The 72089-nt window shown below is 43.4% G+C and overlaps 1 protein-coding gene across 15 annotated transcripts; it reads right to left on the minus strand.

Moving 5' to 3' along the window:
* Positions 1–32750: 32750 nt before the first annotated feature.
* Positions 32751–38447, minus strand: LOC125544311. Of its 15 annotated transcripts, none has more exons than XR_007299428.1 (10): positions 38096–38445; positions 37494–37610; positions 37292–37362; positions 36856–36969; positions 36622–36660; positions 35134–35214; positions 34855–35011; positions 34513–34593; positions 34234–34390; positions 33923–34150 (listed from the first exon to the last, which is right to left on the minus strand). XR_007299428.1 is itself a non-coding variant. In XM_048707940.1 (3 exons), exons 1-3 carry the CDS (start codon positions 34526–34528, stop codon positions 33140–33142), a joined length of 567 nt encoding a protein of 188 aa, XP_048563897.1. In that variant the 5' UTR covers positions 34529–34795; the 3' UTR covers positions 32751–33139. The 15 variants fall into 15 exon arrangements, 2 of the variants coding, with proteins under 2 accessions (XP_048563897.1, XP_048563905.1); XR_007299425.1 differs by lacking the exon at positions 36856–36969 and adding an exon at positions 37030–37132 and having other exon boundaries at positions 38096–38444; XR_007299422.1 differs by lacking the exon at positions 36856–36969 and adding an exon at positions 32751–33499 and having other exon boundaries at positions 34065–34150; positions 35134–36660; positions 38096–38447.
* Positions 38448–72089: the final 33642 nt, after the last annotated feature.

The following is a 72089-nucleotide window of genomic DNA, read 5'->3' on the forward strand; positions in this document are numbered from 1 at the left end:
AACATCACCGGGATGTGGTCTAGACAGGGAAGACTTTATTCCATCTATAGAGAACCGCCACCGCATTGCACTTCTGAGCAGGACATAAATCCTATAGTAAAACAAAAAAACCATCAAAAAACGGAGCCCTCCCGCCGGTAAAGGCTGGAATCCACCACGCCTCCATGATCCTAAGACCACAGGATACAAGGGTAGATTGGCGCCAGTGCCGGCAGGAGGCAGATGAAATAAATTTGCCTTATATATTAATTAAGAAGAGGATAGATTTTGTGTTACAAGACTCAAAGTACAAAAAGGTCCACTCTCTTGGTACAATAGTCCCAATTTTTTTGCACCCGCGGATCGATATCCAAAGTTTGACCTCACATTTGATGTTGTTGCAAAATGATCGTATGCACACTTCATAATTAAAGACACGGGTGTTCCTTTCATTCCATGGTCCAACCCATGAGCATTGTAATTGCCTTTCTATTGTGTGTGTGTGTGGAGTCGGGTCGCTTGACCCACCAATCCCGGATCTCAGTGCAAATTGAAGAATTATCCCTCCAGTCTTCACTACAAATTCATAATTTGTCCCTTCAAGTTTCTGAGTTTTCCTCCACTTCGAGAAGCTCAAGAATGCTGACTAAAAAGACATTGGATCGCTTTGAGAAGAAACTAAGATAAGTACTTCCTAAGAAAAACACCTCTGAGCGCTGGTGTAAGCTCGCCATTGAAGCGTAAAAAAAGCACCTCTCAGTTGGAGACGCTTGGTCTTAACAATCACGTGTTCATCGGCCTTGCTATGTATTCTACATTATATATTTTTATGAGATGCCAAGAAGGGTTCATAAAAATCCTTGATTACTATTCATCTAGATTTTACTGGCAAAATTATGCACATAAAAAATATACTCTTTTGTTTCAAAATGTAAGGTGTATTAATTTTTTCCGTATTACGTTTTTGTCAAACTTAGAAAAGTTTCAGTTCTGAAGAAATGCATACACCTTTATATCTTGAAAGGTGGGGAGCATAAGAACTAACTCACAGACTGGAGTATATAATGTAGGTAAGAGTATCATATGTTGGCTTGAGGATACTCTACGTGAAGAATATAAGCTTGTTTTGGGAGTGATTTCTAGGCTCCTCAAAACCTCGGTATAAAGCGCCTAAAAATAAAACTCAATCACGTGTTCACAACTCAAAGGCAAGCCAGGGGATTCCCACTTTTGGGTGCTCTTATGAAAGTCAAATATCTGAAATAACTCATTTCATATCCAAATTTTGTTTTGGATGTACAATATTCAATCCTTTTCAACCTTGTGAGCATATGACTCTGAGTAGTTCCGTCAAGAGAGGAATCATAGTGCAAAACTTGCTCCATTTGTACAATCTGGCCACACACGATTTCTCAAGTGCATTTAGCCGTATGGTGAAAAAAAAAGTGCATTTAGCCGTGAACAACGCCGATGAAATCTTTATCAAACCGGGGCTTTCACATGCAAAATTACTCTGGCATGTTGAACGTTCCTCTCGAAAAAGTTTTGATAGTGCTATTTCCCGTGAATAGGTACGTTTTATATAAACGATGCAGGTAGGCCTTTGGCCACCAACTTTGCATGGCATCGACGTCACTTGGTCTGTTATACAGTCCATGCATGCATGCACCTTTGCATCGGTTTGGTAGTATGACATGTGCAAAAATGCTACACCTATGAAGCCCTCCTACCTACCCTATAAAACTTTCTTTGCCACTAATCAAACTTCCCCCCTGGATTTTATGGTGGGCCTGTGCCCCCACTAATCTCCAATTAAAAACTGCCTGGTCATTATATAGCCCTCCTCAGCCCGTAACAAACCGTAGTTGTAGCAAAGCTCTGACATGTGTGAGCCGCTGCACCATGCATGTCCATCTCAATCCAAGCCTGCAGTTGAGTGGAGCCTGATCTGCCTTCGACGTTAGCGGACATCAGTTTATTAATCACCTGGAACATGCTTGAGCAGCTTCAGTTTTCTGCGCACGTATGTACACCACCATTATCAATCATATATGTAAAGCAACTACCCCGCAAAAAAAATGTGTAAAGACACAAGGAGATTTGGAATGCAAATTTGCTTCTTGGTAAACACTTGTTTAACCTTGAGCAAGAAGGTATACTTATTTTCATGCACACATGAGAAGTACTACTATGGACTAAACTAAACTAGCTACGAAAATTCGATTCAGTCCTCAAGATTCGATCACTTAAGTATAGTATAGTAACAGTTCTACGTGCTTCCCCTTGAAGGTGGAATCACCAAGGCATCAACCATTGTGTTAGAATTATTAGTCTGGGATGCTTTGCGTTTGTCCACTAAAATATACAAATTTTATTTTTCTCTAGAATCGTGCAACACATGCCGATTTCTTTTGACAAAATCAGGGGCGGCGGTGCGTATGGGCAGACAGGACAAACAGACGATCACCACAGTTTGACCATACACTCTTGTGATAGCACTCTCAAAATTATTGTGTAATTTTCATGGAACCTCCGTGTGGGTTTATTATTAGGGTTGAAGTCTGCAATTTGTGATAAACACATACTGTGAAGTTTATGGAAATCCACTAATGATCATGAGCACATCTGCTCATGGATGAATAGTAAAATCGAAAATAATTGGAAAAAATGAAAAAATTGATTTTTTTTAACGTGAATATGAACAAATTATGTGTCTGCCTGCAAAGTTTGATGACCATATGATATTGGGAGAGTTTGAGACAGAAAAAAACAATATCAGTGCTCCAAAACCAAAAAATTTAAACTTTCCTCAAAGCTTTGATTTTTGTCATTTTTGTCCGGAGCTCTCCCGATGTCATATCATCATGAAAATTTGCAAACACATCAATAATTTGTTCATCTTCCATGTAAAAAGGTGTCAAAATTTCCCAATTTTGTTTGCTACTGTTTCAGAATTTTCTGTTGATCCACCGAAGCAGATGTGCTCCAACATGTATTGTCTCTATTGTTTGAATTAAGGGACGTGTGATGTTTTGTTACTATGAATTTAGAAAAAACAAAGTGAGTCTTCATAATTGAATTTTTTTAACACAGTACAATCGCAGATGTTCACATGCACACACATACACTCATCCATATAAACACAAGCGCACACAACATAACCCGATGAGCACCTCCGAAATATTAAGACGGCACAAAATCTTGAATCTTCATAATTTATATTAGGGGACGTGTCATGCTAGGTGGTTGAGGTACTCATTTAATACGCTCCTATAATATAACAGAGTCTTCACCTACGGGATCTCTCCAACTAGTTGAGCTGTAGACTGTGAGTTTGAGGAACAGGACTTCAATGAAAGAGATAAGCGAGTTTGGGTATTAAGGGCTCCTTTAATTCAAGGAATTCTATAGGATTTTTGGAGGATTGAAATCCTTATGAACTTTTCCTACGGTGCTTTGATTCATAGATTTGACCCCATAGGAACTTTTTTTATTGAAGTTTTTGTACTACATTTCATAGAAAATCTAACATCCACTCTAATCTCCTTTTACAATTACTTTGTTTTTCCTGTGACATTAAACACTCCTTCCTAATCCTAGAGGATTCAAGTGGGCATGCCACTCCACTCCAATCATATACTTTTACTAGCAAAAATGCCCGTGCGTTGCAACGGAAGAAGAAAAAAACCATACTTCCTAAACCCAATAGCTCAAGACCCTTCCCTCTCCTCCTCCTCCCATGACCGACTGCCAGACATGTCCTCCTCCTCCCACGACCGACTGCCAGACATCGTGACATTAGTAAACTCTTTGAAATCTTCCACACTACCACATGAGAAACAACATGAAAAGATGTGTTGTGCAAAAACATAACAACAAAAGGAATTTATAAGTGTACTGTAGGTGTGTGCAATTTAAATCACAGAAATATCTACCTGGTCGCAAGTATCTCTTCACGTATTTGTTGGCGTTGCTCAGTGATGCGGTGATGCCCCAAAAATATCACACTATAATAAAAATAGTAAAGTCTTAGGCTGCGTTCGGAAGTGCTCCGGCTCCATGCTTCTCCGGAAGCGGGCGAGGAGCTGGCCGAACGCCGCAGCTTCTAGAAGCCTGCTCCCGAAATCCGCTCGGCCCGCAGTGCAAAAAACAGAAGCTACGATCGCCCAGCTCCTGGAAAACGAGAAGTGGGAGTTGCTGGATATTACATGGAATGCCCTCCCGAAGTGCCTCCTTGAAGCACTTTCCTCTCGCTATAGGGCGCGGCGAACCGTTTTTCTCGCTACAGGGGGCGGCAAAGCGTTTTCTACAGCCGAACGATCGCTGGCTCCCGCGAGAAGCTAGCTAGCGCTGGCTCGTGGAGAAGCTGGCTCGTTTGGGAAGCCAGAGCACTTCCGGACGGGCCCTTAGTATAGCATTCTTGCTTCACTACGGAGGCAACAAAGATTTTCATGAACCAGTGTGGGCTAGGTTTAGGGACTGGGTAGCATAGCACTATTTGTGTCCAATGATATAAGAAGCATTTTTTGCGGGGTAATGATATTAGAAGCATTTTTTGCGGGGCAATGATATTAGGAGCATTGTACAAAGATCCTCCATCGTTGGCTAATAGAACAAAGTAAAGTGTGGAGTTTGTGTTGCACACAGCAGGGAGTACGACTGCTTGTGCTTTGGTGATCAACATTATTTTTATTAGAAGGATTGTAAGAGTTTGTGACGGGCGCTAGCTGGTCGAGCAGAAAATTAAGAGCAAAAATTTGTTTTGTTCTCAGAAAAATATTGTACATGACCAACATAGAATGAATCCTGTTTATTGTGATTTAGACATAGTATTTTTTTGTGCATGTTAAACAATTCCAACATAATTTGATTTTGAGTTATAATTTGACGTCAACAATTCAGATATAAAAAGTAGTTCAACTTGCCTGATGCCGTTGCTATCCATGGACGGAGACGTTTAGTGCCATTATATCCCCCATTTGGAGACCCTCCCTCTCTTTCCTTTTTTAGTTTTCTGTATTTTCCTTCCTTACTTAATTATATGGGACAGCTTCCACTTTCCATTTTTTTCTCTGTCTACACATGAAATCGCCGCCCTGTTTCCTTCCTTATTCTGCCATGCGACATGTGAAATCCCTCCTCTTTCCATATGAAATCCCTGCCCTCTTTCCTCCCTTATTTTTCTCTCCTTCCTTCTTTATTCTGTCAAGAAACATGAAGTCCCTCCCTCTTGCCTTCTTTATTTTTCCCTCTTTCCTTCCTTATCTTTTATTATGGAAGGACTTATTTCCTTCTATATTGGGTCCCGAGACGGCTCCTTGATATCGAGAAAATTTGAAGATGTATATAAATTATAAAGATTGGGTTTAAGAGAGCGGTATGGGACTATTTAAAAGGTGAATCAACAGCCTAAATATAATACACCATGAGTTCTTTTTAAGGAAAATACACCATGAGCTATGTCAGTTGGTAGCGACACTGGTTATCGTATATGCAGTTCAGAGTTTGATTCAGCCCACCATCGAATACTTTTTTGCACCGGGCTGTGGGCCAGCTTCGCCCGTTCGCTTGTGTAGCTTCCTTCGGGAAGGTGGGCCGGAATAATGTGGCCTGGCGGCTGAAAATCCTCTGATAGACTAAGAGAGGTAATCCTTGTTACTCTAAGCATAGAATGGGCCAGCTGAGTTGGACGCTCGATCTGTGCACTTTTCTTGCAACCCGTGTTCAAGTCCTCATAATAGCAACTTTTTTTGTGTGGCCGTTTTTTGTCAGGCTTCATTGGGCCGCATGGGCCAGAACAATTTGACCAGGCATCGGTCAGGAAGGATCGATCGTTCCTGGGAAACCGATCGTGGGTGCTTGAGCAAAAAGAGCTAATATATGGAAACTTTATTTTAGTACCACCTCGCGTATGTGTTTAAAATTCAAACTGAAAGCGTAAATTCACAGAAAGAAGCGTATTGTGATGGTGAACCCACGGAGTCAATCCGTGCTTTATTATTAAGGAAAGACTATACTTTCACCTAATCAAAGAGGCTCTAAATAAATAGACGCCGGGTTTCAAACGCTGGTCTCCCGAGGTGCGACAGTGTGTTTGCTTCAGACTTAGTAGTTAAGAAAAATGCTGCTTCCACGATTGGAAGTACTACAGAATCTGCGCCTACAGACCTACGGACCGAAAGCCTACAAATAGCTACGTACTTTATTAGGGGAAAAAGTGGGCAAATACGAGGTGGTCGCTCATACTTAAACGTGAGACTGGTCCAGCACCTTGGTACAGGTCGAATGATATCTATGCTCTACATTTTATGCGTGGTGGTAATAGGTTGGTGAGATTACGGCTGCCGCCCGAAGCGGAGAGGCGATTCCCATGCTTTCCGGTAATATACACGTACGAGGTAGCTCGATTACTTTCCCAGGTGAACGATTTCTTCAAAAGATGAGGTGCACGTGAAAACAAAGCAATCTAGCTGCTGGACCGTTTCATCGATGGTAGCTAGCTACCACATACTAGCTAGACTAACTTATTCCGGCCGGTAGACGCATTCGGCATGCGTAGGCTTTTTGTCTTGATGGATCGATTCGTAGGAATACTACTACAGAGATAGCACGCGAGGTCGCCGGTCGATAGCAACATGACACACTCCCGATTATACATATATTAGTCGTCAACCCGTGGATTCGCACGGTCTAGTTAATTAACATTGCATTTGAACAAATATGAATAACATGTAACGATGCGTTTCACACAAACATAACTACTTTTAGGCATGTCATATAATCGAACATAAAAGATTTGAAACACTGGTATTTATAGTGTATTTCCATGGAAGAGTTAGTCCGATAAAACACATTAATTAATAAGATGAAACCCAAAATAGTTTGTGACGCTACAATTTGATATAAATTCTTTATGTCGATTCAGTGTCCTTTATATATGTGATGACGTAAGTTTCACATTATTCCCATTTCAGAAGTATGCAAAACCGCCCAATTGTTTCTTATTTGGTTAGACTTATTCATATCCATATAGACTTTAACTTTTATACATCTACTATCTCAATATATTAGCATGGTTACCAATGATATTCCTCCTTGAAGATATTAAATTGTATTACCTATGACGTGCTCAAAAAAATCTTATGTTTTCCTTAATGATGAAAGATTGTTACTGTGGAATCTATGTGTATCTTGAATAAATGATAAGAAAACATTTTCAGACACTTCATATGCTTGAAACTTCATATATCTTTGAAAATAATCAAGTAAGGAAAACTATTGGTAAATAAATAACATACCTAGTCAGATAGCTTAAAAATCGAGCACCAATAAAACAAATAAGTTGGAATTAAACAAACAAACCGCGCAGAATAAGGAATTAAACAAACAACAGAACTTAATAGATTTAGAATCTGAAGAGCGCCACAACTTCAAGAGAGCTTTCGTTGGACATCATAGCAAAGAACCTTACAGATAATGTATTTTTTATTATATAAACTTCAACTCAGTATACGTGTAAAGTTTCAACTTTGATCATAGATGGCATACATGTAAATTTACTACATAGATGCTGGTCTTATTGTGTGACTGATTTGCATGTTTAATTACAAGTTAAATGGTTGTGCTCTGCATTGTTATTAAACAAACGGGCCGGAATATGAATGCTACATATTTTTCCTTTTGCACAAAACTATATTTGGTAAGACATGGAATATTAATTTCCCTAACTAACATTAAAAACGGAGATGCACCTCATCAAGAATCGATTCTCACCGGTCACCATGTCTTATATTCATCCTTGGCTAGGATGTTGTGCAAGTAATAGTTTGGTGTGCGCCGTCACACATATATGCAGACCTGTATTAGATCGATGGAGAGTCAGAAATTAAGGATACATCGGGAAGACATGGATTAGCAGCACATATGGGGTGCAAAGTTAATTAGGAGCCAATAAGACAAAATATATGTACCGCTTGAACGACCTCAGAAAAAACGGCCCTGAAGGCTAATGCTTCTCCATAGATATATTGTTAGCATTGTCTAATGTAAAACTGCTAATTACATGTCTTTACATACCTACAGTTGGACATGTATGGGTCTTCAGTCTTGACCCGTGTACACAACCTGACTCCAGGCGTTGATTCATCAATGTTGGTTACTTCGGAGAATGACCAAAGATAAAGATATATCACATGTTAATTTGTTGTCCGGCAAGCAATGCGTACTAGAAAAGAGTATGAAATTATTTTATATTAAAGGACATGTCAGATTGGAAGTGCAGGATATCAATAGATCCAAGAGATAGGATTATCATAGGAATAGAAATTTTGTAGGAAATGAGATGACATGTATCTTAAATCCTATGAGTAAGAATAGGAAACGAGATGTCATTTGATTGACACCAAAGGAATTTTTCCATTAAGTCTAGGCTCATTTTTAGGCTCCGCGTTAGTGCACATCCCTTCGACTAGGCATGCTCCTTCGCGCGGCTCCGCCACATCTTAAGCCTCTTTTAGTTCATAGAATAGGATTATCATAGGAATAGGAATCTTGTAGGAAATGAGATGACATGTATCTCAAATCCTATGAGTAGGAATAGAAAACAAGATGTCATTTGGTTGACACCAAAGGAATTTTTCCATTGAGTCTAGGCTCTTTTTTATTTTCCTATGAAATGTGGAGGATAGGAATCAATCCTATGTAGGAATAGGAATCCATTCCTATAAACCAAAGGGCTCTAAAAGAAAAAATCCTATAAGAATCTTATCCTCTAGAATTCCTATGAAATTCCTCTAAACCAAAGGAGGCCTTATTTTCTTATGAAATATGGATGATAGGAAACAATCCTATGTAGGAATAGAAATTTATTCCTATGAACCAAAGAACTCAAAAAGAAAAAATTCTATAAGAATTCTATCATCTAAAATTCCTATGAAATTCCTCCAAACCAAAGGAGGCCTCAGTGTTTTCTCAAGCGCGCTTATTCTGCTAGCACAGGGGCAGACGCTCAAGAGGTGCTCGGCCAACACGTACTCTGTGTGAACAAAAGATGGGACATCAGTACGCAAATCAAAATATTTTCAAGTAATAAGTCATGGCACACGAACTTTTAGCAACAGCTAGTAAGAGTAATGCATTTTTGCGCTCAGATTCATGAGATTTGTGCAGTTCTTTTGGAAATGAAAAGTATTTTCCTTTTATCAATAAATCAGACAATACCTTTTTGTCCAGCCAGGGGCTTGGGGGGCAAACTAAGAGCAACTCCAATGCGCCGACTCATTTTGTCCGCGCGCGTCCGTTTGAGTCGACGAAGAAGAAGGGCCGGAGGCACGTGGCGGACGCAAGGGATGAAGCAGCGGCCGCGTCGCGGCGGCAACGAGGGAGGCGCTGCTCTACCTAGGGTTAAACCCTTGCCAGCACCGGACTCGTCAACGCCGCCGTGGCTACGGCCAGCACCGACTCGTCCGCGTTTCCTCGGATGGTGCTGCCAAAGTCGTCCCGCACGTCGGTGACTCACCCGATTCCCAGATTTCACGTATACCAGCAAGCCTCTTGACTCTCCGCGCAATGCTCATCGGAAGTGAGCATGGTGGCGCCTTCCACGCCCGCGCCTGCTCCCATCGACCTCAACGCCACGCTGGTGGCCGGTGCCTTGTCATCCGGAGGGGCGAGGAAACATGCACGGGAGATGCTAGCCGATGTGCTCCTCGGCGCCCGCAACCTATTCGACAGAATGCCGGCGGCCGCCGTCGATGAGAATGCCAACCGTTTCATGGAGAGCATTATCTTCGAGGGTGGTGCGGCGGCCTCTGGCGCCGCTGGCGGTGCCACCGCGACTGGCTACGACCCCGATGAGACCCAAAGCCAGGACAGCCAAGGGCCGTTCATGCCGGCGACCTATGATCAAGCTGGCATGCACGACGCCTTCATGCAAGATCAGGTCGGCCTGGACCTGGACGGCTTCTCGCTCGACCACGAGTTTCTGGAGGACTACGGCCTCGAGGAAGAGGATGAGTTGGACATCGACATCGACGGGGAGCCTTTGTTCGAGGACGAGATCACCAACCAAGACGCCGGGGAAAAGCTGAAGCGCAAGGGCAAGCGGACAAAGGCATACACGGCGGCCGAGGACAAGCACCTTTGTGAGTGTTGGAGGGACATTGGGCAAGACCCCAAGGTCGGCGCCGAACAAAAGACATCAACCTTTTCGACTCGTGTCCATCGTGAGTTTCATGAACGCAAGAAGTTTGCGTCGTACCAAATGCAAAGCACGCGCGGGTGGGTGTCCATTTCGAAGTGATGGAAGGTGATCCAACAAGAGTGCAACAAGTGTTTGTGCCACTCTTGCGAGCATCAAGGGGGCCCCGTGAGCGGCATTGGCATGCAAGACATGGTATGCATGCATACGCTCCTCTTTGTTTTCGTTTTGTTTATGCTTGCATGTCTATTTGCATATCCATTTGCCCATATGCTTGCATGTAATTTATTTATAGGCATTCCAAGCTTTCGAGGCATTCAAGGTCCAATATGAAGGCAAGTCCCGAGGAGAAGTTCAAGACGCAATATGCCGCCCTCATGGCGCATGGGGGGGGGGGAGAAAGCGGTGGAGGAGGTTGGGGATGGTGAGAAGCCATGGCCGCGGGGGAAGACCAACTCCGAAAAGGAGGACATGCGGGATGCGTCATCGATCACCTTGCTCGCAACCGTGGAGGGCATGATGACAAAAAGGACTCAAGGGAGGAGAAGTGTTGGCAAGACAAGGAAGAGCAAATGAACGCCTTCATGGAGATCCAAAGGAGGAGGCTTGAGATGAACGCGCAGAAGCAAGCAAGGATGTTTGAGATGGAGGCGGAGAAGAAAGTCAAGATGCTAGAGATCGAGGCCGTCAATGCCAAGACCAAGGCGAAAGAAGTGGCTCTCACTATCATGACGGGGGTGGAGATCATGAAGATGGACCTCAACACGGTGTCGCCGAGGAAGAAGCCGTATTTTAAGAAGATGCAGGCCGAATGCTTAAGTTCCACGACGAGTGATCTATGGCAGCGAACGTCATCCCTTTTTGTATGTCGGGCAAGTGTGTTGGCGCCGACAAGCTGAGGCCTTCGCAGCTGCTGTTCACATCTAGTTGTACCGTCATCATCGCGTCGTCTACATCAGCTCGAATGGGCGGCTATGCAGACGAGCGTTTCGGTGGTTGCAGCGTCAAGTACAGCCTCACCGCCGCCAAGATCCGGCAAGGGAAACCTTGAAGAGGAGCGGCGACAGCATGAATCTATCAGTCAGAACGAAAGTGGACAGTAATAGGAGGCGCAAATCATAAAATAATGAAGGTACCTATCGACGGGATCTGACAAAAACTGAAAGCCACAGGCTCCAGCATCCACCGTCGCCATTGCTCTGTTTTCCAGTTTGGTCGGGGGAGGGGAGTGGGGGGTGGGCGTGGTGCGAGGTGCGATCCAAGCGATAAGCGTTTCTTTTTCTTTCCTCGTATGTGGTCGCGCTCGGGTCGTGCGGTATGTGGAGGAGGGATGCGGACAAGGATCCGAGGCGCCACATATCCATGTCAGCCAACCAGACCACCATCTACGTGCCGGTCCGCAAACACCGGGCAAAAGGTGTGTACCATCATGCGCGTTATGTTCAAATGGAACAGGTAGCTCATGCCATGACCAAATCGTTTTATCTGCCAGCGCGTTCATCGTATACGACTGTTCCACCATACGTATGTATGTCTTGGGCCACCGGTCGCATTGAATCCCTGCTTCCACCCAACCGTGTTGCATTGGCACACCTAGCGTGAGCAGGCGAGCCCGTGAGCACCATTGCCGCTCGGATACCAGCTTTCTTTATTTACTACGCAACTACCTAAACCAGGATAATTAGGGTTTATGGTTTCATATCCCATACTAAACTTTGAAACTACTCCCAACTAATTCACGATGTTTAAGTTTTCAAGTATTATTCAAGATTGGAGGGTGCTCATTAAATTTTGCACCCTCTATCTAAACTTTTTTTAAAGCTTTAGGTATTGTAAGGCCATACGTGGGCACATATTGGTGAACACGTGTAACCTTGCACTACTAGGAGAAAGCTTATAGATAGAATATTACCAATAGCGCGGGATTATTTGCCAGCGCTACTGCTATTTAGTGGTAGCGCGAAGCAGCAACCAGCGCTACAGATAGTGAAGTAGCAACAGCGCAGGGCAGCGAGGCAGCGCTACTGCTAAGTGGTCCCATCGCCACCGGCTGGGGCTACCCGTATTAGTAACGGTGGGCGAAGACCGATAGTCAACCTGTGATGAATAATAATGATCTAATTTAGTTTTTGTAGTACATATATTGAATTTTAGAAGTTTAATCTTTGAATTATGAACATAGGAAATGTCTGATGACGATAGGATCCCTGAGTGCGAGTATTGCAGCGACGACCGAGGTCTGTGCAACTGGCCTCACCTGGAAGACGGTCGGCGCTTCACTATTAAGCTTAATGAGGCATTCGATGTTTACACGGTATGCAACGCCGACAAGTCTTTTTCGGTAATTAATCATGACTTCTGCTTCTTCAACATGTAATTTTCGTTTTCTACAATTCAAATAGTGCATCCCCTGCTATGCATGACGTTATGTCTTGGAGAAACTGGATTTTGAAGATCGCAAGAATATGGAGACAAAGAGAGTTAACCTCGGGACCAATCATGGTTATGCTTTTGACGTAAAGTTATACAATACGGTGACCTACTTCCATTTTGGTTGCTCGAATTGGGCAGCACTATGCAAGGCGTATGGTTTTCAGGAGGGTATGCATGTCACCTTCGATGTGGAAGATTATGTCGACGAAGATAATATTGAGGAAGCTAATATCGACATCTGAGTCGATATTCATACGCTTCCACTTCTACCTCTATGTGAGTTTCTAAAACATGTTTATTAAGTAATTTATATTGTTTTTCTAAAAATAGTTGACAACTTATTTCCATTCTTCAAAAAATGTTCGGAAAGTAGTAGACAAATCCTACTACACTGATGGCTCTGAACTAACTTACAACGAGAAAGATCAGCTTGTCTCCTTTATTATTGATGTTGAGACTTTCAATAAGAAAATTCCAAAGGATTGTGTGCCTCATCTGGTGCATATGAAAGGTCACATGGATGTTGTTAGCCTACGGCCAAGTCCGCCTATGGGTCACCGCTGTTCTTACAAGATTTCTCGAACAGATGAAGACCTCACAATCAAAGAATGGAAAAAAGTTATGAATGATCGTCAGGAGCTACTTGGAAGCAACATTGTGCGATGCCCACGAATTGGAGACAGAATAATCTCCATTCTCCGTAATGAAGAGTGAGGGGCTATGTTGTTTTATGCTATTTTACCTTAGAATGGGGTAGCAGATCCTAGCTAATACTCATGATCATGTGCTAAGAACAATTAATTAGGGTTGGTTATGACTATGATGATGATGACTATGATTTGTTATTATGATAACGAGTAGAAGTTGTTAGATGACTATATATGATGATGATGAGTATGACTTGTTATTATGATAACGAGTAGAAGTTGTTAGATGACTATATATGATGATGATGATGATGAGTATGACTTGTTATTATGATAACGATGATGAGTTATTATTATGATGATGATGCTGAGTTGTTATATGAGCATGATGAGTTATTATATATATCAATGGGTGAAATAAACGTGGATTAAATTAAAGTTTGGATTAGTAGTACTTTTGATCTGCACCATATTGCCTCCACTTAAATCTAATCCACATCTCTTTCACCCACTGATATAATAACTCATCATGATCATAAAATCATATGATGAGACAATTGTACAAAACTTGTACAAATACAGTGCCAATACATAGAAAAAATACAGGAAATATTAGTTATTAGTAGTAGCGCGGGACGTGCAGCAGCAGCGCGCTCTGAGCAGCCGCGCTACTGCTATTAGCAGCAGCAAGTGTTAGTAGGCACGCTACTGTGTTATGTATGGTTAGTAGTAGAGCTAGTCAACCCACACTACTGCTATGGTTTAACTGTAGCGCTGTAGTAGTAGCGCGGCCACCCGCTCTACTACTAGCACTATTTCTAGCGCTAATATTAGGGTTTTCCCTAGTAGTGTGGACCTATTATACAAGGGCACGAGGGGTAGCCAAATTTTGGTAGGCTAGATAGAGATAACGAGAGGGACGGTCCAACGCACTTGGCAGGGGTGGTCGGATCATACATGGCCTGGTGGTCGAAGTGTTGTCTGATGGCCTTGACGAGCTTATTGTCGACCATATTATGTGATTTGGTATATGAGGAGGTGAAGGAAATATGCCCTAGAGGCAATAATAAAGTTGTTATTTATATTTCCTTATATCTTGATAAATGTTTATTTTTCATGCTAGAATTGTATTAACCAGAAACTTAGTACATGTGTGAATACATAGACAAACAGAGTATCCCTGGTATGCCTCTACTTGACTAGCTCGTTAATCAAAGATGGTTAAGTTTCCTAACCATAGACATGTGTTGCCATTTGATGGACGGGATCACATCATTAGAGAATGATGTGATGGACAAGACCCATCTGTTAGCTTAGCATAATGATCGTTTAGTTTTATTGCTATTGCTTTCTTCATGACTTATACATGTTCCTCTGACTATGAGATTATACAACTCCCAAATACCAAAGAAACACCTTGTGTGCTATCAAACGTCACAACGTAACTGGGTGATTATAAATATGCTCTACAGGTGTCTCCGAAGGTGTTTGTTGGATCACGAAGACATTCGACTACATCAACCATGTTACTAAACGCTTCCGCTTTCGGTCTACGAGGGTACGTGGACACACTCTACCCTCCCGTTGCTATGCATCTCCTAAATAGATCTTGCATGATCGTAGGATTTTTTTTGAAATACTACGTTCCCAATAGTGGTATCCGAGTTAGGTCTATGTGTAGATGTTATATGCACGAGTAGAACACAAAGAGTTGTGGGCGATATAGTCATACTGCTTACCAGTAACGTCTTACTTTGATTCGATGGTATTGTTGGATGAAGTGGTCCGGACCAACATTACATGACCGAGTTCATGAGACTGGTTCTACCAACGTGCTTTGCACATAGGTGGCTGGCGGGTGTCTGTTTCTCCAACTTTAGTTGAATCGAGTTTGACTACGCCCGGTCCTTGTTGAAGGTTAAAACATCACACTTGATGCACAATCGTTGTGGTTTTGATGCGTAGGTAAGAAAGGTTCTTGCTAGAAGTCCGTAGCAGTCACGTAAAACTTGCAACAACAATGTGGAGGCCGTCTAACTTATTTTTGCAGGGCATGTTGTGATGTGATATGGTCAAGACGTGATGAGATATACATTGTTGTATGAGATGATCATGTTTTCTAGAAGTTATCAGCAACTGGCAGGAGCCTTATGGTTCTCGATTTATTGTATGAAATGCAATCGCCATGTAATTGCTTTACTTTACCACTAAGCGGTAGCGATAGTCGTAGAAGCAATAGTTGGCGAGACGACAACGATACTACGATGGAGATCAAGGTGTCAAGCCGGTGATGATGGTGATCATGACGGTGCTTTGGAGATGGAGATCAAAGGCACAAGATGATGATGGCCATATCATATCACTTATTTTGATTGCATGTGATGTTTATCTTTTATGCATCTTATTTTGCTTAGTACGGCGGTAGCATTATAAGATGATCTCTCACTAAATTTCAAGGTATAAGCATTCTCCCTAAGTATGCATCGTTGCTACAGTTCTTCATGTCGAGACACCACGTGATGATCGGGTGTGATAAGCTCTACGTCCACATACAATGGGTGCAAGCTAGTTTTTCACACGCAGAATACTTGGGTTAAACTTGATGAGCCTAGCATATGCAGATATGGCCTCGGAGCACTGAGACCGGAAGGTCGAACGTGAATCATATAGTAGATATGATCAACATAGTGATGTTCACCATTGAAAACTACTTCATCTCACGTGATGATTGGACATGTTATAGTTGATATGGATCGCGTGATCATTTAGATGACTAGAGGGATGCCTATTTAAGTGGAAGTTCTTAAGTAATATGATTAATTGAACTTTAATTTATCATGAACTTAGTCCTGATAGTATTTGCAAATTATGTTGTATATCAATACCTTGCATTATAGCTCCTCGTTTATTTTTGATATGTTCCTCGAGAAAAATAAGTTGAAAGACGATAGTAGCAATGATGCGTACTGTATCCGTGATCTGAGGAGTATCCTCACTGCTGCACAGAAGAATTATGTCCTTAATGCACCGCGAGGTGACGGACCTTTTGCAGGAGCAGATGCAGACGTTATGAACATTTGGCAAGTTCGGTATGATGACTACTTGACAGTTTAGTGCACCATGCTTTACGCTTTAGAACCGGGACATAAAAAATGTTTTGAACGACATGGAGCATATGAGATGTTCCAAGAGATGAAATTGGTATTTCAGTCTCATGCCCGTGTCGAAAGGTATGAGACCTCTGACAAGTACTTTGCCTACAAGATGGAGGAGAATGGCTCAGCCAGTGAACATGTACTCAGAATGTCTGGGTAGTACAATCGCTTGAATCAAGTGGGAGTTAATCTTCTAGATAAAGATAGTGATTGACAGAGTTCTCTAGACACTATCACCAAGGTACTAGAACTTCGTGATAAGCTATAATATGCAAGGGATGACGAAAACGATTCCCGAGCTCTTCGCGATGCTGAAATCGGTGAAGGTAGAAATCAAGAAAAAGCATCAAGTGTTGATGGTTGACAAAACCACTAATTTCAAGAAAAAGGGCAAAGGAAAAGAAAGGGAACTTCATGAAGAATGACAAGCAAGTTTCCACTCCCATGAAGAAGCCCAAAGCTAGACCCAAGCCTGCAACTGAATGCTTCTACTGCAAAGGAAATGGTCACTGGAAGCGGAACTGAACCAAATACTTGGCGGATAAGAAGGATGGCAAAGTGAACAAAAGTATATATGATATACATGTTATTGATGTGTACTTTACTAGTGTTCATAGTAGCCCCGATACCGGTTCAGTTTCTATGATTAGTAACTCGAAACAGGAATTACAAAATGAACACAGACTAGTTGAGGGCGAGGCGACGATGTGTGTTGGAAATGATTCCAAGATTGATAAGATCACCATCGCACACTCCCTCTACCTTCGGGATTACTGTTGAACCTAAATAAATGTTATTTGGTGTTTGCGCTGAGCATGAATATGATTGGATCATGTTCATTGCAATACGTTTATCCATTTAAGTCAGAGAATAATTGGTGTTCTATCTACATGAATAAAACCTTCTATGGTCATACACCCAATGTGAATGGTTTATTGAATCTCAATCATGGTGATACACATATTCATAATACTTATGCCAAAAGAATGCAAAGTTGATAATGATAGTGCAACATATTTGTGGCACTGCCGTTTAGGTCATATTGGTGTAAAGCGCATGAAGAAACTCCATGTTGATGCGCTTTTGGAATCACTTGATTATGAATCACTTGATGCTTGAGAACCATGCCTCATGGGCAAGATGACTAAGACTCCGTTCTCCAGAACAATGGAGAGAGCAACTGACTTATTTGAAATAATACATACTGATGTATGCGGTCCGATGAGTGTTCAGGCTCACGACGGGTATCGTTATTTTCTGATCTTCACAGATGATTTGAGCGGATATAGGTATATCTACTTAATGAAACACAAGTTTGAAACATTTGAAAAGTTCAAAAATTTCAGAGTGAAGTTGAGAATCATCGTAACAAGAAAATAAAGTTTCTACGATCTGATCATGGAGGCGAATATTTGAGTTGCGCATTTGGCCTTCATTTAAAACAATGTGGAATAGTTTCACAACTCATGCCACCTGGAACACCACATCGTAATGGTTTGTCCGAACTTAGTAACTGTACTTTATTAGATATGGTGCGATCTATGATGTCTCTTACCGATTTACCACTATCGTTTTGGGGTTATGCATTAGTGACAGCTGCATTCACGTTATATAGGGCATCATCTAAATCCGTTGAGACGACACCGTATGAATTGTGGTTTGGCAAGAAACCCAAGCTGTCGTTTCTTAAAATTTGGGATTGCGATGCTTATGTGAAAAAGCTTCAACCTGATAAGCTCGAACCCAAATCAGAGAAATGTGTCTTCATAGGATACCCAAAAGAAACTGTCGGGTACACCTTCTATCATAGAACCGAAGGCAAGATATTCGTTGCTAAGAATGGATACTTTCCAGAGAAGGAGTTTCTCTCGAAAGAAGTGAGTGGGAGGAAAGTAGAACTTGATGAGGTAGTTGTTGTTGGGGAATGCAGTAATTTCAAAAAAATCCTACACACACGCAAGATCATGGTGATTGCTACCTCCTGAGCACTGCATTGGTTTCCCTTGAAGAGGAAAGGGTGATGCAGTAAAGTGATAACCCACAAGTATAGAGGATCGCAACAGTTTTCGATAAGTAAGAGTGTTGAACCCAACGAGGAGCTAAAGGTAGAACAAATATTCCCTCAAGTTCTATCGACCACCGATACAACTCTACGCACGCTTGACATTCGCTTTACCTAGAACAAGTATGAAACTAGAAGTACTTTGTAGGTGTTGTTGGATAGGTTTGCAAGATAATAAAGAGCAAGTAAATAAAAAGTAGGGGCTATTTAGATAAAGACACAACTAAATTAGTTTTAGTAGAGAGCTTGTTGTCACGAGAAACTTATTTGTCCCTAGGCAATCGATAACTAAACCGGTAATCATTATTGCAATTTTATTTGAGGGAGAGGCATAAGCTAACATACTTTATCTACTTGGATCATATGCACTTATGATTGGAACTATAGCAAGCATCCGCAACTACTAAAGATCATTAAGGTAAAACCCTACCATAGCATTAAAGCATCAAGTCCTCTTTATCCCATACGCAACAACCCCCTTACTCGGGTTTGTGTTTCAGTCACTCACGCAACCCACTATAAGCGAATCATGAACGTATTGCAACACCCTACAGCGGGGATCCCTCACGCTTGCGTGACACGGAGAGCACCATAGGACAGCACCAATAATAAAACATGCAACTCAAACCAATCTTGATCATCAAATAGCCCATAGGACAAAACAGATCTACTCAAACATCATAGGATAGCCATACATCATTGGGAAATAATATATAGCGTTGAGCACCATGTTTAAGTAGAGATTACAACGGGTAAGAGAGAGGTTACACCGCTGCATAGAGGGGAGAAGAGTTGGTGATGATGGTGGTGAAGTTTTCGGTGAAGATTGCGGTGATGATGATGGCCACGGCAGCGTTCTGGCGCCACCGGAAAAGAAGGGGAGAGGGGGCCCCTTCGTCTTCTCCTTCCTTGACCTCCTCCCTAGATGGGAGAAGGGTTTCCCCTCTAGTCCTTGGCCTCCATGGTGTGGGAGGGGCGAGAGCCCCTCTGAGATTGGATCTGTCTCTCTTTGTTTCTGCGTTCTCAGATTCTACCCTTTCACCGTTTCTTATACTCCCGGAGATCCGTAACTCCGATTGGGCTGAAATTTTAACACAATCTCTATCCGGATATTAGCTTTCTTGCGGCGAAATAAGGGCATCAACCGCCTTACGGGTGGCCACAAGGGTCAGGGGCGTGCCTGCCCCCCTGGGGCGCGCCCCCTGCCCCGTGGCACCCTACGGCATCGTCTCGCGTGGATTTTTCTTCCCAAAAATCATAAATATTCCAAAAAAAATCTCTGTCAGTTTTTATCCCGTTTGGACTCCGTTCAATATGGATATTCTGCGAAACAAAAAATGCAACAAACAGGAACTGGCACTGGGCACTGGATCAATATGTTAGTCCCAAAAATAGTATAAAAAGTTGACAAAAGTATATGAAAGTTGTAGAATATTGGCATGGAACAATAAAAAATTATAGACACGACGGAGACGTATCAGCATCCCCAAGCTTAATTCCTGCTCGTCCTCGAGTAGGTAAATGATAAAAAAGATAATTTTTGATGTGGAATGCTACCTAGCATAATCTTGATCACATATTTAATCATGGCATGAATATTAAGATACGAGTGATTCAAAGCAATAGTCTATCATTTGACATAAACACAATAATACTTCGAGCCTACTAATAAAGCAATCATGTCTTTTCAAAATAACATGGCCAAAGAAAGTTATCCCTACAAAATCATATAGTCTGTCTATGCTCCATCTTCACCACACAAAATATTTACATCATGCACAACCCCGATGACAAACCAAGCAATTGTTTCATACTTTTTACGTTCTCAAACCTTTTCAACTTTCACGCAATACATGAGCGTGAGCCATGGACATAGCACTCACTAGTGCAGAACCGGGCAATAGCACCGGTTCGTAAGGGGCTGTAGGCACTAAAGGCCCCCCCCCTTTAGTACCGGTTCAGCACGAACCGGTGCTAAAGGGCAAACACGTGGCACGAGCCAGCTCCGTGGGCGCGTAGGACATTAGTACCGGTTGGTAACACCAACCGGTACTAAATGTTTTGGTGTGTTTTGGTTTTATTTTTTATTTTTACTTTAATTTTGTGTTTTCAATTTAATTTAGTGATTGTTTTACATTATAATGAGTTGTTAAATCATTAGGTGATTAGTTTTACTGGATGGGTGTGGATCCTAGCTAAGTCATCAAGTATATGTCATATCCATATTATATATACTTGATCACCTACTTAAGTGATCGGGGTAATATGGATATGGCATATACTTGATCACTTAGCTAGAATCCATCCAGTTGAAACTAATATGCAATTTCTTTCATAAATGATATAATAACTCATCATCATCATCATATTAATTAATATAAAAACTCTTGCATCATATATATCATCACCAACGGTTTTCATAGCAAAGATATCATCGAGTTCAACATGGTAATGATATTATAAGCGTTCATAACACCACAAAAGCAAATCACTCGTTGAGATTAAGTTCAGGACGAAGAACACAGACATGAGAGGACAAGTACTAAGAGCATGAACTAGCTAATTAATCACTCCTGCTGCTCTCTCTCAGGTAAAATAGCATAGAACATGTATAGCTTTGCTGATTCATCATATTGGAGCATGCAGATGAACCTGTCTCCTAATCGTGGGCTGCGCTTCTGATTGCTGCCCCCTAGTACTTCTCTGTGATCGTTCACAATTTTGCTCCAGTATTTTACTATTAAGCATTCCTCGCTATTAGAAATCCTGAATGCACTAAAGTGCATTGTAGGATATCTTGGCCGTAAGCTAACAATATTCATGGTACCTTTAGTCTCGATCCAATCAGGCACAACATTCATCGGGAGTCCCTGTTGAAGAACATCGTATATAGTAACATACTTAGCAATGAAGTTTAGCTTAAAAAAATAATGTATGCAAAAGATGCACTGAGGAGAAATAGTAGAAATCTTACCATCTTTCCTAAATATATGTGACCGTAGTTCAGTACGAACACTATTGGTCGCACGTTTTGAGTACTAACATTTCTAAGTGCAGGAAAGAAATTTATCTTGACATCATCAAGATCCTCAAGCCATGAAACATAATGACTTGTCTCCTCGCAGTTTAGTTCAGCCCCGGGACAGTGGACGGTCCTGTCTACCAAGCGTCGGACATGTTTGTTTGATTGGAAGTAAGCTGTCAATATAAATTGAGATCTATTAATTATTCAACTGGTTCAAATAATCTCATATCGAAGACATAAATATGGTTGAGAAACTCACATAATGGTAGAACTAGAGGCGTCTGCACATCGACCCAGATGTCTCTATTACCTTCAATATCATCTTCCGGATGAATATCAAACGTGATAACCATATCAGGCTCAAATGCATAAGCCTTGCATAGTGCTTGCCAAGTTTTGCATTCAAAATAGGTGTATGTGTCTGCATTGTATAATTTGACGTTGAAGGTATAACCATGCTCGGTCTTCAAGTAAACTCTTTTTACCTCCATAGTTTCGTTAGGACTGAAACCTATCTTATCCAAGACAAAAATTCTTGCATGGCAGGGGATACGCTAGTAGAATAGTGAAAAATTAAAATCAAAAGGTGAAGCAAATGAAGCATAAGTCATGCTTAATTACGAAAAAAGACTTGTCGTTGTGACTTACTGTATCCACTTCGAAGTTCTCATACAGTTTGATGCTGAAGCGTCTATCATCAACTAGAAAATTTCTGCCGCACAGGTCGCGCTGGTCTTCGCAGTATTCGCACATAATGAAATCGTGTTCGTCGTCAGACGACATTCCTATGTTCATAGGTGAAATATTAAACACTTATTAATTCTATTAATTCAACTAATTCTGTTAATTCAACTAGTTCAACTAAGCACTTACGAAGAATATACCTAATTAATTGAACTAATTCAACTAGCTAGTTCAACTAATTAATTCAACTAAACTAGTTCTGTTAATTAGATAATGAAATCTCATATAACTAAATTAAATATATATCTCACATATAATTTATATCTAATATCTAACATATATGTTCATATATAGGTGAAACATTAAACACTTACTAGTTCTATTAATTCAACTAAATAAACTAGTTCTATTAATTCAACTAAGAATTTACTAAAAATAAACTAGTTCTATTAATTTCTTACTAAAATAAAGTAGGTAGTTCTATTAATTTCTTACTAAAATAAAGTAGGTAGTTCTATATAGTAATATTTTAATTAGATCATCAAATCTCATATACCTAAAAAATTTACTAAAAATAAACTTGTTCTATTAATTTTCATACTAAAAATAAACTAGTTATATTAATTCAACTAGTTCAAATCTTATATATATACCTAATTAATATCTAGCTATACTAATTCAACTAGTTCAACTTGTTCTAATTCATGTAAAATATATTTGACATTAATATTTAACATCTTTTCCATATAATTCATCTAACATTATTATCTACGTAATTTATCTAACATTAATCTAAACAACAGAAAATAGAATAAGTAAAAACAATATGTGTGTGTGTGGTGTGTGTGTGTGTGTGGTGTGTGTGTGTGTGTCTCTATGTGTGTGTGTGTGTACGACCAGGGGGCGACGGCGTACGGGCGACGGCGGGCGACGATGGGGGGACGGGCGTGGCGGGCGAGAGGCGGCGGCGACGTACGGGCGCGGCGCGGGCGACGGGCCGGGCGGCGACGGCGACGACGGGTGGCGGGGGCGACGGCGGTGACGGCGACGACGGGTGGCGTGGGCGACGGCGGTGACGGCGACGACGGGCGGCGGGGGCGGCGAGGGCGGCGCGCGATGGGGCGACGGGCGCGGCGAAGAAGTTTGGATCGAGAAGAACTACTGGTGGGCGAAACTGATTTTTTCAACGTTCCATATATATAGGAGGAGTCTTTAGTGCCGGTTGGAGCCACCAACCGATACTAAAGGCCAATTTTCGCAAGGCCAAGGGGCGGGAAACGGCCCCTTTAGTACCGGTTCGTGCCACGAACCGGTACTAAAGACCCCCCCCCCTTTAGTACTGGTTGGAGCCACCAACCGGTACTAAAGGTTGTGCGCTGCCACCGGCGATGCACAATGTTTAGTCCCACCTCGCCGAGCGAAGGGCAGCCGCACTGCTTTATTAACCCAGTCACGGCTGCTCCTTCGAGCTTCTATATATAGCAGGCTTATGGGCCTAATTAACTAGGGCGCGCTGCCCTGTGAGCCTGTTGGCCCTTCTGGGCCTGCATTTGCACACCCTAGGTCTGGCAGGCCCACTGGGCAGCGCGCCAACAAATTTTTTCTATAGTTTTTTCTTTTCTGCATTATTTATTTTCTTCTATTTATTTTTGAGTAGTTTTTTATATAGTTTTTTTCTTTTCTGCATTATTTATTTTCTTCTATTTATTTTTGAGTAATTTTTTTGTATATTTTTTTCTTTTCTGCATTATTTATTTTCTTCTATTTATTTTTGAGTAATTTTTTTGTATAGTTTTTTTATTTTCTGCATTATTTATTTTCTTCTATTTATTTTTGAGTAATTTTTTTGTATAGTTTTTTATTTTCTGCATTATTTATTTTCTTCTATTTATTGTCTTCTGGAAATTGAATGCTGCATACTGAACACAAAAAAAGTCCGGAGTTCAAATAAGTTTAAAAACATTGAAGTGGCCGTGTAACAGATGAGTTCTCGTCCGAAACCCTGATACTCCGAAAGAGTTTGTCCAGTTTGTACACGAAGTGCGTCCAGTTTTTGCCGTGACCCTCTCTAGTCTTTCGCGCATGCTATGTGGGTGATATGATGATACCATGCCAAGTTTCAACATTTTCAGGATTCATTTTGTAGTGATTTTCAATTTCACGGTCATTTAGCTCTCTAAACAATTAGGTAAATGACCGAAAAACAACAAATGATGTCAGAACATGTTGGAAATTGATGACGTCGCTTTGAATGCTGCATACTGAACACAAAAGAAGTCCGGAGTTCAAATAAGTTTAAAAAACATTGAAGTGGCCGTGTAACAGATGAGTTCTCGTCCGAAACCCTGATACTCCGAAAGAGTTTGTCCAGTTTGTACACGAAGTGCATCCAGTTTTTGCCGTGACCCTCTCTACTCTTTCGCGCATGCTATGCGGGTGATATGATGATACCATGCCAAGTTTCAACATTTTCAGGATTCATTTTGTAGTGATTTTCAATTTCACTTTCATTTAGCTCTCTAAACAATTAGGTAAATGACCGAAAAACAACAAATGATGTCAGAACATGTTGGAAATTGATGATGTCACTTTGAATGCTGCATACTAAACACAAAAGAAGTCCGGAGTTCAAATAAGTTTAAAAAACATTGAAGTGGTCGTGTAACAGATGAGTTCTCGTCCGAAACCCTGATACTCCGAAAGAGTTTGTCCAGTTTGTACATGAAGTGCGTCCAGTTTTTGTCGTGATCCTCTCTACTCTTTCGCGCATGCTATGCGGGTGATATGATGATACCATGCCAAGTTTTCAACATTTTCAGGATTCATTTTGTAGTGATTTTTAATTTCACGGTCATTTAGCTCTCTAAACAATTAGGTAAATGACCGAAAAACAACAAATGATGTCAGAACATGTTGGAAATTGATGACGTCGCTTTGAATGCTGCATACTGAACACAAAAGAAGTCCAGAGTTCAAATAAGTTATTAAAAATAAAAAAGTGGTGCAATGCTGGTTAATTTGCTTCAAGCCATTCGGAATAGTGTAGACTGCACTGCACATAGCTCAGTGCAATCTATGCTATTCCGCAAGGCTTGAAGCTAATCAACATGCAGGTGAGCATTGCAACTCTTCGTCATTGTCTGTGCACTCACGGCTTATAAACTGCTCATATTGCCTCTCTCTTGGCGAGGTGGGACTAAAAATCAGCTTACAAAGAAACTCTAGTACCGGTTCATGGCATGAACCGGTACTAAAGGTCTTCGTGGGGCCCCATCCTGACCATAGCCTGACACAGCCTCATTAGTACCGGTTCGTGGCATGAACCGGTACTAAAGGTTGCCCATGAACCGGTACTAATGATGCCCGCCCGCCTAGCCATTGGAACCAGCACTAATGGTCACATTAGTGCCGGCTCAAATTCAAACCGGCACTAATGTGCTTCACATTTGACCCTTTTTCTACTAGTGACTATAGGTGGAATAGAATGGTGGTTGTGGAGAAGACAAAAAGGAGAAGATAGTCTCACATCAACTAGGCATATCAACGGGCTATGGAGATGCCCATCAATAGATATCAATGTGAGTGAGTAGGGATTGTCATGCAACGGATGCACTAAGAGCTATAAGTGTATGAAAGCTCAGACTGAAAACTAAGTGGGTGTGCATCCAACTTGCTTGCTCATGAAGACCTCGGGCGTTTGAGGAAGCCCATCACTAGAATATACAAGCCGAGTTCTATAATGAAAATTCCCACTACTATATGAAAGTGATAACTCAAGAGACTCTCTATATGAAGAACATGGTGCTACTATGAAGCACAAGTGTGGTAAAAGGATAGTAACATTGCCCCTACTCTCTTTTTCTCTCATTTTTTTTATTTTTTTTGGTGGGCTTCTTTTGCCTCTTTTTTATTTGGGCTTCTTTGGCCTCTTGTATTTATTTATTTTGTAAAGTCCGGAGTCTCATCCCGACTTGTGGGGGAATCATAGTCTCCATCATCCTTTCCTCACTGGGGTAATGCTCTAATAATGATGATCATCACACTTTTATTTACTTATAACTCAATATTACAACTCGATAGTAGAACAAAGATATGACTCTATATGAATGCCTCTGGCGGTGTACTGGGATGTGCAATGATCTAGCGTAGCAATGACATCAAAAAACGGACAAGCCATGAAAACATCATGCTAGCTATCTTACAGTCATGCAAAGCAATATGACAATGAATGCTCAAGTCATGTATATGATGATGATGGAAGTTGCATGGCAATATATCTCGGAATGGCTATGGAAATGCCATGATAGGTAGATATGGTGGCTGTTTTGAGGAAGGTATATGGTGGGTTTATGGTACCGGTGAAAGTTGCATGGTACTAGAGAGGATAGCAATGGTGGAAGGGTGAGAGTGCGTATAATCCATGGACTCAACATTAGTCATAAAGAACTCACATACTTATTGCAAAAATCTATTAGTCATCGAAACAAAGTACTACGCGCATGCTCCTAGGGGGATAGATTGGTAATAAAAGACCATCGATCGTCCCCGACCGCCACTCATAGGGAAGACAATCGATAAATAAATCATGCTCCGACTTCATCACATAACAGTTCACCATACGTGCATGCTACGGGAATCACAAACTTCAACACAAGTATTTCTACAATCCACAACTACCCACTAGCAAGACTCTAATATCACCATCTTTATATCGCAAAACTTTTGCAAAGAATGAAACATATCATATTCAGCGATCTACAAGTTGTATGTAGGATTTTATGACTAACCATGTGAATGACCGATTCCTGTCATCTCTCTAAATAGATATAAATGAAGCAAGAGAGTTTAATTCTTTCTACAAAAGATATGCCCACGCTCTAACACATATAAGTGAAGCAAAAGAGCATTCTACAAATGGCAGTTTTCTATGTAAAGAGAAACAGGCAATCTAAACTTCAAATAATATAAGTGAAGCACATGAAGCATTCTATAAAGCCATACTCAAAAGATATAAGTGAAGTGCATAGAGCATTCTATAAATCAACCAAGGACTATCTCAAACCAGCATGGTGCTGATGTCTACTACACAACCTTCTTCTTGTAGACATTGTTGGGCCTCCAAGTGCAGAGGTTTGTAGGACAGTAGCAAATTTCCCTCAAGTGGATGACCTAAGGTTTATCAATCCGTAGTAGGCGTAGGATGAAGATGGTCTCTCTCAAGCAACCCTGCAACCAAATAATAAAGAGTCTCTTGTGTCCCCAACACACCCAATACAATGGTAAATTGTATAGGTGCACTGGTTCGGCGAAGAGATGGTGAAACAAGTGGTATATGGATAGTAGATAAAGGTTTTTGTAATCTGAAAATATAAAAACAGCAAGTTAACTAATGATAAAAGTGAGCATAAACGGTATTGCAATGATAGGAAACAAGGCCTAGGGTTCATACTTTCACTAGTGCAAGTCCTCTCAACAATAATAGCATAATTGGATCACGTAACTATCCCTCGACATGCAACAAAGAGTCACTCCAAAGTCACTAATAGCGGAGAACGAACGAAGAGATTATGGTAGGGTACGAAACCACCTCAAAGTTATTCTTTCCAATCAATCCATTGGGTTATTCCTATAAGTGTCACAAACAGCCCTAAAGTTCATACTAGAATAACACCTTAAGACACAAATCAACCAAAACCCTAATGTCACCTAGATACTCCAATGTCACCTCAAGTATCCGTGGGCATGATTATACGATATGCATCACACAATCTCAGATTCATATACTCAACCAACACATAGAACCTCAAAGAGTGCCCCAAAGTTCCTACCGGAGAATCACGACGAAAACATGTGCCAACCCCTATGCATAGGTTCATGGGCGGAACCCACAAGTTGATCACCAAAACATACATCAAGTGAATCACGTGATATCCCATTGTCACCACAGATCATGTGAAGGACCTACCATATATTTGTTGCAAAATTGGACCTAACCAATTTTATAAAATACTAGGACATATTTAATGCACAATTGACAGAATGGTTGGGTCAAAAGGTTTGATCCACCTCTGGTGAAAAAGATAAATTCCCGCCGATTCAGTAGGAAGCGGGTCAAATTTGAACTGCAGCTGCCTCATAGTTTGCTCTTTATTTTTTCTAAAATCATTTCTAGGTACATAAGTATCTATTTATTCAGAGAAATATCAAAAAATTTCCAAGATTCAACCAGTAGCTAGGAACAGTCAAGCCCGGCGTTTTGACCACATTTTGAAACAGGCATAAAAAATTCAAAAAAACAAAAACAAATTGGAGAACTTTCGCATTGTGTCATTATATGTGACCACATTTCCAGGAAAATAATAAACTTGTAATACGACAATTATTTTAAAAAAATGTTCTCAGAAATGAGCTATCATGCTTGAAGATTCATGGCTTTCAAGCCAAATGGTCAATCTTTTGACCACATTCATGGCATAGTTTGTTAAAATGATCTCTTATTGTGCACAAGGGTGCATCTTAAAATTCCAAACAATGTTGCCTAAGGGAGTTTTCATTTTTCTTTTCACGAAAAATAAATTTTCCATTTTCTGAGTGCCCGAAATGAGTTTTTTTATGAAGGACCTACCATATATTTGTTGCAAAATTGGACCTAACCAATTTTATAAAATACTAGGACATATTTAATGCACAATTGACAAAATTGTTGGGTGTCAAAAGTTTTGATCCACCTCTGGTGAAAAAGACAAATTCCCGCCAATTAAGTAGGAAGCGCGTCAAATTTGAACTGTAGCTGCCTCATAGTTTGCTCTGTATTTTTTTAGAAATCATTTCTAGGTACATAAGTATCTATTTAACAGAGAAACATCAAAAGTTTTCCAAGATTCAACCACTAGCTAGGAACAGTCAGGCCCGCCATTTTGACCGCATTTTGAAACGGGCATAAAAAATTCAAAAAAATCAAAAAATTGGAAAACCTTCGCATTGTGTCATTATATGTGACCAAGTTTCCAGGAAAAATAATAAATTTGTAATACAACAATTATTTTAAAAAAGGTGTTCTCATAAATGAGCTATCATGCGTGAAGATTCATGGCTTTCAAGCCAAATGATCAATCTTATGGCCACATTCATGGCATAGTTTTTTCAAATGATCTCATATTGTGTAAAAGGGTGCATCTTGGAATTCCAAACAATGTTCCTTAAGGGAGTTTTCATTTTCTTTTCACGGAAAATACATTTTCCATTTTCTGAGTGCCCAAAATGAGTTTTTTTGTGAAGGACCTACCATATATCTGTTGCAAAATTGGACCTAATCAATTTTATAAAATACTAGGCCATATTTAATGCACAATTGACAAAATGGTTGGGTGTCAAAAGTTTTGATCCACCTCTGGTGAAAAAGACAAATTCCCGCCGATTCAGTAGGAAACGGGTCAATTTGAACTGCAGCTGCCTCATAGTTTGCTCTTTATTTTTTCCAAAAATCATTTCTAGGTACATAAGTATCTATTTAATAAGGGAAACATCAAAAAATTTCCAAGATTCAACCACTAGCTAGGAACGGTCAGGCCCGCCATTTTGACCGCATTTTGAAACGGGCATAAAAAATTCGAAAAAATCAAAAAATTGGAAAGCATAAAAAATTCAAAAAAATCAAAAAATTGGAAAACCTTCGCATTGTGTCATTATATGTGACCAAGTTTCCAGGAAAAATAATAAACTTGTAATACGGTAATTATTTTAAAAAAGTGTTCTCAGAAATGAGCTATCATGCGTGAAGATTCATGGCTTTCAAGCCAAATGATCAATCTTATGGCCACATTCATGGCATAGTTTGTTCAAATGATCTCATATTGTGCACAAGGGTGCATATTGGAATCCAAACAATGTTGCCTAAGGGAGTTTTCATTTTCTTTGCGGAAAATTCATTTTCCATTTTTCGAGTGCCCGAAATGAGTTTTTTTTGAAGGACCTACCATATATTTGTTGCAAAATTGGACCAAATAATTTTATAAAATACTAGACCATATTTAATGCACAATTGACAAAATGGTTGGGTGTCAAAAGTTTATCCACCTCTGGTGAAAAAGACAAATTTCCGCCGATTCAGCTGGAAGCGGGTCAAATTTGAACTGCAGCTGCCTCATAGTTTGCTCTTTATTTTTTTCCAAAAATCATTTATAGGTATACATAAGTATCTATTTAATCAGAGAAATCAAAAGTTTTCCAAGATTCAACCACTAGCTAGGAACGGTCAAGCCCGCCGTTTTGACCGCATTTTGAAACGGGCATAAAAAAATCAAAAAATTGGAAAACCTTCGCATTGTGTCATTATATGTGACCAAGTTTCCAGGAAAAATAATAAACTTGTAATACGGCAATTATTTTAAAAAAGTGTTCTCAGAAATGAGCTATCATGCGTGAAGATTCAGGCTTTCAAGCCAAATGATCAATCTTGGCCACATTCATGGCATAGTTTGTTCAAATGATCTCATATTGTGCACAAGGGTGCATCTTGGAATCAAACAATGTTGCCTAAGGGAGTTTTCATTTTCTTTAGGAAAATTCATTTTCCATTTTCCGAGTGCCCGAATGAGGTTTTTTTGTGAAGGACCTACCATATATTTGTTGCAAAATTGGACCAAATCTTTTAATACTAGGCCATATTTAATGCACAATTGACAAAATGTTGGGTGTCAAAAGTTTTGATCCACCTCTGGTGAAAAAGACAAATTTCCGCCGATTCAGTAGAGCGGGTCAAATTTGAACTGCAGCTGCCTCATAGTTTGCTATTATTTTTTCCAAAAATCATTTCTAGGTACATAAGTATCTATTTAATCAGAGAACATCAAAAATTTCCAAGATTCAACCACTAGCTAGGAACGGTCAAGCCCGCCGTTTTGACCGCATTTTGAAACGGGCATAAAAAATTCAAAATGAGGAAACCTTCGCATTGTGTCATTATATGTGACCAAGTTTCCAGGAAAAATAATAAACTTGTAATACGACTTATTTTAAAAAAGTGTTCTCAGAAATGAGCTATCATGCGTGAAGATTCATGGCTTTCAAGCCAAATGATCAATCTTATGGCCACATTCATGGCATAGTTTGTTCAAATGATCTCATATTGTGCACAAGGGTGCATCTTGGAATTCCAAACAATGTCCTAAGGGAGTTTTCATTTTCTTTTCACGGAAAATTCATTTTCCATTTTCGAGTGCCCGAAATGAGTTTTTTTGTGAAGGACCTACCATATATTTGTTGCAAAATTGGACCTAACCAATTTTCTAAAATACTAGGACATATTTAATGCACAATTGACAAATGGTTGGGTGTCAAAAGTTTTGATCCACCTCTGGTGAAAAAGACAAATTCCCCGATTCTAGAGCGGGTCAAATTTGAACTGCAGCTGCCTCATAGTTTGCTCTTTATTTTTTCCAAAAATCATTTCTAGGTACATAAGTATCTATTTAATCAGAGAAACATCAAAAGTTTTCCAAGATTCAACCACTAGCTAGGAACGGTCAAGCCCGCCGTTTTGACCGCATTTTGAAACGGGCATAAAAAATTCAAAAAAAAAAAAAATTGGAAAACCTTCGCATTGTGTCATTATATGTGACCAAGTTACAGGAAAAATAATAAACTTGTAATACGCAATTATTTTAAAAAAGTGTTCTCAGAATAGCTATCATGCGTGAAGATTCATGGCTTTCAAGCCAAATGATCAACTTATGGCCACATTCATGGAATAGTTTGTTCAAATGATCTCATATTGTGCACAAGGGTGCATCTTGGAATTCCAAACAATGTTGCCTAAGGGAGTTTTCATTTTCTTTGCACGAAACATTTTCCATTTTTGAGTGCCCGAAATGAGTATTTTTGTGAAGGACCTACCATATATTTGTTGCAAAATTGGACCAAACCTAATTTAATACTAGGATATTTAATGCACAATTGACAAAATGATGTTGGGTGTCAAAAGTTTTGATCCACCTCTGGTGAAAAAGACAAATTCCCGCCGATTTAGTAGGAAGCGGGTCAAATTTGAACTGCAGCTGCCTCATAGTTTGCTCTATTATTTTTTTCCAAAAATCATTTCTAGGTACATAAGTATCTATTTAATCAGAAATACATGGTTTGGTGGCGAGACATCGAGGTTTGGACGGTGGCTGAGGGCCCCAACTCTAGAGCGCGTAAGCTCGCATGCCCGCCGCGTGGTCACCGCATGGGGCCCCAACTCTAGAGCGCGTAAGCTCGCATGCCCGCCGCGTGGTCACCGCATGACCGTGGCGTTGCCATGCGTTCTGGGCGGCCTAGGCATGTCTAGTGGGTTGGGCACTCCCCAGGTAGGTGCTAGGAAGAAAATTACAACATAAGATTCTCATAAGGAGACCGAACTGTGCTCAAAGATGAATTAGCAGCCAAGTGTTTGATTAGCGGTACGGGAAATGCACATGGCCAATGGGCGTGAGTTTTGGCTGAGGATGATCATCTACTAAGAAGAACTAGATGACCAGTTGCGTCGATGGCGCAAGGGGCGAGAGTAAGGCAAGTATTGAAAGAGTGAACATAAATATATTTAAGGGCAGATTGATACACATGGATTATTCATGATACATAGTGTTCTAAGAAGCTTACGATAGAATATTTACAATGCTATTAGGAAGGAAGGTAGATAGAGAGAGATACATCTTATATGCATTATGCTTGGTGGACCATTGGAGCTGAAAACTTGTTCAGGCAATTGTTCATAGTGGTTGTGGTTGAATGTTTTCATTGTTCATAACAAAAATTCCTTCAACATCATCATCCAAGCTCAAGTAGTACTTGTTTGTTTGTTGGAGTTCATACTCTGATTGCGTGGATGTATCAGTGGGACAATCAGTAACATATCTTACTTGCGATAATATATGATTCAGATCATTGTCTCTGGATGTTGATCTGGCCGTGAAGTTGCTATCTATTATACGGTAAAGTTCCTTTGCTGGCATGTGATCTCCTTTGCTGCAGCAGTTGCATCTTGTCGTAGTTTGTGTCCTGCAGCACTTTACTGTGGATGCTTTTCATGTACTTGAGAGCTTCGTTTGCTAGTTGGTCTTCAACATCTTCTAGTTTGTTGGATACATGGGTTGATATTGATTGTCTTGGAAGACTATTGTCCAGTTGATGCTTGGAGCGATAGAAGTGAATAGTTGCGTCAAGACCAATTGCTCTTGCCTTTTGTGTTGAGTACACTGCATTTGGGAGGCCTAGCTGCTGCATCATAGCATCGAACAACACTTTTGTTGGGATTCTGATTTTTTCCATCACTGTAGGCTGATGACAAAGAAGAAGATAGTATGAGCAATTGTATATGCATCATATGAGAAGATAATAAAATGATTCAGAATAGCAAGATAATAAAATGATTCAGAATAGCAGGGGTCTGATTTTTTTGTAAGTGATGTTGTTCATTAGTAAGAAGGATTGTTTATGTTTTTCATGGAGCATTAAAACAATCAAAGTATGGAAGTGGACATGATGGTAACCATGTTTTTGCCTGTTTTTTGATGATACAGGTGGCATTCAAAGATGAATGAAATCGTTTACTATATGGTCCAACAAAGCAACACTACTGTTAGAATGATTCAAAATCAATTGGTATTGGCTTTTACATAGCAGCACGAATTGAGGACTCATACTTAGTAAGCAAAACAAGGAGTTAAACTAACAACTGTGTATCCTGAAAGCACAAACATCTCAGTCAAAAAACATGCATCTAGCAAGTTTTGAGCTCCGTAACTGGGCTAAGATACATAATATAATTACAGACATGGAATTAATCTACCAGGGTACTTCAATGAAAAGAAGTTAAATTAACAGCCAATGATGCAAATAGTACATTGAACTTTCTTTGTCTAAGAAGCTAAATTTTGTGTGCTTCGCATCTTCGGTAGCTGCAGCAGCAGCAGCATCTTGCTTAGTTTCCTATCATGACATGGCGATGCTCATCAGGTGAGTAATGTGCAAAAGGGGAAACAATAAGAGTGTAATTGAACATGAGTACTAACATCTGTTGTGGATGCAGGGTCAACAACATCTCCAGGAAAAGCGGTTTTTCCAGTTTGGGTAGGATCTTTAGGCACAACCGCAAATGATGCAGTTCCCTTGGTCTTGGAAAGCGAAGTGGAGAGCCTGTGACCAACATTCCTATGGCACGGTGATTTGCTGCATTTATAAACATAAAAGTATATTAGACGTTACCAAACTGACAGAGCCAGAAAGCTATAGCAGTGCACAAGCCTGATTGAAATACCTAGGTATTTTAGTCACAGGAGCTTGTCCCTTACCTTTCAACCGCTCCATACTTGAAGAATATAATCAATCAAAACACATGGTAAACAACATTTTCGCCCTGCTGACCATCTCCTCTACAAGACACCCGAATTAAAAGTGGACATAGTCATTTATACAGTCAAAGGCCAAAGCGTAATTTTCAGAAAGCAAAAAATAAGTAAGCAATATAATTTCCCTATGCGAGAAAGATGACAAAATATACTATGTTTTCCTTATACTGCAGGTTGCAAATTCGTACATGTCTCACAAAAAAATGAATTAATCCAACAAGCTAATCTGGTGAGTAATGTGCAAAAGGGGAAACAATAAGAGTGTAATTGAACATGAGTACTAACATCTGTTGTGGATGCAGGGTCAACAACATCTCCAGGAAAAGCGGTTTTTCCAGTTTGGGTAGGATCTTTAGGCACAACCGCAAATGATGCAGTTCCCTTGGTCTTGGAAAGCGAAGTGGAGAGCCTGTGACCAACATTCCTATGGCACGGTGATTTGCTGCATTTATAAACATAAAAGTATATTAGACGTTACCAAACTGACAGAGCCAGAAAGCTATAGCAGTGCACAAGCCTGATTGAAATACCTAGGTATTTTAGTCACAGGAGCTTGTCCCTTACCTTTCAACCGCTCCATACTTGAAGAATATAATCAATCAAAACACATGGTAAACAACATTTTCGCCCTGCTGACCATCTCCTCTACAAGACACCCGAATTAAAAGTGGACATAGTCATTTATACAGTCAAAGGCCAAAGCGTAATTTTCAGAAAGCAAAAAATAAGTAAGCAATATAATTTCCCTATGCGAGAAAGATGACAAAATATACTATGTTTTCCTTATACTGCAGGTTGCAAATTCGTACATGTCTCATAAAAAAATGAATTAATCCAACAAGCTAATCTGGCAAATTATTGGCACACGAAAATTAGTGAAAAGGCTAAAACATCCACCACAGCCAAGTAGTCACACGTTTTGAGTACCCTTTTAGCTCAACCACATGCACCATTGAGAAAGATGTTAGGCTACTAAATATTGATAAAGATCTTAGGATACATACTTGATCAACGACTAAATGGATTCCAAAACTTGATTGTATTTTTTTTCTAAAACACAAATACAAAGCCTAAAAAAGTTCTAGGTCTGTTATGTTCTTGGGCTTATGTACAGGAGACTATTCATATTACCATGTCAATGAAAACATAGTAATGATCGTAAAATAGATAAATCCCAGAATAGAAAAACATTGAATACATGTATAAGTAGAAGTAATTTGAGGTGTGCCAACGACACAATTGGAAGGTAGAAAGAATGATTTAATGAACAAAACAGTCTTGAACTATACTCCATTTAGAAAAGTATGACTGAAACCAATGCACAGATTTAATCGGATTCCACATATACATAACAGTAATTTGCCACTTGCAAAAGAAGAAGCTACCAAAATACAACAACCGTAAGGAATTTTCTCACAACACTGGTATTGACTATTGAACCAACAAGAAGTATTAATTCTGTTACCTGGTAAACTGACCAGGATATGAAAGAACATATTAGGCATCCGGGGACCAACTTCATCTTTGTTGTTACTTAATTTGTGAATAGGAAAATATATATTTTAGTGGCAAATGAATAATTTCTGCAATTGGTAGTATGCAGCCATACTATTGTGTACTAAAATAGAGAAAAGAGCATGGAAGTGGATATGTTTTAATAGAGAAAAATCGTAGAAATACACTATGTCAGACACGGCAAAAAAACAAAAACCATCTTGCTAGTACGACTAATAAGCAGGAAAAAACTTGAATAATAGTGGAAGCAAGGTGAAATGTAAATTTATTTGACATTGTAGTTATTACTACAACAAAAATGGTTTACAATACCAACGAACCTATGAGAGGAAGGCAACAAACAATACGATAAGCCAAGGCCCCCCGCTAGCAACTGAGGAAAAGGGTGGCAGAACAAACAATGCAGTAGACACAACAAATAAATAGCGGAGAGGCAGCGAGCAGACAAAATCCTCAGAGCCGCGGGAAGGTGGTACAGAAAAATCACATATGCTCCTGCCTTCATGAGCTAAGAAAGCATGGCTAAAAAATTCAGACCTCATTTTATCTCATCACGTCTAGTACAGAATCCTGACCCTGAAACATGCAGCAAAAAATCAGATACAGTTCAGCCTTTATGAGCTGAAACGCATGGCTAAAAAATTCAGATTGTGTGAGAGAGAGGAGATTGGCTACACCCCAAATTAACAGGAACCAAAAATTCCATTATTATGCATGATAGATTAAGCTGTAAATTCATTAGTATGATAAAGAAAATGTCATTACTACAACCTTTAAATTAATAGGAACCAAACATCCATGCCAAATCACAAAAAGCATCAAGGGCAATGTATCTTAGAGTACACAATACACCTCAAGAATCAAAGGCGGGTTGTGGGTGTTCACCTAAGCCACCAAAACAAATAAGTAAAATTTACATTAGTAAAAGCAGGAATAGCAAGTGACCTCAATACTGGCAGCCATGGTTTCAATTGGAGGAATGAAAAGAACAGTGATCTGTGAGAGATGACATAGGCATGCATAGCTCTAGATTTAACCGGGGCATGAACTGGAAAATAAAATTGTGAACTGATGTCAACATAATAGGTCAAATATAGACTTCCATAAGGACCCATAGCTAACAAACAATAATCCCATTTTATTGACTGAAAACATCAAATAAGTTGCTCCAGAAGTTATTGACTGAAAACATCAAATAAGACTATACCTCCTATGATTCTGATAAAAGTTGTCAAGTTGGTAGTAGGCATAAATTGGCTGCTTCGTATCCTTTGTAACCTGCATGGTAACACCCGGATCTCATTTTAGCTAAGAGACTGATAGAAAGTGCTTGCTGATAGCTGCACACGCAACACAATTCTAGAAACTTGAAAAAAATACTGTAAGAAAATCGTTCAGTTATGTATTACCGTGAGAGTCCTTGTGCACTCTTTGGATATAGCCTCATTCTGGATGTACGCAAGCTTATTATCAGTCATGTTACGCGGGACACATGCATGATCATACCGATCAATGATCTCAACAACCTGCAGTCAGTCAACATAAGTGAAGTCAGAAACTGGCAGTGTGTGTATATATGTTAACACAAGGTGTAAAAGATACTCAGCGCCGTACATCTTGTGCAGCCAAAAGATTACACCCACAAACAAGAAATCCAAATCCAGATCGGGAACCAGGGGGGACAAGAGGTAGAAAAAAACAGGTGAAGCCAAAGATGTGCAACAGAGATTGGGGAACGACGACCCACGAGCAGCAGCCCATAGTGATGGTCGGCTCCATTCCACCATGACACGAGCGACGCCGGAGCTCTGGCCTGGCTGCTCCTTCCCATGCCCGTCCTACTCATCCTCCCTTGCTACTCTTCATGAAGACCACACCAGCCATGCTCTCTTTTGGCAGTGAGAGATGCAGCCCGATCTAGAATCACGATGTGTGGTGGCGCCAGATCGAGAACGCGGGAAGAGAAAGAGGCCGGGGAAGAGAGAGGGCACAGAGGGGAGAGGGGGAGTACCTCCGTGTGAAGGGGAGGCTGGCCTCGCCGGCGTCCGTCCCTCCCGCTCCATATCTAGGAGAAGGTGAGGAGAGGCTCCAGGTCGGGAACCTGGGAGAAGGCCGGTGAGGAGAGGCGGCGGTCTCCCGAGGCTCTTTCCTCTCACTTCGTCCATCGTGGGCGGCGGCGGCGGCGGCGGCGGGAGGAGGAACGAGGGTCGCGGGGAGAGGCGCGGGGAGACGCGGGCTAGGTCTCTGGCTGCCCGCTCGCTTTTCCCCTTCTTTTTCCCTCGCTGCTCTCCCTGCTTTTTTCCCTCGCGTGGTGCGTTGCGCCCTTGCTGTTTTTTCCCACGCGCGGCGCGGTGCGGTGGTTTTTTCCCCTCACATGGTGCGGTGCCTAGCACTTCTTCGGTCTTTATATGTTCAATGTCTTCACAAATTTTCAGCTCAAAAGGAGAATCCTAGGTGGTACTTTCTTCACAATGCTTCTAGATGGACAAAAACTTTTGGAAATTCGCCAAGGAAGATTTACTGGGAAAATGGAGCTTAATTTTTTCATGAGGCAATGATTTGGATAGGAAATAGTGCCCAAAAATTTTGAGGGAAATCAAAAATATATAAATAGCACTTCCTTCACAAAGTGTTTTTCTGAACGGAATAGGAAAATGAATATTGTTAAATTATTTTTGAACTAGGCAAGAAAGGTTTTGTACATATTTGACAAAGATATGACCCAAAGAATTTATGAGATTTTTTGAGGAATTTTGGGAATGACAAAAATATAGGTTGCTTCACAACCTAGGGCAAAAACTGACACATGGACATGACACATAAGCAAAACTGATGAGGTGGCGCCTAGTCATAGCAACCCACCACAATTTATAAGGTTATGACCATCTATATTGGTCATGATCAGCTAGAAATAAGGCAGCGGACTAGTGCTATATGCTTTATGAGCATTTCGTGTAAGGGAATTACGACCTTTGTGACCAAAATGGTCGTTATAGTTTAGGGTTTGGATCCCCCCGAACAGCTTTTGACCAATTGGTCTCAAATGGTCATAGATCTATGACCAATTCTTCCAGGGTCACTGACAGAAGGTCACTAGTTGACATATTTCTTGTAGTGATAAAGCACTAGCAAATGCAACAGCAGAAATCATTTGGGTTCAATCCATGCTCAGAGAACTTGGGGTAATTCCACTACAAAAAAAGACACATCCGTGACATTTTGGGCCGAACAAATTTTTTTCTGTCATACATATGACACTTCTATGACGATAATTGTGACAAAACCCGGTATCATCATAGATGTGGTGGGCTCCTACTTCTACGAGAAAAAATCATGACAGAAAATGGGCTTTTCGTCCTGGGCGGGCCGGAGACGCAGCTGCATGACATTCTTTGGGCCGTTCATGACGGAAAAAACCGTGGTAGAAGCGAGGGCGAGGAAAATTTCGGGGAGTTCCCGGTTACGGTGGGAGGTCGGGGGGCGAGCGATGCGCGTTTCTTTCGTACACGTACGCGCGTGTGTGCGAGGCGTTGGCTCTAACTGAACCCGAGCGAGGCGTTGGGCTCTAACTGAACCCGAGCGATTGCACTGCAGGCTACGCGTTACTGAACCCGAGCGATCTATCGATGGCTGTTAACTGAACCCGGTCGAGAGATTCCTTCGCTACTGCTACTAACTGAAGCCGATCGATGCTGTCTCTGGATGAACAGTGAGCGTTGCAGGGGGTTTGGATGAACAGTTCCCGGTGGGGGTGGATGAACAGGACCCCGTGGTGTTGCCTCTGGATGAACAGGACCCCGATCGATCGACCCGGTTGGGGCTGGATGAATAGGACCCCGTGGAGGGCTGGATGAACAGGACCACCCCGTGGAGGGCAAGATGAACAGTAGACGATGGAGGGCAGGATGAACAGTAGCCCGTGGAGGGGTGGTTGAACAGGAGCCCGTGGAGAGGGCTGGTTGAACAGTAGCCGGTGGAGTAGCGTGTGGTGGAGGCTGGATGAACAGGAGCCCGTGGATGAAAAGTCGCAGGTGGAGGCTGGAGGAGGTCGACAGTGGATGAACAGTAGCTCGTGGAGGCTGGAGGGGGTCGACGGTGGAGATGAACAATATCTCGTGGAGTCCCATTTTGCCGTACGCCACCCCCCTCCCGATGAACAGGACCCCCGTTTCGACCGTAGCGCTCCAACACAAGTCCGTTTCGTCCGTTTTGCGGTACGCCACACCCCTCCCGATCAATAGGACCCCCGTTTCGACCGTAGGAGGTCCGTTTTCTCTGTTTTGCGGTACGCCAGACCCCTCCCGATCAACAGGACCCCGTTCCGAACATAGGAGGTCTGTTTCCTCCGTTGTGCGGTACGCCAGGCCTCGTTTCCATCGCCTGTTCCGTCCAAGCCCTTCCGATGAACACGACCACGCATTCCGTTCCGACCCAGCCGGTTGGCTCCCACGCGTTCCATTGCTTCCTGATGAACACGACGCATTCCGTTGCCTCCCCATGAACACGACGCATTTCGTTGCCTCCCCATGAACACGGCGCATTCCGTTGCCTCCCCATGAACACGACGACGACGTTGTTTCTCTGTTCCGACCCAGCCATGTCAACGAGCCCTCGTCGTACGTATGCGCGAGTAGGCGTTCGAGACCCCGCCCGTATGTACACATATGTGGCCGTATTTTCTTTCTTGCACCCTGGCCACCTCTACTACGACACATGCGCGCCTCTACATCCACCAGTATATATGTACGTACACGTTCGCGGCCAGAATGACAACACTATGTACGCTTCGACCAGGTGGGTCCCGACTGTCAGGCACTTCCTTGCGTGCGAAGATGTAGCTGGTGGGTCCCAGCAGTCAGGGGGGCAAAATACAGTGGCCCGTCCGGTGGGTCCCCGCTGTCAGGTGGAGGAATAATTATTTTGCACGTAATAAGGAGGCATTTCCTTGCTGCGGCCGTGGAGCCAGCTGTCAGCCTCTCCCCGTACAGTCCACGTCCGATGGAAGCCGTTCCTTGACCATGTTGACCACGCCGCGCCGAGAGCACCAGGGCGGTGGAAGACGGCGAGGCCTAGGAAGGGGACGACGCGGAGCCGGGGAAGACGCGGCAGTGGATGCCCACGCGTAGAGGAGTACGAGGGTTCACTGGTTCGCTGCGGTGTGAGGCTGCCATCGCCGCAGAATAACAGGGGGTGTGGGTGAGTAGAGGGATGGCCTGGCCAGCGGTGGGAGTAGTAGGGGGCGGTGAGGCCTCCGCCGCATCGCAGCCGGCCACGGGAGGCAGGAGCACGAGGCACGACCGGCGCTGGTTTGGGCGGCTGGAGCAAGAAGACCAGAGGTTGAAGAAGCACTACGACCGTTGGATGGACATCATACGGTCACTAGAGCTAGAATCATGCATATTGACTAAGTTGACAAAGCCCTCCGTCCTCGTCAACTTAGTACGACCACAAGTCAGCCTCCCACCAAGGTGGGTCCTAGCTAGCAGGGGGGTATTCATTTTTTTGAGCGTAATAAGGAGGCACTTCCTTGCGTGCGAAGATATAGCTGGTGGGTCTGAGCTGTCTGCGGCGGTAACGTTTTTTTCGCGAAATACAGAGGCCCTTTCGATGGGTCCCTGATGTCAGGTGGAGGAATCATTATTTTGCACGTAATAAGGAGGCATTTCCTTGCATGCGGCCATGGACCCAGCTGTCGGCCTCTCCATGTACAGTCCACTTCAGATGCATGTCGGTCGTTGACCATGTTGACCAGGCCGCGCCGAGAGCACTAGGGCGGTGCACGACGGCGAGGCCTAGGAAGGGAACGACACGGACGTAGGGAAGACTCAGTAGTTGTTTCCCACGCGGAGGGGAGTACGACTGTACGAGGGTTTACTGGTTCGTCTGCCGTCTCCGGAGAATAACAGCAGGTGTGGGTGAGTAGAGGGATGGCTAGGCGAGCGATGGGAGTACGGTGGGGCGGTGAGGCCTGCGCGGCAGCACAGCCGGCCGCGGGGAGGAGGGAGCAGGCAGTCCCGCCGACGCTTATTTGAGCGGCTGGAGCAGGAAGAGCAGAGATTGAAGAAGCACGACGGCCGTTCGATGGACATCCAACAGTCACTGCTTGTGCGTCAACCTTTTTTTAGGAAAGCCTCAAATCTGTGGAAAACAGCATACAACCCATCTGCCATTATTTCTAATAATTTATAACGCATTTGCTAATTCTTAAGATTTTTTTGGAGCTCATATTCTTTTTGTTAGCATTATAGCCCATATTGTGGCCACGGTTAAAAAATTAACGAAATTTTGCATATTTCGGTGTGGTCTGAACTGTTTTTAATCCCGAAATTTCGACTCACATTCAAACTGATTTTAAAAATAAATGTATATCAATATAAAATCCAACAAATTCTCCATGCATAAAAATTAATGTAATTTAAAATCTCGAAATGAAAAAAAAGATATTTTAAACTAATTGCCGGTTTGATGTGTTTTAAGAATGTACAACCCATTTGTCATTACTGATAGGCCATTTTCCCAGCCAGCCGAATGAAACTCTCCTCGTCTTGAAAGATTTGCAGCCCAACAGGCCTGACAAAGCGACTTACTTGGCAAGTCACAAAAAAACTGGGATGTGGCCGTGGACCCAGCTGTCAGCCTCTCCACGTACAGTACTCTTCCGATGGAAGTCGGTCGTTGACCACATTGACCACGCCGCGCCGAGAGCACCAAGGCGGTGGACGACGGCGAGGCCTAGGAAGGGGACGACGCGGAGCCGGGGAAGACGCGGCAGTGGATGCCCACGCGGAGAGGAGTACGAGGGTTCACTGGTTCGGCTGCGGCGTGAGGCTGCCGTCGCCGCAGAATAACAGGGGGTGTGGGTGAGTAGAGGGATAGCATGGGCCAGCGGTGGGAGTAGTAGGGGGCGGTGAGGCCTCCGCGCATCACAGCTGGCCACGAGAGGCAGGAGCATGCGGCACGACCGGCGCAGCTTTGGGCGGCTGGAGCAAGAAGACCAGAGGTTGAAGAAGCACTACGACCGTTGGATGGACATCGTACGGTCACTGGAGCTAGAATCGTTCATATTGAATAAGTTGACAAAGCCCTCCGTCCCCGTCAACTTTGTTGGCCCACAAGTCATCCTCCCACTATGGTGGGTCCCAGCTAGCAGGGGGTATTCATTTTTGTGTGCGTAATAAGGAGGCACTTCCTTGCGTGCAAAGATATAGTTGGTGGGTCCGACATGTCAGCGGGGGGGGCATTTTTTCGCGAAATACAGAGGCCCTTCCGGTGGGTCCCAGCTGTCAGGTGGAGGAATCATTATTTTGCGCGTACAGTCCACGGCCGATGGATGTCGTTCGTTGACCAAGTTGACCAGGCCGCGCCGAGAGCACCATGGCGGTGGACGACGGCGAGGCCTAGGAAGGGAACGACACGGAATCGGGGAAGACTCGGTAATGGTTGCCCACGCGATGGGGAGTACGAGGGTTTACTGGTCCGGCTGCCGTCACCGGAAAATAACAGGAGGTGTGGGTGAGTAGAGGAATGGCCTGGCCAGCAATGAAGTAGTGTGGGGCGGTGCGACCCGTGCGGCAGCACAACCGGCCATGGGAGGCGGGAGCAGGCAGTCCCACCGGAACTGGTTTGGGCGGCTGGAGCAAGAAGAACAGATATTGAAGAAGCAGCACGGCCGTTGGATTAAGATCCAACGGTCACTGCTGCTAGAATCGTTTGTGGACTAAGTTGACAAAGCCAAAGTACACGTCAACCTAGTAGACCCACAAGTCAGCCTCCAAATCTGTCCCAAACAGCATACAGCCCGAAATTTCTAGCCAGATTCAAATTAATTTTAAATCTAAATATACCTTAATTTAAATTCAATGAAATTTTACCCGCACAAAAACAATGAAATTTAAAATATCAAAATCCGAAAGAAAACAGTATTTTGGAACTAATTGTGTGTTTGCTGTATTTTTTCATTTTACAGCCCATTTATTATTACTTATAGCCCATTTCTTATTACTTATAGCCCATTTTCTGGACAAAATGCATCCCTCCTCGTCTTGAAAGATTTCCGGCCCAGCAGGGCGTAGAAAAGCAAGTAGGCCTACGTTGGTTATTCTGCAAAAAACAAAATAGCTGGCTAGCAATTTTCAGAAAGGAAAAAAACAAACTGGGCTGGTCATGTGCTAAACATATGAAATAAAAGCCTGGTCTAGACGGGCCACGTGTCTTGCACAACCCAGTTGATACCCTTCTCCGTCCCAAAAAACAAAATTACTGCGCGCGCTGCTGGGTCCCTACTGTCATCCTCACCATGTACAGTCATCTCCTTATTCCTCTCGGTTGTTGACCATGTTGACAACACCGGAGGGTGGCGCCGCGGCGAGCGAACCAAGGCGGAGGACGATGGTGAGGCCTCGGACGGGAACGAACAGGAGCCAGGGTAGATCACAGCCAGCCGTGGGAGGCAGGACCAGGCGGTCCCGCCGGCGCTGGTTTAGCTTTGGCGGCTTGAGGAAGAAGAGACTGAAGAAACGCGATAGACGTTGAATGTCAATCCAACGGTCAAGGTTGGCACAATCGTTTGTTGACTAAGCGGACACCAAGTAGCATACTTTTTTATATATAGGAAGAAAACTGCGAGGAAAATGCGTTCGTCTGCCGTCCTCCTCACAGGGAACGTTCGCCACATAAGTGACTTGCACCCTTGGTTTTCAATCGAGAGGTCTTGGGTTCGAGTCCCAGGAACTCTCAATTTTGTCCTCCTTCCTTCCTCGCAAAAAAGGGAAAGAAAATCAAAGACTTGGGAAGGCGTACAGAACAAGCTAGTGTACCAGTAAAGAGACGTTGCCGAGTTTTAGAAAAAAGAAAGACGTGCTCCTGTAGCTGGTTCGAATCCAAACCTAGACTATGACTATATATGGTGCTATGCTACTCTGCAAGTAATGAAACTGACATATCCAACGTTCGCTTCTCCTCTTCTCTACTTACTCTGCCTAGCATCAGAAGCTCTGGCCGCAGCAACCATGTCCGCTGGCTGCTCGTCCACCTGCTCTTTAGCAGGCAACAACTAGATATGCGCCAAGTCGCACCCCGTACAATCTCCTGTGGGTCTCATCACACCCTCGCCGGCACGCGCACCGCAGCCGATTGCTCATCGCAACCTGCTGCCGTTGGTGTGGTGCCACTGCTGCAAATCACGCAGAGTCATCCATCGCGTCTCAACCACAATCCGCAACCCTGGCCGAGTCTTCTACAAATGCCCGAATCATGGGGTAATAATATGTTTAAGTGTTGTTCTGCTGCTTTCAGTTGCTGATTTTTTTTAATAGTTTGGTTGATAATCTACCAATTTGATTCGTGCAGAAAAGGGAAGATTCATGTTATTTGTATTTCTGGGAAGTTGCTGATGTGGGAGAATGCAACTACGCTGATTATTTGGTTAGCCGAGGAATCCCAATACCAGCAGGTTGGGGTGTTGGACAAGTAACTGAAGGAACGACAGAAGAGGAAGATGCAGAGCAGAAGGTTAAAGATACAGTTCCTCTGATCATGCCCAAGCAACAGTTGCTGAACGACCTTGATAGCAATGAGGAGATGAAAGAGCTTGTGAAGATAATGGGCAAAATTGATGTGCTCTGTAGGATGATTGTCTCCTTATTTGCAGTGTATGTAGCACTCGTGATGTATTCAGTGGCTACGACATAAGCACTTTGCTGAAACTAGTAATGAATGAAACCTATGTAGCAGGCTGGGCGTAGTGTTGTGAACATCTAATGATTTCTATTAACGGAAATCGGGGGGTATCCCCTTTTGCTCATATAAATAAATAAATAGCAGAGGCCCTGTCGGGTCAGCTTTGTTCTCATTCGAAGACGTCGAGCAAATTGCAGTCCAACAGCAAACTATGTCATCAAGTTCAAGTTTCACAGCCAAATATGAGTACAACTAAACAACAATGTCATCATGTTTTAGTTGTCATACAATCACCAAACACAAATCAGCATACATAACAAGTGATGTTCTCACAGCAAAATACTAAACAACATGTTCATCGGGTTTCAGTTGTCATAGCAAACACAATTTCACATAGTAGATAAAAAACGTCTTCTGATAGGCAAATACGACAAAAGCAATGTAATCATCATCCGCAGCAGCAGCGTCAACATCTTCGCCATGTGTATTAGTCTGAATCGTAATTCCCCACGGTGTCATCTTCTTCGTCCTCAACGTCCTCGAACGTTGGCTTCTTCTTGATCAACTCTTATATGTCCACAGCACGACAGGCAATCTTTTCGCCGGCATCATTGACGTGATGGTTCTCAAAGATATTAGGAACATCTGTGTTATCTTGTACATCAGGAGCCGTGTAAGCATCATCTTGTTGTGCAACTTCATTAAACGAATTCCTCTGCTCAAACCTTTGCAATACTCTCCAGTCATCGCTACATGCAAATGTGTCTTCCAAGAAAAATATCTGTGTTGCTTGATTTGCCAAAATAAAAGGCTCATTGGTCTGGTACGCCGCCTTGACATTGATGGATTTGAAATAATCATCAGCTCTGGGTTTTGCGATCCTGGAAAACAGGTTATACCAACGACAGCACAACAGAACCACACACCGATGATCCTCGAAACTGGAGATATACTGCAACTGAATAATGTCTGTTATGTTAGCATACATTTCAGTTGTCTCCTTGTCATACGTATCCGTGCTCATGATGGCACTGTTTTGAGTCTTCCTTCCTTCCTCTTGTGCAAGGGTGTTGTAGCACACATCTCCAACAACGCAAGATTCATAATGTCTTACCCGAGTATCAGGACCCATTGCTAGTGAGTAAAGGGCATCATCAACTGCATGCCCATCCTCCCGCATCTTCTTAACCTATGGTTAGAAAATAGACAAGCTGATCATCTTATGTACTCAATATATTAAAAAAACTGACAGTGCACTTCAGAAGCTTACATGGTTCTTGAACCATTTCGCAAATCCTGCCATAACCAGTTTGTTAATGTTTCTTGGATTTTGCGGTAGTAACTCCTCTTTGTAGATGCTGCACAACATAGTGATCGCGTCAAACATCTAAATATATAAGAATGTGCTGCAAGTTTAGTAGATTACGATGTATAAGCTGCAGTACTGCACTTACTTGATATAAGGTAGTATCTCAGGACAGTTATTCAACACATACCAAACAATTTTGTCCAAATCTTTAGGTTTGTCCTTTTGTCGACTCTTCCTTGTAACTCGAACAGAATAATCGAAAACATTGAGCCCGGGATTGTCTTCACCCACCTCTTTGCTAAGCTGATCGGCTGTTTCAATGTATTTTGAGCAGAATGTCAACGCTTCTGTAGCAATGTAGGCCTCTGCAATGGAACCCTCGGGTCTAGCTCTGTTCCTAACATAGCCCTTGAAAGTGCCTAGCCGCCTTTCAATAGGGTACATCCAGCCATACTGTACTGGACCTCTAAGTAGTGCCTCATCAGGTAGATGAACAGCCAAATGCACGATCACATCAAAGAAGGCTGGAGGATATATCTTCTCAAGGTCGCATAGGATAGTTGGTATCTTGTCTCTAAGACGCTCCAAAGCATCTATCCTGATATTCCTACTGCAGAGTTCCCTGAAGAATTGTCCCAACTCTGCAACTGCTTTGTATAAGTCAGGGCGGCCTAATCCTCTAAGGATAACAGGTAAAACCCTTTGAAGTAGGACGTGGCAGTCATGAGTTTTCAACCCTTGTACCTTGTTTCCATCTGCACTGACTCTCCTTTCAGGGTTGGAAGCAAATCCATGTGGGAATCTCACACGTGACAGGACCTCACATAATTCTTTTCTTTTTACCTTGTCCAAGACGTACACAACTGGTGCCATATCCCGTTGTTTACCTTCATCTTGCACTTGCAAATCCATTCTGATACCCAGGTGTGTCAAATCAATCCTAGATTTTAAGGTATCTTTCGTCTTGCCTTCAATATTAAGAAGTGTGCCGATAATGCTGTCACATATATTTTTCTTGATGTGCATCACATCAAGATTATGCCGCAGATCCAAATCTTTCCAATACTCCAAGTCCCACAAAGTGGACCTGCGGGTAAACAATAATCTCTCTTCTACCCTGCCACGCTTCCTTTTCCCGCTACCATTACCAGGATGGTTTCCTGGTGTAATATGCCTGACCTTCTCTAATTCCACTTGCAACTCATCGGCGGTGAGCCTCTTTGGCGCATCACGGTTTTCATGCTTTGCATTGAACACATGTCTTCGGTATTTTCTAGGATGCGGCTTGTCCTTGGCAAGGAAACGGCGGTGTCCAATGTAACAGATCTTGCTAAGTATTGCGTATGACAGCGGATTCCTGTCACAGCGAACACATGCATTGTAACCATGTTTCGTTCGCCCTGACATAGTGCCCAAAGCCGGATAATCATGGATGCACCAAGTTATAACAGCACGCAGAAAGAAATCAGCTGGTGGGCTGCTATATAGGTCTCGAGTGAGAACACCCTTCCATAGATGTTGAAGTTCCTCCACAAGAGGCTCCATGAACAAATCAAAATCCTTTCCAGGACTTTTTGGACCTGGGATGAGCAAGGCCATCATGTAGTTTGATTCTTTGGTGCAGACATTTGGAGGCATGTTGTAAGGGATAACAAGCACTGACCACATGCTATATGTGGCGCTCTGGTGGCCAAATGGGTTAAATCCATCTGAAGCTAAGCCAAGTCTAATGTTTCTCGGGTCAGCAGCAAACTCTTTGTGTTTATCATTGAAGCTTTTCCACTCACTACCATGAGATGGATGGCTCATTACATTCTGATCTCTGTACTCCTGGTTCCTAGAATGCCACAGTACATCCTCTCTTGTTTCAGCATCATGAAACAACCTCTGCAATCTTGGTGTAATTGGAAAATGTCTCAGAAGATTATGAGGAATCCTCTTCACAACATCGCCATCTTTCCATCTTGATGATTTACATTTCGGGCATTCACTTAAGTTGGCATAATCCTTCCGGAACAGAACACAATTATTCTTACAAACATGGATCATATCATATCCAATTCCAACTGCGCGAAGGAAATTCTTCATTTTACTGTAGGTGTGTGGCAGCTCAGACGCATCTGGGAAATATTCGAGGAAAGCAGCCAACATCGCATCGAATGATTTGTTGGTCATCCGCTCAGATGTCTTCACCTGAAGAAAGGTGACCATAGCTGAGAATACTGACAGCTTATTTCCTGGGGTGACAGCAACGTTGCATTGTTCCAACATGCGGGCCCACCATTTTTCTTCTGCAGGTGAAAGTTCACGGAATGCACGAGCATTTCGTAGCATTGTTTCAATGTTGGTCAAACTCACTGGCTCCGCCACCACCACGTCCTCCTCCTCTTCCACCTGAGCATCAGGCAGATCAAGATGGTGATCTGCTGCTTCCACGTAGTCAATAACATTGACGTTCACAGCTTCACCATGATGAACCCACCTAGTATATGTGACCGACATCCCATACAAGTGTAGATGATTTTGCACAGTTGACTGGGGTCTTGTAACTGAATTCATACAACTGCTACACGGGCAGAGCACATCTGATTTCGGACCACCGTACTCAGCTCTGATAAAGTTCATGAAGTTTTTAACCCCCTCGACATATGTAGCGGAGAATCTTCGAGCAGAAGTTATCCAAGTCTTGTCCATCTGTTAGACATACAAATTAGTTCTTCTACTAGATATTACAAGAAAAACATATATGCTTTTTTATGAAGTCCAGAAAAACAAAATACCTAGGTCGATGTCTAAAGCTATGGCAAGATATTTGGACGAGCAGATCTAAGTAACGAAATATATGTAAAGCTAATTCAGCAAACAGATTTGAGTGCCAAATTATGGCAGGCTGTTTCAGCAGTCAATGAGGCCGAGCACACAGCCATCGAACTATCGAAGGCCATCGCAGCAACAAAGATCGAGTATAAAATGGTGTATAGCTATTTCAGCTAACAGATTGGCTACTAGACCATGGCAATCTACGTCACAATAAATATATGGCAGGATATTTTAGCAACTAATCGGCCTTAGCATGCCATCTCAGCTAAGCAGATTGAGTGCAGAACAGGGCAAGGAAGCTTTTTAAGCAGAGCATATTGACAGTAAACTACTTCGGCAAACAGTGAGATTAACAGCGTCTATCAGCTAACATTCAGCGCTACACCGACATGAACGGGGCCTCAGTCTAGAATGCGCGTACCGTGGGAGAATCTGACCACCGTGCGTCTCCACACGAACGTCGCCAGCGGTGGCGGCGCTGACCGCCGTGCGCCTCCACAAGAACGTAGCTAGAGGTGGTGGCGCGGCTAGAGGACGGCAGGCTACGAGAGCGTACTGTGGGAGCAAGAGGATCGCCGAACCGCGGCGCCGACGTATCGGCGCGGCGGGGAGGGCGGCTTTGGTGGAGCGAATGGAGTGGGGGGGGAGGGGGGGGGGGGGGTTTGGGGAATATTATTGGCTAGTTGGCCGAAGGGCGGTTGAATCGGATTTGGGGAGAATTTTTGGGTGTGGGAGGGGGAGGACGCGGTGGGCGGGGGGAGTTTGGCGCATGGTCAGTTTCTCCAAGTGCAGTCCCATGTGTCAGTGAAGAGGCAAGCCGAAGCGCATTCCGTTTGCGTGAGCCGTGTGCAGGACCGAACGTGTGTGGGGTGCAATGCGACCGCGACAGGAGTGATGTGAGTGTACCGCATTTTTTCCTTTAAAACTAGGTGCTTCATGATACGTCTCCAATGTATCTATAATTTTTGATTGCTCCATGCTACTTTATCTACCTTTTTGGACTATATTGGGCTTTATTTTCCACTTTTATATTATTTTTGGGACTAACCTATTAACCGGAGGCCCAGCCCAGAATTGTTGTTTTTGTTTTTTTGCCTATTTCAGTATTTCGAGGAAACAGAATATCAAACGGAGTCCAAACGGAATGAAACCTTCGGGAACGTGATCTTCTCACCGAACGTGATCCAGGAGACTTGGACCCTACTCCAAGAAGTTTCCGGGGAGGTCACGAGGGTGGAGGGCGCCCCCCTGGGCGCGCCCCCTGCCTCGTGGGCCCCTCGGAGCTCCACCGACGTGCTCCTTCCTCCTATATATACCTACGTACCCCCATTAGACCAGAGGGAGCCAAAAACCTAATTCCACCGCCGCAACTTCCTGTATCCACGAGATCCCATCTTGGGGCCTGTTCCGGAGCTCCGCCGGAGAGGGCATCCATCACGGAGGGCTTCTACATCAACACCATAGCCCTTCCGATGAAGTGTGAGTAGTTTACTTCAGACCTTCGGGTCCATAGCTAGTAGCTAGATGGCTTCTTCTCTCTTTTTGGATCTCAATACAATGTTCTCCCCCTTCTCGTGGAGATCTATTCGATGTAATCTTCTTTTTGCGGTGTGTTTGTTGAGGACCGATGAATTGTGGGTTTATGATCAAGTCTATATCTATGAATAATATTTGAATCTTCTCTGAATTCTTTTATGTATGATTGGTTATCTTTGCAAGTCTCTTCGAATTATCAGTTTGGTTTGGCCTACTAGATTGATTTTCTTGCAATGGGAGAAGTGCTTAGCTTTGGGTTCAATCTTGCGGTTGTCCTATGTGACAGTAGGGCAGCAAGGCACGTATTGTATTGTTGCCATCGAGGATAACGAGGATAACAAGATGGGGTATTTATCATATTGCATGAATTTATTCCTCTACATCATGTCATCTTGCTTAAGGCGTTACTCTGTTTTTAACTTAATACTCTAGATGCATGCTGGATAGCGGTCGATGAGTGGAGTAATAGTAGTAGATGCAGGCAGGAGTCGGTCTACTTGTCACGGACGTGATGCCTATATACATGATCATACCTAGATAACCTCATAACTATGCTCAATTCTATCAATTGTTCAACAGTAATTTGTTCACCCACCGTAGAATATCTATGCTCTTGAGAGAAGCCACTAGTGAAACCTATGGCCCCCGGGTCTATTCTCATCATATCAATCTCCATTACTTTATTTTACTTGTTTTGCTTTTACTTTTTACTTTGCATCTTTATACCAAAAATACCAAAAATATTATCTCTATCAGATCTCACTCTTGTAAGTGACCGTGAAGGGATTGACAACCCCTAAGCGTTGGTTGCGAGTTGCTACCGTTTTGTGCAGGTACGAGGGACTTGCGCGTGACCTCCTACTGGATTGATACCTTGGTTCTCAAAAACTGAGGGAAATACTTACGCTACTGTGCTGCATCACCCCCTCCTCTTCAGGGAAAACCAACGCTAGCTCGAGACGTAGCACTTCGCCCCCTCAAAAAAAATTGTTGCCTCGCGCAATCCATCGATACTACTACTAGTAATCCGGTAATCCGGACTAAAATGGCGCGGCCGGGTCTTTTCCCGCGCGATATGCTGGGAGGTTGGCTTACTTGGGTTTTTTAGGACGTAATGCTACACCTACGTAATCCCAGTTATGTAATTAACGTAATGTGAAATGTGTGAGCTGTTGATTGTAGATTGGGGGGAGGGAGGGGCCCACCACCATGAAAATTAGGGGAGGAGAGAGAGAGAGAGGCAATTTACGTTAACCCTTTCGTACGTTCCCGTAGATGTAGAAAGATGTGTCCGATCCTGCAATATAGGCCATCCGATCTATATCTAACGGATAGGAAGGAAACTACGACAATTTACCCGCACTCCTCTCCACATTTGCAGATAAGGCTTTCCCTCGTTCATCCTTTTCTCCCACAAGATCTTGATCTTCCGTGCAACGCATGGGCATCTTGCTAGTACTCCTACAATATGTATATTATTGTGAAAGTTCATATACACTGGCCAAGATTAATGCAAACACGGCAGATTTTCATTACATTTGAAACTTTTATAGGACAAAAAAAATAAAAGAAACCCGACCCTAAACCTATTCTACGGCGGCGACCGACGTCCTCCATCTATGATCTCCATGTACGGGGGCGGGGTTCAAGACCCGTGAAGTGAAGGTGCGGTCTCTAGCGAGGAAAAGTAGAACACAGGAGACGGACCGGCCAGTTGGCACACCATGCCCTACCGCCTCCCATGCCCTACTCATCCTCGGAGGAGTCCCCGACCTCGGCGGTGCCGGACGTTGGACGGTGGCAAGTAGGACGCGTGGCTGACGGTGCTCCCGTCGTCGGCCACCAGCGTGGCCACCGCTTGTGCGGCGACTTGAGCGAGGGCGGTGACCTCGAGCTCCATCCCCGAAGACAAGCTCTCCCGCAGAGCGTTCGCGCTTGCGGTCATGGCGTGTGTGGTTCTAGGTAGGAGGACGATGCGCTATGGTGTGGAGGTTAGCTGGGCGTTGCCGCTTTAAGTAGCGCATTCCGGTGAGGCCAAGCGTTCGGGTGCGGCATTAAGTCGCCGGAGTTGGTTCCGCGGGCACCGAGCCTCTTAATGACGACATACGAACGGACAGCATGAATGCGGGCAGCTGACGCCAGCTGGGAACGCACCGCGCGACGGCGCGAGGGACGAGGGTTTTGGTGTGCCAGGGTAGTCAGCCGCGGTCGTGGCAACGTTGGAGATGCCCTTTGCTCACATGCGATCCCCGCATGTCATTGAAAAAGCAAGACAACCCGGCATGGTCTCAGGTCCAGAGAATGCAGTTGGCTGCGCTACACCACTCCACGGACGCGTCGCGGCGCCCCGTGCATCCTTGACGAGCCGGGTGTTGGGGTGTGTTTGGATTGTGGCCAAAGTGCACCTTTCTAAAATTTTGGTCATGACCAAAAGATTGGTCTTTGTTTGGATGGTTGCCATTTTTTTGGCATGCCAATGAACTCTAGCCAACTCTAGTTCATTTTTCTTGCCAATGTGAGCCAAATCATGGGCAACCAAATACCTCAACCAAAATTTTGGTCATGACCCAAAGATTGGTCTTTGTTTGGATGGTTGCCATTTCTTTGGCATGCCAATGAACTCTAGCCAACTCAAGTTCATTTTTCTGGCCAATGTCGGCCAAATCATGGGCAACTAATACCTCAACCAAAATTTTGGCTACCCAATGCTTTGATGGGGCAACCTTGGGCACAAACCAAACATACCGTTGGTCGTGCCACAGCACTAACGCTACCCTCGGCAAACTGAAACCGACCATTTCTAGCGACGATATGAGTGTGTCGCTCACCGCGGTCGCCATGTCCAGAGGCGGTGCTGGAGTTGCGCCCCGTTGTTGGCCCCAACGACCCACATGAACGGTTGTCGGTGGCGAGGAGGTCGTGGGCCAGCTCCTCCATTGGACTAGTCTGCGCTACGTCGTCCCGACGGGTGTGCCCCACATGTCTGTTTCCCTGTTTTCCCGGCCATATTCGAGCGTCAGTGCTCCGCGTTGTGCATTAGGCCTTTCACTATGTAGGCCAAGCGAGACAACTTATTGTTTATTTGAGCCGTTCAAGTATAATCATGTGGCGTTTGCTTATTTCTCATTCCTCTCCAACCCTCTTCTCCATCGATCATGTCGCCCTCCAGTCGAGTCCATCCTCCCGCATGCCTCATTTGAACATTCCGCCGAGTATCATTCGCATGTACCCACCCTAGTCCTCTTTCAATAGATCTCCAGACCCCGAGATGAAATCGAGAGAGAACGAGTGGGGGCACGTGATACCTAAGGCAGATTCAATATTTTGAACCGGTGATCATAGCATCCGCAAATCATATATAAAGGGTATTCAATGTTTGTTTCGTTTTTGAACGTACAATATACTCCCTCCTATCCTTTCTAGTTTACATATAAGTTTTATGTGTAGTCAAAGTATATCTACTTTGATCAAAAAGGTATGAACATTCAACAACGCCCAATCAATATTGTTAGATTCGTATGTACTCCTAGATTTGTACTCGAGATGGTTTCCAATTTGACTATTGACAAGATTAATAGTACATGAGATGTATAATGTGAAAATTATATAATTGGAAACTCCTTTCACATAAGAATTTGACCGTATGCTTTATGTAAGTTGCATGTCATATACTCCCTCCATTTTTGTATACAAGGCCACTATCAAAATTAAAATTTGCAGCTATACAAGGCCACTAACACAAATCGATGTAAAATTGATGAGGTTTGCATCGTACTAGCAACCGAAGACATTAATACCTCATGCATGCGTGCGGGAGTGAGAAAATTGATTTGCATGCACCATATTAATTAATCAACCAACGAGGAGTGAGAGAGTTGTCTTGTTGTGTGTTGAGAGAAAAATGCACATTAATTAACATGTCAAGCAAGGAGAAAAGACTAGTTTGCAATATTGGTTTAAGTAGCCATTAATTTCTATCTTGGTACCTGTAATATGGGTTTGTGGCCTTGTATATAAAAAACGAGGGAGTATTATTACTATAACATTTGGTCAAAGTTAGCCTCGAAAAACGCATTAGACCCTGTATGCTTTGTGTAAGTTGCATGTCATATATTATTACTCTAACATTTGTGTAAGTTGCATGTCATATATTATTACTCTAACATTTGGTCAAAGTAGTATAGTGGAAGTGGATCCTCTGACGTAGGTATCCCTGCCTTACCCTCCCTTTCGGTCACTTACTGGCGGACCCCATTCTTACTAGGCCCCGCATGTCAGTTACTCAATGGGTTCGGCCACGTCAGGGGATCCTCATCCGTAGTATACTCCCTCTATTTTTATTTACTCCGCATAAAACGGAGGGAGTGGTGGTATAATAAATGACGCGGGCGGGGGAGGGGGAGGGACGCCGGTTTTCTCTCAACTGCGGTCCCACAAGCGAGCGAAAATGCAAGACGAAGTGCGTTCCATTCGATGAGCGACGTGGAGGGTCCAGCGTGCCAGGCTGCAACGCGAACGCGACAAGAGCAATGTACAGTCAAAACTGATTGACTGGTCGTCACCGGAACCACTATTCACACCAGAACCTTCGCTGCTCGGCCTACGCCAGCCACTGCCCTAAGACCACACCAAATCTCCAGCCCATTCCCCCACCTTTCGATCCCCTAGCCCGCATCAAGCGTCCCCTAGTTCACCGGAAAGCCATGGTGCGCCGCAAGATCACTTACTACAAGATGATGACGCCGGAGCGCCGCGCAGAAATCGCGGCGGTGGTCGGCGCCACAGACCTCCGTTCCCAAGCTCGCTTTGCGGCAGGCCAATCCCCGAGTTCTCTGGAGCCAAGCTACGAGGAGGAGGAAGCCGATTCAATGTTCATGGCGGAGGTCGCGGCGCAGAAGGCCCCCGATGGGTATGAGACGATGGACGTCGACTTCGTGCCGGCGTCCGAGTCCCCCATGGTACAGGCGGACCAGCGGTTGAACATGGCGATACTAAAGGGGGACCAGGAGATAGAGGCTCAACTCTACACGGAGCGCGTGCATGCCGCTGCCATCAAGGCTCTCCTGCAGGCGGAACCGGATGTCGTGGATGTGAACCGGGCGGCAGAGGCTCAACTTGAGGCGGAGCGCGCGGATGCCACTGCCATCGAGGCCCTCCTGCAGGCGGAACCGGACGTCCTGGACTTGAACCGGGCGGCAGAGGCTCGACTCGACGCAGAGCGCGCAGATGCCGCTCTCATCGACGCCCTCCTGCAGGCGGAACCGGACGTCCTGGACTTGAACCGGGCGGCGGAGGCTCGACTCGACGCGGAGCACGCGGATGCCGCTGCCATCGAGGCCCTCCTGCAGGCGGAACCGGACATCCTCGACTTGAACCAGGCTGTGCTCTCGTCCGTGCAGAGCGCCCGCACGCTCCGCTTGAACGAGTAGCTGGAGGCTGAGGACAACCACGGTGCAGAGACACACGTCGGCAGCGACGGCTGGTTTGCGCCGGCAGCCAAAGACGATGAGGTCATCTCTTTCCGCGAGCAGTGATAGTTTTTCATTATATTGTTGTTTTTATGGATCTTTTGCTGTGTAAAAACATATTTATTATGCAAGTCGCCTGACTTGGGCCAGTCTACCATTTCAGGCGGTTGGATGAATATCCTATGTCTCCTAACCCTTCTTTCCTTCTTCCTCACCTCTTCTTCTTCCCCAACTGACCACCGCACGGGCCGTACGGATACTCCCCAACATGCGGTTGGATAAACATACTCTAAAACAAAAATTATGTGTCAGCGATAGGATGGCTGAGTTTGGTGTGTTCACATGCGACAGCACGTGTCAGTGAGGGTGCGTTCCCTTGGTTGGGTTTGCGGCGTGCAGGAGCGACTGTGTGAGGGTGCGGTGCGACCGCGGCATGCAGGAGCGACCATGTGAGGGTGCGGTGCGACCGCAATAGCCGTGCGCAAGTGTATCTTCTTCTCATTTTGAAAACTTTAGGCAAGCTTGGCAAAATGTGTGGCGAAGTTTGGCAATGCAAGGCCTAGACCCAAACAGGATAAGTACGTACGTACTAGGAGTACTAGTGTTAAAAAAGAAAGGTTGGGTTTTCCTTCGCGGTATTTAATCGATACAAATCCTCGTTTCACGTGTCAATTAATGCATATTTTTTTCTCCAAAGACCAAAGAGCTAACCAACTCACTCCTCATCGCTTGATTAATGCAGCACCATGCAAACCAACCTTCTCACTTCCGCATGCATGCAGGGGATATTAATGTCCTTGGTTGCTAACCCCATCAATTTTGCCTCGATTAGTGTTAGTGGCCCTTTGCAAATTGTAATTTTGATATACTGGCCTTGTGTACAAAAAAATGGAGGTAGTAACTATATTTGACTTCCTTCCCCATTGCGGTGACGTCGACAATATTTTTTTGGTGGTTTGGCAAAGTGCGTTCGACGGAGAACACCATTGAGGGAGACCACGGTAAGTCATTCGCAAGTGCCGCCTGCAAGCCGAGACAACCGCCTTATTTGCATCCAGGAAGTCCTTTACTAGTACTACTAGGAGTAACTAATGCGGTGAGATGGCTTCTCGAAGAAGACGATGGAGAAGCGGAGTCAGCGAAGAGTGAAATGATGGTTGCTTCGTCTGTGCTTTTGTGATTTGACGCCCCACTGCTTTGTGATTTGTGATAGAAGGGACAGGGGAGTAGACTCTGTGCTCTATACTGTACTACATGCGTCCAAGCATGGGAGAAAGAGGAGAGACGTTGCATTTTTCTATTCCTTCAATCAATCAATCAGGGAGCTTCGGTTCCATCTTTTTGGCTTTGGCAACACCGTCCACAATGGTTCCCACGATGCCAAAAGCTATTTTCACATTTGGCTACACATTGTGGATGCCCTTAACCGTACCACTTGGTTTTGCTCCTGTGTGCTATCTATACAAATCTCAATTATATTGATCTAAAAAATTATAGAATCGAGATTAGTAAAAAGGAGGCGATTTTGCCACGCGGATGGCGAGGGAGGTTTCTTATTTGAGCAATGCTACATCCACGTAATGGTTTACGTAAAGTTACGAACTGATGTGATGTGGGACTATTTGATTGGATTAAAGGAGAGGATTAGGCCCACCCCACCTGAAAATCAGGGGGGCATATATAGATTAGATGGGAAGTATACGTAGCAACTACGTAGCCCTTTGTAAGTCTAGGATTAGGCTTCTTATTTTCGGAGGACGTTGTCCTGGCGGTTTGCTAACATGCGCTCCCACGTGTCAGTGCTTCACCAAGCCGATCCGCGTCCCACATGAGGCAGAACAACGGCAGAAGCAACACGTGGTTAAGTTGAAGAAGATGAGGGAGAAGCGGATTCAGCAACGAGTGAAATGATGGTTGCTTCGTCCCTCCAACTTAACTATGGGAAAGGTGCAGCTTTGTGATTTGACGCCTCATTGCTCATTACTACGCCGGCGCCATGACTGGGGTGCTTCACCCCAGCTGCTCTGCACTATATTCCGGTATGGCACGTGGACCCGGTAGCTTGATGTCCCACATGTCGGCGAAAGGGACTAGAAGATTTATGAAAGCGAGTGCTCCACTCTTACGAAGGACGAGTAGACGACACGACGGCCCAGTGAACTGTCACTTGTACTGTATAGTACTATAGTTTTGCTGTTTCGCACGATCCATCGATACAAACCCGATTAAACAGGAAAGGGCGGGATTTTTCCCGTGCGGTAGATGATACTGGCCATACATTTCAAAGGCAATTTTAATGTATGCAAACTGAATAATTATAAGTAACAATATGATATCTAGTAAAACTAAAAACACATATGATTTATTGTGTTAGAGTGTAGTAGTAGTGCTGTATTGCATAGTTGTTAGATGTAACATGCGAGAATGTGTAGAGATGTAGTTTTGGAGGGCCTACAGAGAGAAAAGCGTAATACGGTCACCGAACTTCAGAATAAGCTGATTACGGTCACTATATACGTTTTGCGGTGATTATACGGTCACTTGCTCACAGCTCAGCATCGGATTGCACTCTGTTGACCGGCCAAATAGTCTGCGTGGTGCCATGTTGACTAGTTAAATTGACCACGTTCATTGTGGGTCCCACCTGTCAGTTCGCATAGGCAAAAGGTCAGATAAACACAAATTTACGCAGGCGCGACAAGGCTCCAACCCGTGCGTGGGAATCACCTGGTTGTGTATGTGTCTGTCAGGGCCTGATGTGTGCGCATGCACGTGTAGGTTGAGCACTTGAGTGTGAGAGTGTGTGTTGGTCATGTGGTGTACTGGTGTGTGCATGCATACGTGCGTGTGTGCGTGTGAGTGTTGCATGCGTGCATGTGAGTGTTGCGTGCGTGCGTGGCTGCGTGTGTACGTGTGAGTGTTGCGTGCGTGCATGGGTGCATGTGTTTATGTGAGTGTTGCGTGGATGCAGTTCGTGTGCATGCGTGCGTGTGTGTATAATCACCACACCAGCTCCTGTGTGTTAAAACAGACGGCTCAGCATACCAATACAAGGCCACATTGTCCGTTGTGCCCACGTTCATGACTTCGAACCACCATCCAAATATTTTTTTGTCGTTTGTTTTCATTCTTACTAGCAAGATGCCCGTGCGTTGCATGTAACATCAAGATGCATTTGTATGACTTGTTTATCTTGTGAGAGAAAAGGATGAACGAGGGAATGCCTTATTTGCAAATGTGGAGAGGTGTGTGGGTACCTTTTTGCAAAATTGTCATAGTTTCTTTCCTATCCGTCAGATATAAATCAGACGGCCTATATTGCAGGATGGCAGGCACACCATCATCACCAACTCTGTTTTTTATAAGAGTGTATTTTATATATTTTATAAGAGTGTAGATGTAGAGTAGATACAAGTCGACAGGTGGGCACGATGGTAGTGAGATAATGTGATGCAACACTAGAGGTGCCACATGGAGCATTTAACTGGTCAACTAGTCATGTCATGAGCAAATTCAGAGTTGTATGGTGAGCCCGTGACTGCATAATAACCACTAAACGTAAATGGTGACCGTGATGAGTGGATTCTGAAGTCCAATGTACGTATCGTGCTTTCGCTTCAAATACAATGATCGTCATTGCATATATCGCGAGAGAAAGATGAAACATGCGTGAATTTTCTGGGGGCTTACTTTTAGAGGACCTGAAGATAGTTTTGTGTGCATACGTGAAAGGGACGTACGGGGGGGGGGGGTATGTGATGGAGAGAGTGATGCTCTTCGTTTCTCTTTATTATGACTAACTTTGTATATATTATAAAAATATACAAATTCACAGTGCGGAATAAATATCATTGTGGGCACCATGCAATGCAAATTAGCATTCGTACTCCTCCATATAAATTTGTAATGTTGTATATATGTAGAAACTCTAAAATAATATTTTGGCCACACTTTATTCAAAAGGAATGTTGTATGCGAAATAAACGTGAAGAGAGGGCTTTTTAGATAAATGGGGTACATGATGTAACATGTGTGAATGTGTAGTTGATGCATTTGGCGGGGCCTAGAGAGGTATGTGTGTGTATTACGTATTCGAGAGAGGCATGGATAGAGGGGCCGACGAGGGGGGCGTGGGAGAGATAGCACGAGAAATGAGAGTGGTCTAGAGAGAGAGACGAATATGACGTCACGACAAGAGATTCCATCCCTTGAGTGTGTATATGCAAGGGGGAGGGAATAGAGGCACCAGGAGAAATTTTCTGTGTGTGTGGTGTTTGTGTTGGTATGTGTGGGTGTGAGAAGATAATGAGACGTGGGGGCAGAGGGTGTGTTACCGCGTGAGGTCCGGTGGGTCGAGGTGAGGCCCTTCGTTCTGTTCCGTCCTGCGCCACATTGGTCGGCCCGTGACGCATTTAGGAAGACCCATGGATAACTAGTCGTACAAGACAAAGATAGCAGAATTGTGAAGGACTCTGTGTCCACTGACAAAGCCGGCTAGGATTTGTAACCCTAGGTTCTCGGACTAAGGTAACCCCTTTATCTCTGATATTACTATTCATCCAACCTAACTTTAAGGGGCATCCTACAGAATGCTCTGCTAGAATCATACTCGTCAATTAGGAAGAGAGGTGTGAGACAATGCGTGAGAGACAGGCGTAAAGATAATGTGCGTACATGAGACACGTAGGCAGGTCCATGTATATAGAAAGGGTCGATGAGGATTGTGCGTGTGTATGTTTGCGAGAGGAAGAGTGCTTGTGATAAAGGTTAGTGAAAACAGTTGTAAATGGTTGCGAGAGGGAGGGAGGGTATCTAGAGCATGTGTGTGAGAAAGACACCTCGGGAGAGAGTGTGTGAGCATGTGTGAGAGACCACCGATGGAGAGTGAAACTACACGTAAAAGACTCCTCTACACATTGATTAAAGATATAAATTGTTTCCAAATATTAGGATGGGATCATGATATTTGCAATTCGCGTAAGGAGCGGTCATTGATCCATCAGACATATAGATTCTATCGAATTTGAGCATGTATATGTTATTATTCGACACAATTGATCCACATAGTTAGTATTTTGAACTCCAGACAATGCATCGCTTTAGCAATCGAATATAAATATGAGTATAGTTCATGTTGTGTGTGTAAAGCACATTATACACACGAAAGTTACACAATGGACATTATAAATAGCTACTACCTACGAACTAGCATACATTTGAATTCAACTTAAGGTGGTTTAAAAAATCGAATTCAACATGAAGTCCATTCAATTATTTGAATTTGATATCATGGCATTGTAAACCATACCTAAATTATGGGGGCACCAATCTTTGCTCTGATTTTGTACATAATAGCATATGTAGTCGTGTAAAAAATAGGTTCAAATTTAACTCCTCCATTCCAAAATAATCGTAGTTATAGGATTTTCAAGTGTCAAAATTTCAAAAAGAAGCGGATAATTTAATGAGGTTTTCAAACATACAAGGTCAAATATAACGTTGTATATTTAGGTGAATCCTCATAGTTCAAGAGTACTCTAAACGTGAATGCTTGTGTTTCAAAATTTCGAACGAAGTGCCAAAAGAGCCTCTACTCGCCCGAAACCGCATGAGACCAATGTTTGGTAGTACAAGGAAATTACTTTTCTAATAACTCCGACCCGTGAAACCTACCGACCCGACGTCCAAAGGTCTAAACCGGGGTAGGTTTGTAGCTTCATCTAGACACCACGCAACCGCATTCGGAAAACATTCATACACAATGGCCGCCTAAGCACACATGCGCGCGGCCGAAATCGCTCCCGCCCACTATTTGGGACACCTGGGATTACCATCCTACCCCTGACCCGCAGTAGGTCTGAAATTTAAGAGGGGGCAAAGTTTGTACTTTCCCCAAATTTCAAACAAGCGCGTCCCATCTTCTGTTCAAAAAAAGCCAAAAACAAGCGCGTCCCAGACCGAAACATGGTTCCCCCCACCCGTCCGATTCCCCATTCGTACTCCGTGGGCGCCAAAACTACCTCTCCAGCAGCCGTGAAACCCCTGCGTCCTCCGTCCGCCACCCCATCCCACCCATCAACCGCCGCCCTCCTCCATCACGCCGGAGCCGATACCCCGACGTCGTCGTCCACCGCAACCTCAACCGCAACACCCTCCATGGCTAGTAGTTCAAGCCGAGGCCGAGCCATCCGTACCCGAGCTAGTTCAACCACGCCGTCCTGCGCCTCACCGCTGCCGCTCCAACTTCGCCACCCTCCACCGCACCGGAGCTGTTCCTGCTACGCCGTCCTTCGCCGCCTTGGATCTGCTTCCCCTCCGCCGACATACGGCCACGGCAACACAGTCAACAATTTGGCCATGGGTTCGTCCAAGCCTGCACCCTCCAGAACATCGGTTTCCCCGGTAAAAAGAAGAAAATCGGCGTGACTTGTGGAGGTGACCACACCGGCAACCGAAAAGGTACTCCTCTTCCCTTATTCGTGCAAATCTTACGTCTCTGCTTGCACGGTATTCATCCCACAGAAGACATTAGTTGACCGCTTCTTCTTGATACTAGATGTTCCTAGTAACTCACGATGCACAAGGTTTCTCCTCATATACTATTTCACCTTAGCTAGAGGTCCGTCTCCCCCCTGAATTTAAATTTCTGGCCACTTGATTCCCAATTAACGGAAGCATTCCCCGGCATAACAGGCGCTAGTACGCCTATTACGCCGGGAAAGCAGCGCCTTGGTGTTTATCTTAGGGGCATGTGTGGCCTAGAGCTACTGGCGACCGATCTGGAGGTCGGCCGGGATTAAAGGGATGGCCTGGGGGCGCTGCCAAGCACGGCGGTGGTGTGAGGTCGATGGGAGGGCGGGGCGGCGGAGGCAGGGGTCTGGGCCGGTGGTCGCTGGCGGTTCGAGAAAGATCGTCAACAATGACTGGCGGGAGGTAGACGAAGTCCATCTGCCCATTCCTTATAGATCGGACGGTTCATTAAAAAATCGACTGACCTATTTATTTTCAGTCGACTGTTATCTCAGATATGACCACATGTGGTGGTGTGCTGGAGGAGTACCTGCATTTCCTGTGCTCATATATTACAAAATCATACAGAGTAGAATCTAATTTTTTTGCCATGCAATGTTGTAGATCTATCATATGTCTCCTGTCATTTATTTTTCAGCCACCTGCTATCTGCTACTTTTACAGTGCACTAGTTCTGCACACACTTCACCCTTACTCTCACTGTTGTGTTTTTATGCAATGGCATTTCAGACTCTGCTGCCATGAGAGAAGCCAAAAAGAAAAGAGAGAAGTCGCTCCAGTTTGGTGTGCGGCTAGGCAAGACACGTTTCCACGCTTTAAAGGGTGTAGTGTCAGCAAATGGAGACGGGGAATGTAGCTCTGGAGTTGATGACCTCGCTCGCAATGAACCACCATCCCAGGTGCTTGCTTTAACTTTGTGGTGTCATATGTGGTTGCATGTTCCATATGGTATCTAGCTTGTATTCGAAAGGCCGAAGTCGGTAAGATAAGGAAAGATATTTTTTTACATGAACCACCATCCCGTGAGCACCAGAAGACAAATAGCTAGTCAGGGCACTGGCCGAGCCAGTGACAAGCCCAGCAAAGATAGGCATCACCTGGAAGCCAACTAAAAAGCTGCGATGGTGGCGAAGCAGCCCGCCTCCCACCAGGCTCTCAGGTCCTAGATGATCATGCTCACCACTCCAGCCGGATGTCTAGCTTGTATTGCTTCCAATTTGGTTAAATTGCATCTGCTTAGCTTACACATTATAACTTTGAATATGACATGCCTTTCTATTTTTGGTACATACTAGTACATTTGTGTATTAACCATGTTCTTACATCAAACTAATGTTCTTGTGTATCCCTCATCAATCACTTATGAAGAGGCAGGCAGGCAAGGGGACTACTCCTCATTTAAAGAATGCAGCGTCAGCCTCCTGACATGATTCTCAAGAAACAGAAATGCTAGATGAAGATAGTGAACGTAGCTCTGTACTTGATTACAGCATTTCCCCTACACTAGCATCGCAGGTGCTTGTTCTAACTTGGCAGCGTGATATGTGGTTGCATGTTGCATATGGTGTCTAGATTGTAATTCTTCCAATCTGGTTAAACTGCATGTGCTAGTCTGCTTAGCTTATACATTATACCTGTTAATGTGACATGCCTTCCTGTATTTAGTACATAGTACATCTGTCTATTAAGCATGTCCTTACATAAAACTATTGTTTTTTTGTATCCCGCATCAATCAACATGACAAGACACCTTTAGTATATGCAGTGCGATATTAGTTGCATCTTTCATATGATTTATAGCATGCGCTGCTTCTAATTTGTTGAAATTCCATTTATGATGGGACGCTTTTAACTTGGCAGAGTCATATTGGTTGCATATTTCATGTGGTGTCTAGCTTGCATTGCTTCTTATTTGCTAGAATGGTTTCTGCTTAGTTTACAAAAATAGTTGTGAACATGCCATGCCATCCTGTTTTTCGTACATATTCCATCCTGGTATCATGTGTTTGCCTTACATCAAAGTAGTGATTGTCAGTATCATGCATGAATGAGTTCTGAAGAGAGAATTTTATTGCTTTTTCTTGTCGGTTTTACTTGACAATTCAAAATCAATAAAGCGGAAGGAAGTTAGCAAGGCAGCGGATAAAGGTGCTCCTTCCGAACGGAGGGCCTCTACAGTTTCTACTCCTCCACACCCCCAAGATTATTTCCAAGACAACACAAGCATAGACACTCAACAAAGCTGTGTTTATGATGAGCACGTCTCCCCTAGTGCAGCATCACCGGTGCTCCCTCTAACTTGGCACTGTTATATGTGGTTGCATGTTATGTGTGATGTCTAGCTTGTATTGCTTCTAATTTTGTTGAATTCCATCTGCTTACTTTACACATTATACTTGAATAAGACACGTGTTCCTGTTTCTAGAACATACAATATCTGTCTATCACACCATGTTCTTACATCAAATTACTACTGTTGTGTAACCTGCAACAATCACTTATCATAAGACACGTTTGACTTCGGAGTGTGATATAGGTTACATCTCACATTCTTTTCTAGCTTGTATTACTAATTTGTTGAATGGCACTTATGACGAGACAATTTTAACTTGGTAGAGTGATATTCATTGCATCTTTCATATGGTGTCTAGCTTTCATTGCTTCTAATTTGTTGAAATGCCTTCTCCTTAGTTTACACATCATAAGCTATGAATATGCAATGGCACTAATGACGAGAGACCTCTAACATGGTAGTGTGATGTTGTTTGCATCTTGCATATGATTTATTTCTTGTACTGCTTCACATTTGTTTAAATGCCATTTATGATGAGACACTGTTAACTTGGTAGAGCGATATTTGTAGCATCTTTCATATGGTGTCTACCTTCCATTGCATTGCTTCTAATTTGGTGAAATGTCTTCTTCTTAGTTTACACATCATAGTTCTGGTTGTCTCTTCCGTCCTGTTTTTCATACATATTACATCCTCCTATCATGTGGTTGTCTAACATCAAAGTTCAGTTCGTCTGCATCACGCATCAATTTGTTCTGAAGAACTAAATTTTTATTCGTTTTTCTTGTCGGCTTGACTTAACATGGCACAGAGAAAGAGGAAGAAACACAGAATGGCAGGGAATGAGAAGCGGATGAATTCTGCAGATTCTGCTGGTACTGATGGTGCAATAGAAGGTCAAAGTCCAACAGAAAATTCTACAAACACGGCATCCCATGCTACACGAGTTGCAAAAAAAGACAAACAAAAACAAATAGCTGCCACCAAACAAGCAGAGACAACCCTAGTTCTTGCAACACCTACCACAGTACTACCAGCTGCACGACGTACTCATGCGTCAACTGAGCTAGCAGCACGGTCCCAAGCTCCCTTGCCACCTGACACTACTTCCCAAGCACTCTTGACACAAGACGTGTTGGCAATATCAGATGAACCTTGTGAGCTTCAACAGCAAGAAGGTAGTTGCTGGAGTCAAGTTACAGTTGCATGCTTCTTTATATGTAGTCTCACAGTTTGATGTGCACTAACACTTCCTATGTTTGTTGTTGGACTAGCACCTAGGCACAAGAGGAAACAAACATCAGGGATAATGCTCGATAGGTTAACTAAATCTAGAGGAGGAAGAATGGAGATCCGTTTTGAGGCAGGTTTAAAAAGGCCACGTGATGCTACAGAGTCAGCCAAGTTAGTATCAGAAGCAGCGGTTGCTGTTAGGTGTCATGTACGTATCCTACCAACATGGATTCAGTACAGGAATGGCAAAGACGAAACCCAGTTCAACATCTTCCCCGACCATTTATCTGTAAGTATGGTTATGTATGGAAACTAGTAATATCGTCTTGCTCTGTCCAATACTTTCTAGGTTGCTGATAATGAGACTCCCATAATTTTCAACAGATGAGGTTCAAGTTGGTTAGCCAAGATGATGCAACCAGACAAGCTTGCACCCATGTTTTCAAGTCTGCTCTATGACAGTATCGGTATAACTTGAGGAAAACTCACTTTGAAGGCAAGGCTAACAGTGAACTTACCCAAACATCTCTAGTGGAAAATATATCTGATGAAGACTGGAGAGGCCTCGTTAAACACTGGTCCGATCCGAAGTATCAGGTACATTATATATATGTCATCAGATCACATGTTGAAGTCCTATTTACGCATGTGCCACACAAATCTATCTTCATGTAGGTGAACTGTTCAAAGAACAAGGCCAACCGTACGAAAGTGAAATTCCAACAGACGACAGGATCTCGTAGCTATATTGCACACTGCGAGGCTCTTGTAATTAGATGTTGTTTCACTCTTTTCATTGTACCATATTATCAGATCTATAGTGACTTGTTCCAAATGCAGAGGAAAGCCCGCAAGGACCAAAAAGTACCTAAACCAAATGTTGTGGAAATCTTTAAGGACTGTCACACCAGCAAGAAGAAGGGCATGACTACACCAGTCAAAGCCACTGTTGTAAGTCCTTAATCCTCATGCCTTTTAACTACTACTTACTCTGACTTGTGCCTTGAACTGCATGGTTTGCAGCCAATGTCTATTACTCTTTTCAATTTTATACACAATTGTCTTAGCGTATCATTGCACCTTACAAGGTTTAAAAGAGAGGAGTGGTGTTCCTTTGATCTTGACCCATAATCTAGTTTCGTGCTGGACTTGCCCACACAACGTTACAATTGCCTCTTTGCCTGTTCTCAGTTGTTTTGTGATATGAATGATGTCATACTATGCTTATCGTATTATAAACTTCGTCTCTTTATCCTTAGCCCTCAATACAATGTGAAGAAATAGACAATACATTAGCGATGGTACATGGTCATATGTTTGGAACCTAGTTTTATTATGTACTTTGCAATAAAATACAACTAATATTTTACATGGGTTCACCAGAATAAGTTTTGTATATAGACCAAAGCTATTTTGTTTGGTTTTGCTGCCTCCTTAATATCTTTTGTTCTGGTACTACTAATGTAAAACCTCAACTTTTCAGCAAGCTATGGAAAAAATGATGGAATCGCCACCTTCTGAAGGTGGCGAGGCAACTATAACCGCAATGCCAGCTCTTGCTGCAGTGGGTCAGTACCTATCCACTAACAGTGCCAAAAGCACGTTCCTGCGTAATACTGGGTTGGTTGTTAAGGCAATATCATCCAAATTGCCTCATGATCAAGATATGCAAGCTCAAAGCAATGTTGTATCTGCGCTCCAGACACAAGTCCATTCCCTAACAGAGACCCTTTGTGAAACAAGGAGAAACATTGCTCAATGTCGTCAAGATATGCATGGTTTTGAAACCAGACTATCAGACATTTGCTATGTTGTTCAGGAGCCTAGGGGAAATGAAGGCGAGGGTTATGGTGCTCCATCGGACAATACAGCATGAAAATGTAATAGTCGGGTCAAATGAACTGAGCTTCTGAACTTCTGGTGGTGCATTTATCTGCTAGACTGTTAAGTTTTATGCCAACCTTCCTTTTGTTATATAGTTGTAATTTGTTTTGGTGCGATACAAAATTTATTCTTAACGTGCAGCCACCGCCTGAAGAAAATAGCAAGCCATTTTTGTATAGTGTAGTGTGTTCCCTATATTTGCACTGGTGGCGATCTTTGATGCTGAGCGGATGTAATCTGTGCAATCGCCTTAATAGCCTAGCGTTAATTTTGGCCTTATTTACTTCCTAGTCTTCTTTTTCCCTGGTTTGCTAGTGGCTGCAACTACCATGGGCCATATACGGGCCGTAGGATCCATGGGTCTCCTACGGGCCGTCAATAAATGGGCCTGTAATCGGTGGGCCTCGGGCCGTCGGATAAATGGGTCTACATGGGCCATAATCGGGCGTAATTGGTATCGGCCCAGCATGGTAACAGGTCGTTAACAGGCCGTAGGACAGCAAAGGCATAACGGGTCGTTAATGGGCCAGAATATAGGACGGGCTGGAAATGGCGCAACGGTTAACATGCCAGAAACGGGCCAACTCTTGCCATGGGCCGAATTTCGCCCATTAGGGTAACAGGCCAGTAATGGGCCGACTCTTGCCATGGGCCGAATTTGGCCCATTAGTGGAATAGGCCAGTAACGGGCCGACGCTTGCCATGGGCCGAATTTGGCCCATTAGGGGAACAGGCCAGTAACGGGCCGGAAGTAATCGAGGGCCGAAAAGGAGCCCAAGAATGTATGGGCCGTCAATAGGCCGAAAGCTAACACGGGCTGGAAACGGCCCATGTAAATCACGGGCCATTAACGGGTATAAAGAAAATTACTATTCATTATGGGCTAGAGTCATCGTGGGCCTGTAATGGGCCGAAAGATACGAAGGCCTCATATGGGCGAAATACGTGTGGGCCATACATGGGCCGAAAGTGAAATGGGCTGGTATTATATTCGACGGCCCACATGACGTTGTTGGGACGATTTCCTTTAGGGCCTAACGGGCCGTGAGTTAACGGGTCGTAAAATGGGCTATTTGTGAAGAGACTGTTAACAGGCTTTTCATGGGCCAGCCCGTTAACTTTTGACCAAGTCAAACTGGCTGGCTTTGTAAGCTAAATGGGCCACTGTTAGGCCGTGCTACGTGTTGACATATCATAGGCGCCTATCTGACCCACTGACGAGCTGACACGTGTTTCGTCCGGCCAATAAGAATTTTACACGTGGAAATTTCCCATTGGTCGGGGCTGTTAACGGGTTATCGGATCCAAAACCCGACCCGATAGCTTAACGGTGTTCCATTATGGTGGATGCCACGTGTCGGTCACCCTTGACGAAAGCACATCTGTGACGCGCGATTTATCGTCATGGAAGTGGACACTTCCGTGATGATAATTTTGGTAATGTCATGGAACACTTCTACGACAGCACAGGTATGACTATCTTGATTCTGTCATAAATTTGTCATGGATGTACATGCATGACAAAAAACGTGACCTACTGTGACAAACACGTATCATCACGGAAGTGTATTTTTTTTTGTAGTGTTCAGACTCAGCCACCATGCTTATGGTGTGATAATCTTGGTGCCACATACTTGTCTGCAAATCCAGATTTTCATGCCAGGACAAAGCACATTGAAATAGATTTTTATTTTGTGAGAGAACATGTTGCCAATAAACAACTTGAGATCAGATTTATACCATCCAAAAATCAGCTTGCAGATGGATTCACTAAAGCCTTGCTAGCCAGAAGTTTTGAAGAGTTTAAACATAATCTCAACTTGTCATAGTTGTGATTATGGGGGAGTGTTAAACATATATTGTGGAGGTTGGCGTGTCCTTGAGGCTCACGGCATAGTAGTTAGGAGATTTACTCTTTTATGTTTATATCTCTTATCTCCTAAAACCCTCCTGTAATATCTCCTGGTGGTTAGCCTCGACGCTGCCATCTCCTGTACAGATCCCCCCAATCAATATATACACTGCGGGTCTCCATGTATGGAGATTGAGACGCTTCCATAATTTCTACAAGGACATGTTTCTCGGTTATGGAGGTGACAAAAAGGTTCGTCGTAAAGGGTTACGTCGATGCAAGCTTTGACATTGATCCGGATGACTCTAAGTCTCAATCTGGATACATCTTGAAAGTGGGAGCGATTAGCTAGAGTAGCTCCGTGGAGAGCATTGTAGACATAGAAAATTTGCAAAATACATACGGCTCTGAATGTGGCAGACTCATTGACTAAACTTCTCTCACAAGCAAAACATGATCACTCTTTGGGTGTTAATCACATAGCGATGTGAACTAAATTATTGACTCTAGTAAACCCTTTGGGTATTAGTCACATGGAGATGTGAACTAATCACATAAAAATGTGAACTATTGGTGTTAAATCACAAAACGATGTGAACTAGATTATTGACTCTAGTGCAAGTGGGAGACTGAAGGAACTATGCCCTAGAGGCAATAATAAAATTGTTATTTATATTTCCTTATATCATGATAAATGTTTATTATTCATGCTAGAATTGTATTAACCGGAAACTTAGTACATGTGTGAATACATAGACAAACAGAGTATCCCTAGTATGCCACTACTTGACTAACTCGTTAATCAAAGATGGTTAATTTTCCTAACCATAGACATGTGTTGTCATTTGATGAACGGGGTCACATCATTAGAGAATGATGTGATGGACAAGACCCATCCGTTAGCTTAGCATAATGATCGTTTAGTTTTATTGCTATTGCTTTCTTCATGACTTATACATGTTCCTCTGACTATGAGATTATGCAACTCCCAAATACCAGAGGAACACCTTGTGTGCTATCAAACGTCACAACGTAACTGGGTGATTATAAAGATACTCTACATGTGTCTCCGAAGGTGTTTGTTGAGTTGGCATAGATCAAGATTTGGATTTGTCACTCCGTGTATCGTAGAGGTATCTCTGGGCCTCTTGGTAATGCACATCACCATGAGCCTTGCAAGCAATGTGTCTAATGAGTTAGTTACGGGATGATGCATTATGGAACGAGTAAGAGACTTCCCGGTAACGAGATTGAACTAGGTATGATGATACCGACGATCGAATCTCGGGCAAGTAACATACCGATGACAAAGGGAACAACGTATGTTGTTATGCGGTTTGACCGATAAAGATCTTCATAGAATATGTAGGAGCCAATATGAGCATCTTCGTTCCACTATTG

This window comes from Triticum urartu, chromosome 1 (genome assembly GCF_003073215.2).
Source record: "Triticum urartu cultivar G1812 chromosome 1, Tu2.1, whole genome shotgun sequence".
NCBI classification, from domain to species: Eukaryota; Viridiplantae; Streptophyta; class Magnoliopsida; order Poales; family Poaceae; genus Triticum; species Triticum urartu.

Excerpts from the sequence above, each read along its gene's own strand:
- LOC125544311 (XM_048707940.1), bottom strand. The coding sequence starts at position 34,528 with ATGGAGCGGTTGAAAGGTAAGGGACAAGCTCCTGTGACTAAAATACCT. Across the intron at positions 34,391-34,478 it reads CCTGTGACTAAAATACCTAG|CAAATCACCGTGCCATAGGA; the intron begins GTATTTCAATCA and ends TTATAAATGCAG. Across the intron at positions 33,500-34,233 it reads ACCCTGCATCCACAACAGAT|CCTACAGTGATGGAAAAAAT; the intron begins GTTAGTACTCAT and ends CTTTGTCATCAG.